At 40.8% G+C, this 72,089-nt stretch overlaps 2 protein-coding genes across 2 annotated transcripts; one reads left to right on the forward strand and one right to left on the reverse strand.

The window, feature by feature from the left end:
* Positions 1–17,525: 17,525 nt before the first annotated feature.
* LOC149016061 (disease resistance protein RPP8-like) lies at positions 17,526–21,090 on the reverse strand. Its single transcript, XM_089155836.1, has 2 exons — positions 18,255–21,090; positions 17,526–18,123 (listed from the first exon to the last, which is right to left on the reverse strand). The coding sequence occupies exons 1-2, from the start codon at positions 21,027–21,029 to the stop codon at positions 17,713–17,715; spliced, it is 3,186 nt and encodes a 1,061-aa protein (XP_089011962.1). The 5' UTR covers positions 21,030–21,090; the 3' UTR covers positions 17,526–17,712.
* A 16,180-nt stretch (positions 21,091–37,270) lies between these two features.
* LOC149016062 (late blight resistance protein R1-A-like) lies at positions 37,271–40,326 on the forward strand. Its single transcript, XM_089155843.1, has 2 exons — positions 37,271–40,020; positions 40,227–40,326. Coding segments are annotated over exons 1-2 (2,679 nt in total). The 5' UTR covers positions 37,271–37,342; the 3' UTR covers positions 40,228–40,326.
* The last annotated feature ends 31,763 nt before the right edge of the window (positions 40,327–72,089 follow it).

The raw sequence follows: 72,089 nt of genomic DNA on the forward strand, positions 1-72,089 counted from the left end.
TCTAGAGGATTTCTACTTATTTACAGGTAAGGACGTGCATTCTTATTTATATGCAATTACATATACATGATGATTCAGTTGTTCTATTTACTATTCTTTGATCATGTATCTTGCTGTAATTGTATAAAGCAAGTGAATCTTATTGTATAATTGTTGTTTGTGGTGTTCCTTGATGTACTTCATCTTTTATGATATTGCACAACTGTGTAGTGTAGTTGTGATGGAAGGGGTATTCCATTGGGATATATTGGATGGAGATATCAGAGGGCTGTGGTATGGGACACATGCTCACTAATGTCTCCAACACTATCATAACTACTGGATGACATCCATAGGTAGAATCTAGAGTTACATAGCTAGGTACCCCACATACTACTACCCTTTCGGTAGGGGAATTGAAGCCGGATGACCTGTGACGATGGTGACGTGACTTTGTTTCATCCTACAGTGATAACCAGTCTCGTGCGGAGACTCAGTGGTCCACTGATAGTCATACAATGGTAGGGTTGCATATGTTAGGGTTGGGCTCATGGATATCTAAGGAGCAGACCGGGTGTCGTGAGGAGTCATGAGAGTTTTCCGCCACAACAATATGTGGATGACCATAGGGTTAGGGAGTGGAGTCCAATAGCGGTAGCTAGTTCGTGAGGGTTCACATTCCTAGGTTGCGAAGGATACTGAACCGAGTTGGTTGGTGCCATAGGGGATGTATCTGGACTTCATGTAGTTTGTCACCATTATAACTTGCATTGGATTAGAAACCCCAACATGCGCTAGTACTCATGCCAATGGTCGTGGTGAGAGAGTGTTGACTTAACCCTAGCCATGGTTTGAGAGCCATGTGTGGACTTACCCTTTTATCCAGGATCCCTACAGAGGTAGCCAGTCCTTGCCGGATCAAAGTGACTAGACCTACCCAGAGGAGGGCTGGTGTATATCTTAAAGTATGTCAACTATTAGAGGCTTGCATAGTTAGATCTTAGTAACATTCATATTTTTGCATACCATCCATATCATTTTATATATGCATTCGTGGATTGGATTGACATATATATGAGAATTATCTATTCCATACTGAGTTCATCATAACTCATTCCTTTCATTGTATATATTATATGAATTGTACAGATGGTTGCTCGGTGTTGGAAATTAGAGAGGATCCATATGGGTCCAATTCTAGCTATGAAGAAGGCTTGGCACCCTTAGTGGGAGATGAAGATGGCTTGCACAAAGTTTCCTGCGGATGCTTGGAGTGCGCTTATAGCTCCCATTGATGGCAAGAAGAAGGCGGTTACCAGATGTTTTGAGGAGCGTTTGGAGAAGGATTGGAGAACCCCCCCCTTTCCTTCATAATTATGAGAGTTATTATTTAGCCTTAGAGAAAGAAACTTATTTAGTTTATTTTTATTGCTTCCGCTGAACTCAATGTTATTTCTTTCATTTGATTCTTTCTTTTATTCTTTTATTGGAGTAATTGGGCTCCTGTAATCCTTTAATTCAATATGGAACTTGTTTGTGCTCTTGATTTTCTATTACTTGCATTTTCTTATTATTGATGGGTAAGACCATGGATCCTGTGACCGTTCGCTCCGAACGGGTTGTCGGGCGGTAACCAAGACCGGCGGGTGGGGTGTGACATGCATGGTTCGAAAATCGCACGTAAGCACAATCCTTGATGATTCTTGAGATGAACCTAAGCCCCCTGACTCTCATCTTCAAAGAAGGAGAAGTTAGAGCTAACCTTAAGGCCGTTCACCATTGGGGGCTCCCATTTTTGGGTTAGTGAGGGTTCCGCCACTCCCCCAGGCTCATACGACTCCTTGAACTCCAGGTAAGCCCTCTTTGTTCTTTCAATCACCTATTCTAGACTCCACTTATAGCCTCTGAAACACAACTTGTTCCTTATGATCCACATTGTCTAGCAAGCAAAGTAGAATAAACTCAGCAAATCCCGGCTTGATTTCTTGTTTCGAAAGGGAAAACACTTCCACCTACTCAAAATTTCGATCAGATCTGCCTGATTATGAAAGGTCATAATCAATGAAAACCCTAGCCTGAACCAAACTGTTTTGGAATGATTGCACAAGAATAGCAAGTGATCAACGACATCCTCAGCTTCGGGACACCTATAGCGAGTAAAGTCACCTTTGATCAGTCTTGAGATTTTCTCCTGATGCCACTATTTGGTTAAGGCCTTCCACATAAAAGATTTGATTTTTGGGTAACATTAAGCATGCCAGATTAACTTCCATGTTCTAGGAACCACTTATTCCCACCTATTCTGTTGAGACAAGGAGGCCATTGACTGACCCTAAAGATCCCGTCGGTTGTAGAGAAGATGGTACATGCTTTTGACAGAGAAGATCCCACTACTCCCCGCCCCAGATCATCGAGTCAACCCCTAGTAACACACTGAGTTCAATCTTTAATATTTCACCAACCTAGTGTTGTGTAAATAACTGCCTATTCCAAGATCTTGAGGTGGGCTCAATAAGATCAGATACCTACTGGATATTACACAAAATAGGCTTAGGAGAGATGGGCATGAATGAAGGGAGCCCAGGGATCCAATTTGAATCCCACACTGTAATTCATAGATCCATCACCAACAAAATACAAGTATGAGTTTGGTAATGTTTCCGTTCTGAGAGACCAGTTCTTATGCAAAATCATTTATTAATGTTTCTGTGCTAAAAGACCGTTCTTTCCTTGGAAATGAGAATTTGATAAATCCTTTCTAAAAATATTTCAGAACACTATGGTGTTTGATAAACTAGTTCTAATGTTTCAGTCAGGACTAGTTTTATCACTTTCGTTTTTGTTCTTTAGTAAAAACATCTTTTTGATGCTCTACAATAGGCATTCTTCAGCCCATTTTTATGACCGGTTCGTTCTTAAAGAATAGAAGAACGAACGATCTTAACAAATGCCTCTAACCCGTTCTTCCGTTCCCAAAGAACAGAAGAACGACAAAAATATTTTTTAAGAACATTACCAAACGCGCCCTAAGAGGCCCATTTGCAAGACCTCTCTACCTTTTGGAATCCCTTGCCAGGCCCACGGGGCATTAGAACCTTTACTAGCTTCTAGAAAGCTACAATTTGGAAAGTAAATCGCTTTAATTGACAATTTGAAGGAAATGATAATGGATGGTTTCACACACACATACACGCACACAATGGATGGTTTCACCTATTTTTGTCTCTTAGTTGAACGGATGAATATGAAACATGGTAAACAAAGAGATAATTCAATTTCAACTGCACTCTTGATCTGAAAGCCCGATTTCAAAACTCATTCCAAAACTCTGATCTAGCATAGATCACGACCAGCAACCAGCCCCTCCCTTCATTATCAACCACTGCTTGACAATTTAATTCTCAACCAGATCCTGCATTTTTCAGATTGATTTTGCTATTTCATGATGAGTTTTTGATTGCTGTCGAATCTGCTCCCTGCTGCTGTTAGACTCATGACAGCTTAGGCGCCTTGCTGGGGGGCTAGGCTTTGGTTCCTTTGGCAATATACTGAGATCTATGGAGGATGGTAAGTAATGGCTGGTTTTTCTTTTCCTTTATCATAACTTCTGTGGTGTTTGCAGGGATGCATTGTGTTGAAACTTCTCCATCCCCCTCTTCAGCGTGCCCATCACTTCACACCTTCTTGATGGAGGATACACAACACTTCTCTGTATCTCCATCATGTGATTTACTCACCATTGAACCATAAATCCCTCAAATCTACGAGGGAAGATGATACGATCGCAAACGAAGAGAGAAATGAGGGGAAGAGTTCAGAAGAAAAGGAACAGAGCAGACGAGGTTTTGAGGAAGACGAAGTTCTTAATTCATTGCCTCTTACCCTTCCCTTTACAATTATATAGGGTTTCTTGTGTTACAAGGAATATTAGGTGCTCTCAACCATTAATTATTCGCCCAATCCAGCCGTCCAGCTCCTCCTCTGGGACTACTGCGCCAGTCTGGTTCGAATCCGGGCGTTTGTTCGCGTGCGGCGCGTGGCTGTGGTGTCTTCCCCTGGTTGCTGCTGCCCGGTCTCCCTCTCGTCCTTTCGCACGAAGATCCCTGCTGGCTCTGTCTGGGATTTAAACCATGTACGATTACGAACCACAAACCTTCCTTAAATGGATGTTTTGTTTCCTCACTACCACTGATCTTACTTTAACCGATGAGTGTATGGTGACTGGAACAAAACCACAATTGGTTACCTCTTTATCCCTGTTACATACCAAAAATGGTAAAGCCTTCTGTTTGGGTGGCTACTCCTGCTCAGCAAAATACCTCCTCTGCTGGTACTGGGTGGGCGTTCACAGCCCACCACTGTAAGGAAAAAAGGGAGGGCTGCTGCCTGGAATGAAGTTAATAACCATGGGGATCGGGCTTCAGGTCTTCACCTCCCGATCTCTCAGGCTGTTGATGATAATCAAATACTGTTTGGTTATACCATTGGGCTTCAACCTGAGTCTATCCTAGCCATTGGCAAGAAACTCACTACACTGTGGGCTCCTCTTGGTGCCTTACAAGTGTTCTATGCTGGGATAGACTCGTTCAAAGCCACCTTTGTATCGGAGGAAAGAAGAAATCAGGTGTTCTCGCTCTCCCCTTGGTGGCTAGGGACCTCCTTGCTGCATCTCTCTCTCAAACCTATCCCCGAGTTCAAAGAGAATGCAACTCTACCCCCCATCGCAATTTGGGTCCAGCTAAGGGGGATCAGCTGCAAAAATCCCACGCCCCAGTCCATTCATGATGCTGCTGCTTCTATTGGCAGAGTGGTTGAAGTTCATCTCAGCCCAGTGGACCTTGGCCTCCCAATCAACTCTGCCAGAATCAAAATCATGATAGACATTAACAACAGAGTGGGTCATAAAGCTGCTTTCTGTGGTTTGAATGGATGCTGGACTCCTCTGCAGCTGCTTTACGAGGTAAGAGTCCTCTGTTTCAACTGTGGAAAATTAACCCATTTGACCAAGCAATGCATGGAGGAGTTTGGGTTTAATCCTAATTCGGGCTGTCAAGCTCAATCTGGAAATTTAGGAATCTCTGAATTCCTTAAGGGGCTTCAAGCTGAACCCATCCATGGAGGTTTCTATAGATTTCACTCCTCAAAAGAACTGGAAAGGCTGTTGACCCTACCAACTGTGGTACATACTGCTAACCACTCTGTAACAAGGGCATCAACCTCCTTGGCTGCTGATGGTATTGCCTGGGCTGATGATGGCAATGACAAATTTTGGGGGTGAGGGGCTGGATCTGTTAAACCTAAACTTTAACACCTCCCCCCCCCCCCCCCTGAATCTTGATGATGTGTTCGTTGTGCCTAGCTCTCCCACCCATCACGTGAGTGGGATCTCAAGCAATGCTTGGTTGAGGCCAACTGACTCCTTCTCCATTCATCTTATTAATGAGAAAGGCATAAATGACAATCTGAATCTGGGACTAGAAAAAACTGCTGATGGCAATTTTGAGAGCTTCTCAGTCGGGGACTTTGAAATCTTTCCAAAGTCGCCCTTGTACCTGGGAATGCAGGGGGTTACCCCTTCCAAATCAGATCCTTCCTTGTGTGCAAAGTGATAGGCACACCTTTACGAGGGATGATCAGAGGGCGGACATGGGCCCTGATCTACTTTCAGGCTCTGTTCACAAACAGCATAATTTTTCAACTGAGTCTGGCTCCAATCTGGTCACTTGGAATCAGGGTTCAAAGGCTGGAAATCTGATAATCAATGGGTCATTAGCTAGTGGAAAAACAAATGAAGTTAGTACTAAGAAAGCTGGAAAAGTCGGAAACATATGTGTAGGCTTTGAAAGAGAAGTGGAACCCTGCCATGAAATGGCAAATGAAAATACTTCTGGAACAACTTGGAATGGGGATTATGCTACTAGAAGAGAAGATGATCACATCACTGGTGTGATTAGTACATCAACAAGCATGTCTAAAAAAATCTCTGCAAGTGAAAAAGCACTTGAGGCAGTGCTCGATCAAGAAATGCAAAGGAAGGATATTAGTGACAATCACGGAGACCATGCCCTAGGAGCAAAGGCCGTAGAACCAGAAGGGAGAGCTGAGGATGAAGAGGCAGAGGATGAAGGACAAACAAATCAGGCAGCTTCAGAAGAAGAATAAATTGTAAGCGAAGCTGACTCTGATTGTCCTTTGGGTTACAAAAATTCTGAACCAGCAATACAAGAGACAGATCAAGAAAAAAATGGAGAAAAAGAAGGGGATGAAGAAGGGAATGAAGAAGAACAAAGTGACAAAGGCGATGAGATTACTGAAGCCACACAGACACAACTAGCAAGTAGGAAGAATCTAACCATTGGATCTGGTACAACAACAGCAGGGACATCGCTAAATTTAAAGCAACAACAACAAGGCTTGGAGCTCTCAAAAAAATCTTCTGAGATTTGTGCAGAGAAGGAAAAAGAGAATCAAAATAAAAAGAAAAAAGGAAAAACAGACAGGGAACTAAAATGGCAACCAACCATCTGCAGCAACCTCCGGCCCCAGTAACCCAACTCAAGGAGACTCAAATGAAGAACTTCCTCAAGAAGTTCGAAAAAAGAGGAGGAATCTTCAACAATACCATCTCAGCCCAGAAATGTGACTTCTACTGCTCCTGTGTGGAATCCAAGACCACTGATGACCCAATCATTGTGCATAAAGGAGCCAGCAACCCTTCTAGCATCACACCAGCCTTAACCAGCAAAGAAAGAGGAGAAGAGTAGCTGAATCGCATTCCACATCTGATCCTGTTGATATCCTTAACAGTAACCTTGATTCTGTGCTTGACTCTTGTTCCCAACCCTTGGAAACTTTCCTACGCTATAGAGAGGGGATAGAGGCTCGCTTCCACAACTATATTTTGCAGAACAACCAGAGGAAAGAGCCGATGAACACCAGCCAACAACTGCCAGATCCACAATCTCAAAATGACGGCCAGGAACAAGATGCTGATGCCCCCCAAGTCTTCCCCTATCACCTCTACATTGATTTTTTCGATAGCTGTATTACACACTTTATCTGTGTTTTTAGCATTTTGTTCTGCTGGTTTAACAATATTCAGTTTATCCGATGGAATAGGTACCATGCTTAGGATGTTGCTTTTGAAGTCATGCTTTCATCTATCTTTTGATATAGGACTCTTGTTGAACTCTTCAATTTCCTTTTTGGATTGAAATACTTGACAACTCACTACTTAATTTAGTTTCCTTGTTCTATTATGCGTTTCTTCCTCCCCTTTTTAGTGTGACTTCCGGGTAAAAATCACTTTCAATTTGTTTGAAGTATTTGTGGAATTTCTTGTTGTGGATTTCCCTACAATGAAGATTCTGTCTTGGAATGTTAGAGGCTTAAATGGATTATTCACATCTCAATGCTTGTCTAAAATAATCAAGAAACATACCGACCTGGTGTTCTTATGTGAAACTAAATGCCTTCATCATGATAAGCTCTTTAATCTAAGAAAAAAATGCTTCAGATTTCTTACTCCTATAGCTTCCTCAAACAGTTATGGGAAAAGAGGGCTTAAGGGAGGAATTTGCATTCTTAAGAATCCCAATTTATGCACCTCCATAATCCACACTCACCAATCCTTCCTTGCAATTATGTGCTCCACTAACATTACAACTTGGATTACCATATGCATCTATGCTCCACCATCTTATTCAGAGATGAGAGGGTTCTGGGAATACCTCCAATGTTTCATCGACAGCTTGTCTCAACCGTTCCTTATTATTGGGGACTTCAATGAAGTACTAAAATCCAAAGATAAACTTGGAGGCACATATAAACCTTCCCCCTCTTTACACTCTCTTACACAGATCTTGACAGGGTTCTCCTTACACCAACTCAGGGGAATTGGGAACCCTTTCACTTGGTCTAACATGCAACAACCACCAAATCTAGTAAAAGAAAAACTAGATCATGCCTTTGCATGTCCTACCTGGATTTCACTCTTCCCCAATGCTTCCCTCAAAATCCTATCTAGAATTGGGTCAGATCATAGCCCTCTTCTATTGACAACAGAGCCTCCCCTCTCTTCGGGAAGAAAATTATTCCACTTCCAAAATGCTTGGTACCAACATCCTGATTTCATGGATTCTCTCAGAATGGCATGGATGTCAGATAGTGACCAGGGACTACACATCAAACTGGCAAACTTGTCTAGATTTCTTCAACACTGGAATATGATTGTCTTCGGAAATGTTGATCACCTTTTCTTTACCATTGGGGCTGAAATTGATGCTTTGCAGGCCTCCACCAACCCAAACTCTGATCTAATATCACAAAAAATTAGTTCTATCCAGTGGGCCCTACAAGCGGAAGAACTTTTCTGGTATCAAAAATCAAGAGAGAAATACATCTCCGACGGAGACAGGAACACTAAGTTCTATCACTTAGCCTCAAAAATTCACAGCCATCAAAAAAGAATAGACTCGGTGCAGCATGATGGCCAAATAATCAAAGGAGATGTGGCGGTTGCAGCAACTTTTGCAAATTACCTAGGAGGTCTGTTCAGCTCTTCAAACCCTCTGGATCTTGACTTTGTTGAAGCACTCTTTCCACCCCTCGATCGAAACCTGATCCCACACAATATATCCCAACCATCCATAGTTGAAGAGATCAAAAATACCTTGTTTTCCATGGGACCACATAAAGCACCGAGAATGGATGGATTTAATGCTTTCTTCTACCAAAACAACTGGGATCTCATTGACAATGATTTGTGCTCATTTGTCAATAATTTCTTCCTTAACTTTGAGATACCTTTTGGCACAAACCATACCCTTGTTTGCTTCATACCAAAAATTGAATCTCCAAAAAAAGTGACTGACTTCAGACCCATTAGCCTGTGCAATGTTACGTACAAATTGATAGCAAAAATCCTTGCTAGAAGACTGAAACCCTGTCTGCAAAACATCATATCCCCCTGTCAAGGTGCCTTTGTACCTAACAAACAAATCACTGACAACATCATGGTTGCACACGAAATCTTCCATTTTATGAGCACAACTAGAGCAAAAACTGGATATGTAGCTCTAAAGTTGGATATGTCCAAGGCATATGACAGGGTCGAATGGGGAGTCATCATAAATCTTTTCAGAATGTGGGGCTTTGATAGCCACTGGTGCAATCTTGTCAAAACCCTAATTTCTTCTGCTTCATACTCTGTGAAACTCAATGGTAGCCCATATCACTAGTTCAAGGGCTCGAGAGGGATTCGACAGGGTTGCCCTCTAAGTCCTTACCTTTTCCTTATTATTATGGAGATTCTATCAAGGTTACTCACTGAATACAGGAATCTCAACCTGTTCAAAGGGATCAGCATTGCCAGAAATGCCCCAGAAGTTTCTCACCTCTTTTTTGCAAATGACACTTTCCTCTTCTGCAGAGCAACCAAGGACGATGTACTCGCCCTCCAAGCAGCCATTGAACTCTTTTCGGATATCACAGGACAACAAATTAACTTCAAAAAGAGTGGCGCTTTCTTCTCTAGAAATGTGAATCAGACCAATAAAGGAGAAATCTTATCTGTGCTAGGGATCCAGGAAATGGGGAAAAATGCTACCTATCTGGGAACCCATCTGTTCCACGGAAGAATCAAGTCAAAAAATTTCGATCATCTAATCAACAGGGTGAGGAGCAAGATGGCCGCGTCCTTATCCTATGCAGGAAGGGAAGTACTCATGAAATCTGTACTCCAGTCTCAACCAATTTATCTAATGCAGTGCTTTCGATTTCCTAAATCTGTATGCAGGAACCTTGACACAATCTGCCAACGGTTTTGGTTGGGAAAACCAAACAAAGCCAAACAACTGACACTCATATCCTGGGAACGGTGTTGCAAACCCAAACAAAAAGGAGGACTAGGCTTCAAAAGGATGGAGCACATCAATAGTACCCTACTCTTAAAACAAGGATGGAGACTCCTTAAATAATCCAAATTCTGTCTAGGGAGGAAATCTCAAAGCAAGATACTTCCCAAATTCCTCCCTTTTTTATCCAAAAGTCATAAACAAAAAAGGGTCATGGGTATGGAAAAGCATCACATCCATTCTCCCCACCCTACAAACAATGGTAAAAAGAAAGATTGGTGATGGGAAAGATACATACTTCTGGTTTGATCCCTGGGTAGAAGCAACAACTGACCACATGGTAGGTGAACAAAACTTTCTACTCTGGCAAAGGAACAAGAAGCTGCGAGAGGTCTTCGACAATTACCAGCAAACAAGGCGGGAGTTGCACAATCAGAACAATATGGATCTACTAACCCCTTCGCTCTCTCAGATAATTCTTTCTTTTAACCCATCCCCAACACAGGATTCATGGTTATCTCTCATATCGACAACAGGGGAATTTTCTACAAAACTAGCAGGAATTGCGTTGTCCAATCTGAATAACCATGAATCCCAACAAACTTTTTCTCTCTGGTGGAAGTTCTTTTGGAAACTACAAATCCATCCAAAATTTAAAACTTTCTTTTGGCGTCTTTTAAATGCCGGATTACCAACAAAGCTGATACTATCCAAATGGACAAATACTAACCCAACATGTGAACTCTGCAGCAGTAGGAAGGAAGAATCAATCTGGCATATATTCATTTCGTGCGAGTGGACAAAACGAATTTGGGCAGCTGGAGCACTAGGCCTCAGAACGGAAGCATTCAGAAACAACTCCCTCTTACATCTATGCTTGTCCTTCCTAAATGAATATAATTTTTACAAAAATACCAAAATTGTTATAAAATAAAGAGAATATAGATACAAAGAAGAAAGACAAGATGAGTTCAATCAGAACTCATCCATTCAATTGAGTGCATTACATATTTATAGTAGAAGGAACATCTACTCTGATATGGAAATACAATATATGATTCTTGCACACAATAAGATATTCTTGATATGGAAAGATAGATTGCCGCCCAAGATAGAAGGTGCATAGAATGGAAATATTGACTGCCAACATTGCATGTTGAGATCACTGTAATCTTCAATTAAGATGGGAATGTGAATCACCAAGATTGTATGCTGAGGTGGTTGAGATCTTCAATTGGAAGTATTGTCTATTGGGGGGTGATGGATATCCATAATCAATATTATTTATAACACTCCCCCTTGGATGTCCATCAATAGATAATGTACCTCGTTAAAACCTTACTAAGAAAAAACTCTGTGGGAAAAAATCTTAGTGAAGGACAAAGAGTATACATATCTAAATAATACATATTGATAGTTGCCTCATTAAAAACCTTACCAGGAAAAACCCAATGGGACAAAACCTTGGTGAAGGGAAAAAGAGTGCAACACATATTTTACTCCCCCTAATGATAACATAATTAAGTATCTTTGAATACGTACGTTCTAATATCATATACCAGCTTCTCAAGATTTGAAGTATGCAACTTCTTAATAGATAAATCTGTCAAATTATCACTTGAACGAGTTTGTTGAACATCGATTTCACCATTTCATTAAAGACCATGAATGAAGAAGAATTTCGGTGAAATATGTATCGTTCTATCTCCTTTGATGTATCTTTGCTTCAATTAAGTTATTAATGTAGCATAATCTTCATATAATATTGTTCAAACCTCTTTTTCTAATAAAAGAATGCATGCTTCCTAAATGTGTTGTACCATTGATCTAAACCAAATATAAAATAGCTAACATTCATTTGTGAATAAATAGCCTATTTGAGATCTAATTGTATATAGATCAGATAAAAAACTTCCATCTGCATAACAAGTAAGTTGATGTCCACATTCATAAAATAATATCATATCAATAATTTCTCGAATATACTGAAATATATGTTTTATAACATTTCAATGTCTTCATATTGGAAAAGAGATAAATATTGCTAATACACTTATAGAAATTGTTATATCTGGTCTTATACTATTAGCAAAATACATTAATGCCTCAATTGCACTACGTATGGATGACTAAGAATTTTTTCACTATTTTCTTGGGGTCGAAATGAATCTGAACGATCTCATAACCATTGGGGTACTCAATGGATGTATTTTATCTAGATAAATTCTCTTCAAAATATTCTTTATATAAGTTGATTGATGAACGAATATTTCATTCGTCAAATGCTCAATTTACAAATCAAAACAAAACATTGTCTTTCTCAAGATTTTCATTTCAACTTTCTTCAAATAATCTACTACTTTTGGAAATTCTTCAGGAGTTTCGATGATATTTAAATCATTATTATATATACTTACTAAAATTAGATCCATATCCTTTAATAAAGGCACAATAATAAATTGGATCATTTTTATACTTTTCATTTAGTAAATATCCACTAAGGAGATTATACCATATATGCCTTGATTATCTTTGAAGCCTTATTGAACAAACTTCCTAGGAATTTTTATATGCTTCAGTCATTTTGAATCTTTCAGGGATTTTCATATATATATATATATTTCACACTCGAGTGAGCCATATAAATAGGTTGTAATTATATCCATTCGATGCATGTCAAAATTTTCATATCTTGGCCAGTTAATAAGATATCTGAAGGTGATTGCATCCACCAAAAGAAAACATGTTTCCATGTAATCAATGCTAGGCATCTGCGAAAATTCTTGTGCCATAATTCATGCTTTATATATCACGATTTCATTCTTTTTCTCATTTCATTTTTCGCAGAAAACTCAATTGTACCCCACTGGCTTTATACCTTCAGATTTTGGACTACAAGTCCAAAAACTTTTATTTTCAAGCGAATTCAATTCTGCTTGAATTGCGTCTCTAAATTTTGGCCAATCACTTCTTGATTTATATTCATCAACAAATTTATGTTCAAGATCCTCGTCTTGTTGTATTATTTCAACAATAACATAATATGCAAAAATGTTGTCGACAAATTTATCTTTTCGGTTCTATCTCTTTCCTGCAACGACATAACTAATCGAGATCTCTTGATTATTTTCAGGTATTTGAACCTTTTCTTGGGGTTTTATAGGAAGTTATGTCTTCAGGATCTTCATAATCAATTGTCTCCATATTATGATCATTTGCTCCTTTCTTTTTCTAGGATTTTATCCTTGGAACCGATTGATCTTTCACTTTTGAAACGTGGTTTAATTTCATTTGCCCTGATAGATTGTCCTGCTGGGACATCAATTCTAATTGGAGCATTTACAGCTGGAATATGAGATTTAGTAACTCTTAGCAGTCAAGGAAATCTGGCAATTGATTCATAATATTTATTGCATTATCCTTCGAACTTCAAGTTCACAGTGCTCAGTGCGAGGATCTAATGAGATAATGATAATGCATACAATGAATCTCTTTTTCCAATTGTTTATTCTCTCCCCCTCATGTTGGGAAAACTAATTCATTAAATAAATCTTCTATCATTGGCAATATATTGCATTATATAAGGAGATTCATATCCAACATATATTCGGGAACTCATCTTTGTGCGTTGTGGTGGAGCAATTAGAACCTAAACCGCACATACAAAAAAATTTTAAGATGATAAATATTTTGCTTCCGACTATAAGCTAATTGTAACAGGGAGAATTTATGACAACCTTTTGGCCTGATGCGTACAAATGATGCTTTATTCTCATAACCAATGGTTTAGCTATTAATTGGAGACATTTAATAAATGATTTTGCTAAACCATTTTGGATATAAACATAAACAACAAGCTATTCTACTGTGATCTCAATTGTTATACAATAATCATAAAGCCTAAGATGTAAATTCATCAGCATTATCAAGACAAACTATTTTTATCTTATAATCCATAAATTATGCTATTAAGCTCATTATTTGAGCAAACAATCTCGCAAACACAAAATTGCGAGTTCATAATGAACATACATGTGACCACTTTATAAATGCATCTACTAAAATCATATATTATCTAAATGGTCCACATGATGGGTGAATGGGCACATATATTTCACCCTCTATAAGTTTTAAAAACTTAGAATGTTCAATCTCAACTTTAGCTGGTGAATATTTAATAAATTTTTCTTGAGAACAAGCAATACAAGAAAATTCACGTAATTGAAGAATCTTCTGGTTCTTCAATGGATTACAATTGAATTTTCAATAATTTTTCGCATCATACTTGATTTGAGATTGTCCAACCGGTCATGTCAAATAATAAAATTATTTGCAATCAATATTCATTTGATTTACCCAAGCATTCGTTTCAACTATGCGATATTCGTGTAGTACAAATTGGGAGAAATATCTAATACCTTTGTATAGATATTTACTTATACCATTATTTATAGTCTCAATCTGATAATCATTTTGGCAAATAGCTTTGCAACTTAATAAGTTTCTTTGAGACTTACTACAAAATAATGAATTATTCATAGCCAATTTTATCTCCCAGATAATAATTGATTAGCTCTTCCGGAGTTTCCAATCAATGTTGTATTAACAACTCTTGTATGAACATTGGTTTCCGTGTCATCAAATAAAATAACCATAACCAAATCTTCAACTATTATCTTCAAAGGAGTTTGCAGCATCTAGATGTGTAGTATCTATGAAGTCATTAAAATCATCATTTTTTTATAGGCAAAAATTGCTTAAGTATCATGATTTTGGAAAATCCAATTTATCTCCACATTATTTTTATTTCTTTAATTAAGGCTTGACAAAGCTTAATTAAATATTGTGGAGTACGACAGATGCATGTCTAATGGCTTTAATACCACATCGGTAACAAATATTATCTTCACTCCTTGAATTGTTATATTGAGAATCCTTATTATTCTCTTATTTATTTCCATAATAATGACGGTAATTATTCCGTCTTTTGTCGCATCCTCTTCCATAGTCATGTCCATAATTTTAATTTTGCCTTCTTTCAGGCATATCATGAATTGTTACATTCACTTCACGGAATGGAACAGAACCAATAAGACGAGCTTCATGACTTTTCATTAATAGTCCATTATTTTACTCAGCCACAAATAGGCATAATATCATTCAGAGTATTTCTTAAAACTTCTTTTACAATATTACTATTGTAACAACAAATGTGAAACTTGAAAATTTGCTGGGATATTTTCATAAATAATATTTTCGCCTTATAATTTCAAAAGAGAATTAATTTCAAAAACTAAAATTGTATAACAGCAAACTGCAACTCAGTGCATCTGAATCGTATTCATTTACGTTCAAATCTTGCAACTTCAGTGCTTGCAATTTTCAAAATCTTGCAACTTCATGTGCATGGAATCTTTTCGGTTTCAAATCTTGCAACTTCAGGTGCATTTAACAATATTTGTGGTGCAAAGCTAGCAACCACTATATACAATAAATAAAACCACAATCGTTAAAGCAACATAATATCTTATTATTTGATTGATTCTTAGATTCAATAAAACACATACCTTTCAAGATGGACAAGGTAAACTCCATTGTTTACAAAAACATCCGAGGATGTCGATCATTCTTTTCACTTTGGAAGAGAAAACATAATGATACATAGTCTCTTGTCTTTCTTCTCAAAACGCAATACTTCGAGCGGAATCGTTCTTCGAGCGGAATCGTGCTGATAACGTGTTTTAAAATAAAGAGAATATAGATACAAAGAAGAAAGACAAGATGAGTTCTATCAGAACTCATCCGTTCAGTTGAGTGCATTACATATTTATAGTAGAAGGAGCATATACTCTGATATGGAAATACAATATATGATTCTTGCACACAATAAGATATTCTTGATATGGAAAGATAGATTGCCGCCCAATATAGAAGGTGCATAGAATGGAAATATTGACTGCCAACATTGCGTGTTGAGATCACTGTAATCTTCAATTAAGATGGGAATATGAATCACCAAGATTGTATGCTGAGGTGGTTGAGATCTTCAATTGGAAGTATTGTCTATTGGGGGGTGATGGATATCCATAATCAATATTATTTATAACAATGGTTTTTCTCCAATTTCATAATTACATGTTATTTACATTTGGCTCGCAAGGAATGCAAAGATATGTAACAATAAAAATACACATCCTTCTCAGATAATTGATAATGTAAATAGATGGATTAGGGATCTAAAAATTGCTCCCAAAAGCTTTGAGAGGACAAATAATGAAACATTAACCCAATACAATTGCTTTAAATGTTTCTATTCAAACAAAAACTTTGGGAACTCATCAATGATTATGTGTGCAGGGATATCTGATGAACTAAATGGAGATAGCTGGAGCATAGGACTGTTGTGGAATGGAAAGATTGAAGCCATAGAAAGAGGATATGCTTCATCGGGACAACTATTGAACCAGCTACTAGAAGCCATTTGGGCAATGATCAAAAGAGCACAACACAAGAACATCCAACTAAAGCACCTATGTTGTGATTGTTTATTAGGAGATTTCCTCACCACAAGAAAGCAAAAAACTAAACTTTCCCCAACTATAATTCCTACTTTGGCAAGGATGATATCTATCATATTTAAACTAGAAGTATGTAACTTAAATCAGAATGCAGCAACAAATTGGCTGTGTAGGCTGTCATATGAGCACAGAGGACTATCTTGTATTGAGACCATGTCTCACTCAAGATGTAACTATCAAGCTTAATATCTATATATTTTCTTTTTATCATCAAAAAAAAAAAAATCGCTTTAATAAACTTGGCCCAGGGAGTATCCAATTAGGCCCACAGACTCCAAGCCACTTTTGCAAGTAGGGCCTAATTGTGTAAGATGGGCTCCCTACATAGCCTGGACCAAGACATCTAGTGCAGCTTTTGGTCCCCCCCCCCCTTTTACCCCCAGAAGAAATTTGACATCACCTTCCTTGACTCATTGTGCACTAACGAAGGTAAAAGAAAATGCGAACCAGCATACGTCGACATAGTAGAGGCAACTGACTTAACTGGCATTTCACGCCTTGCTTGGGATAGCAGCTTCATCTTCTATCCTTATGCTTGCCTTGTTACCCTCTCCTCAACCTTCTGGAATAACACCAACGTGCTAACTTTGAAATCAGCAAGAAGACCGAAGTACTTAGACGGTCCCTTCTCCATATTTAATCTTCAAAGACCCAATAGCCAATGCCAAAAGCGCATGGGGGCGTTCGGACTGAAAGTGACAAAAGATTTACCTTCATTAATTGCTTGGCCACTCACTTTATAGTAGAGCTCCAAGCAAGCCTTAAGGTGGCAAAACATGCTATTTTCGAGTCTCCTTACCTTATCGCGTGATTTCCTTTGTATCTCACACTTAGGCACCACCAAAGGAGTGATGAAGCTTCAAAATCTCGAGCTCTCCCTCTCTCCCACATTCCTCAGCCTCCCTTTAGCATAAACAATGCATTTACTTGGTTAGAGAAACATAGAATAGGCTTTTTGGCCCAAAATTCCGAAATCACCCCAAGGCTCCCAAAAGGGTTGGATACTTTGCTCTCATATCAGGACTGATATATCTTGGACTGTGCTTCCCCTTACGCAAATGATCGTCCCTTTTTGAGAATTAATGACCTTTATCTACAACCACTAGGCTCGAATCCAAAAGGGACTGAACCCAGGAAGAGGAAACAAGTCAATAAGTCTGGCTTGGAACGGACAAAGCCTTCCGGGCTAGGGAGTGGGCCATGCCTATTCTGCCTAGGAATAAAACAAAAGATAATGACAGCGTGTTCAAGCGAAGCAACAAAATATATGATAATCAATAATTTGGGGCTAAAGTAAACTACTAATCTGCTTCTACAGCAACCCTTGTTTTGCCCTTCAACTTTTCAGCGAAATCCTTAGGCATTCCAACTAACTTTAATTTCTTTAGGGATTCTGGCATTTGAGTGGGAACATTCAAGTTCTTGCAGGATTTAATTTCCAATCCTTCAACCTCAGGCATTGCTCCCTCCACAGTCAATTCCTTCAGTTCTTCTAGCTCCCGAATAGTTAGCTGTTTAAGTTTCCTGAAACCTCCTTGTGAACAAAGCATTCGTTCTCCCATGAATGATTTGGATGACAAGATAAGGACCTCTAGCTGGGGCAGCTTCTCCAGATCTGGCATTGGGTCTTGTTTTAGTTTAGTCTCAGACAAAATGAGCTTCTTGAGGTTTGCTGTGACTTCGTGGAGGTCAAAGAACTTTTCTAACCGTTCCTGCAAATAAAATATAGCATCGAGTGAGGCAACAAGAGTGCTTAATCAACATATCGGGAAGGTTTTTAAGCTAAACTATTTATTTTGTAAATAATCCGGAAAATAAAAGCAGACGAACATTGAATTCGTACCTGAAAGTCCGACTTCTTTCCAGAATACAGTTCAATTGAAGTGTGAGAACCTAACCAATCTTGTATGATAACAGAGCTCACATGAGCAACCTTCTCACTGTCCCTTCCCATCACGTTATTGGTGAATTCCTTAGGCATTTCAGTTAACTTCAATTCACTGAGAGTCTTTGGTAAATTTGGTAGCACTTCCAACGATTGGCAGGCTCTGATCTCCAACTTTTCAAGCTTTGGCATTGCTCCATCATCCACAGTCCATTCTTGCAGCTCTAGCCTCCATATTTTCAGGACTCGAAGCTCAAGGAACCCTCCTGATTTGCAATGCATAGAGATGCCGGTGAAGGATTTCGAGAATAATCTAAGAAGCCTTAGCTTTGGTAGATTCTTCAGTACCGGCATTGGGTCTGAGCCTAATTGGGTCAGAGACAAGGTGAGCGTAGTGAGGTTCGACCTGCTCAAATCACCATATTGGTATAAATTTCCCCATAGTCCTTGCAGATGCATGCAAGAGACATGCTTGTTTCGCCACAATGAACTTAGACTCTCTAGCATTTTCACCTTGTCGCCTTTGGATGTCAACTTTAATGTCTGAAGGCATTCTAGTTCCCCAATACACTCAACCATTTCTCTTTTCTGCTCCCAACCGAGCTTGCATGTCAATCTCAGTTTTCTAAGTTTCTTTAACCTGTCCAAACCATCCTTCACGGGACTGAAATCATCAACTATATTAATCCCTGACAAAGTTTGAAGGTCACTCAAGAAACTCAACTGTGTAACGAACTCACTTTGGTACCTTTCATTCAGATAAAGGTGTTGCAGCTTATGCATATTCCAAATTTCTGGGTAACGAGTAACGTTGGTATGTTTTAGGTCCAGAGCTTGAAGGTTCTGCAAGTTGCTGATGGATGAGGGTAGTGTATCCAAGAAAGTCCACCTTAACCCAAGGTAACGCAACTTAATCAGCTTTCCTATTTCCTCAGGTAGATTAGGTCTATGAACACGCTCAAGATCAACCACCCTAAGAAGCCACAAGCAATTGTTATTGATGCATCTCCCAAGAAAACCCGCTAATTGTTGCCCGGGTTTATATCCAACAGGATAATTGAAGCACCATAAAGAATGGAGAAATTTGTAAGGTTCTAATTCTAGAGGAGAATCTGTGCTAGCATGAATATGACGAGAATGGAGATCCACATTGTTACAACGATCAGCAATTCTATGAATGCAGACCTTACCTCCATTATAATCATCATAAGAAGATCCATGGGCACCCCGAGCGTTTAAGATCTGAAGCAGCGGATGATCAAGGGGAATGCAATATGCCTTGGATACCCCAAGAGAATTTCTTTTGACAGCCTGAATTAGGTTGAGATCTAGCAAGTCTTGTATCCACTGCCACCGCATAGCTGCTGCTTCATTATCACAAATCCCATCATTTCTCTGGTACTCCCAGAAACCACCTTCTACAGCCCATGTCAGAATCAGTCTCCTCTCGGGGATCTTTTTCATTGTAGAAAAGATATGCAGGAAGTTTTTCACATGCAGAGGCAGCATTTCAAGAAGAGAGTACGACAAGTTACACCAAGGTTGTCTTTCATGGCTGAAATGTGTGTCAGTGCCGTGGAGTATGGATGACCACTCAATAGCGTTTGGATCTACAGTGGACAAACGATTTGCGAGTTCGACAATTAAATAAGGGATTCCTCCACATTTTTCCACCATCTCTTGTCCAAGGTCGTCCAGAGACTTTTCTGTGTTTACCTGATCGTCAATTGCATTGCCGAATCGCCAAGGAGCTATGGATAGCTTCTTCTTGAACAACTCCCAGCTTTCTACTTTACTTAGTACCTTCAATCGGTGTGAGTAATCGGCAGAACAAGCAACCCCAGCGTCCCGAGTTGTGATAACGATCGTGCTTCCAGATCCACCATGCGGGATTTTATCTCGCAGCTCTGTCCAGACTTGAAGATTCTCAATGTTATCAATGACGATCAGATACCTCTTGCTTTCCGAGAAGCCATCAATTTGCTTTTGAATATCCTTCACAATCAAATCCACAACATTGTCCCTTGCGGACGCGCAAACCCAGGCTTTGCACTGAAAATGCTGTGTAACACATCTGTTCTTGAAAATCTCCCACGCTAGGGTTGTCTTTCCAATGCCCTGGATTCCAATAATCGATATTACACGGCGGCCTTGCGTTGGGGGAGGATTGACCAACAGCAACCATTGTTTCAGAGACGCCCTGTCGGTGCTCAAACCAACAACAACAACAACAGCACTAGTAGTAGTATCCTTCCCTGCTTCACCAATATCGTCAGGAGAGCGTATCCAATCTGACAAGTTGACTGAATTTGATCCAGAGTCAAAATAAGGAGAATATAGGTGGTTCGAGCTTTTCTCGAAACTGACTTTCAACTCCTCGATCCGCCCTAATATCTGACTCGTCTCCTTGCTGAATTCTTGAACTACAGAATCCTTGCGGCAGCTAAACCTTTTCAAGTGTGGCTCCTCCATTCCGAGGCTAGCTGTCCCGTGTACATAGTTCGCTATGGCGGCTTCCGCATCATGAAGGATTTGCAGCAAATCTTGCCATCTTTGGACTTCTACTCCATCAGCCTCTACAGTTCCATTTTCTAAGAATTTCTTCATGGATAAAAGTTCACGGCCGATCAACTGGACTTCGGAACCCACGGATTCCAAACTAGATTTTTCCCAATTGATCATGTCGAAAAATTCATCTATTGAGGAAATAGCAGTTGTGGACCTTCTGGCCATAGCTTCTCTCCTCCCGAAATGCTTCAAGCTTCGAAATAGCAGAGAAATCAACAGATGAATGATGGAATTCACCCAAGCCAAATCTTGCCTGGGGGCATCAATAATCTTATAAATTATTAAATTAAGTTCTTAGATTTTTATCTTTTCTTTTTTCTTTTACTTTTGTTTTCTCTGCTGTGCTTGGTTCTTTTTCCATCACTATTCACTGGTCTCTTTTCTTAGTTTTCTTTTGCTTTACAGAAAATTACGTAAGGCTTCCAGAATTTGCAACTAATTACATCTAATGTTATACTTGAAAAAAATCATAATAAACACATCCTTGATTAGAGTTAAATAATGATGCTATTAGTTTATTACTATAAAAAGATTTAAAATATCAAGTTTACCCTTTCTAATTCAGGTATGTTTTACAATATTGATTTCACCATCATCCCTATATTCTATTCTTCGGTCTTCTTCTTCCTCGGTTCTAGTAGTATCGGCCATCGTCACATATTGAATGACTCTTTGTTATCGTTGTACTCCCAATGGCCCAAAGGACTGGTTTCTGGGCCAGCCCGCAATCGCCTGCTGGGCCTGGGCTTTCCTCGACTGGACATCCTAAGGGTTCTCCTACCGAGAAGTGACCTGAGAGCACTGGTCGGATCCTAATCCGTGACAAGGCAAAGAATGGTTTACGTGGCAAGAACCACCTTATGCGGACCCAGTTCCCCTACAGCTAGTTGCCCGTGCCAAGGATCTTACATATTCAGAGATCTCCTTGAGCCCAAAGATGGCAGTTTCCTCGGCCCCTATCCATGAGTCTCTAGCATATCACACAAATGGGTGCGACTGAGATGTAGCCCTCGGATGTGACCCTCCTGACGGTTGAGGTGATTTTCTTCACCGTGCCTTGGGCCCCTAAAGCGTAGAAACCATCTCCACCTTCCATCTCCAGAGTTGATCATGCAAAGGCCACGAGGTCCACTACCTCAAGAGGTATGAATCCCATATATAATCCCTCATCGTACACGAACGGGGTAAGCTCTACACACTCCAGCCACCACTTTCTTTAATTTTTCAACCCTTAAGAGCATGATCTTCATCATCTCTTGGGCTTTTGGCTCCTCAATGGAGTCTCTGATTTATTGGCTTGGACTAACTCGATCGTCGGAGGTGGCTTCCCGTCTCCAAAGGCGGCCCACTTTCACTTTGTTTTGGTCTCAAAAGCAAGGGCTGGATCAAAAGTGAACCATGGGGTCAAGATCATAATTCTTGCAGTACCAACACTCTTGTTTCCTAACATTGGAACAAAACTTGCAGAAAATACTACGGACTCCATTTCAAATGAAGAAAGGAAAACTGTGATATGCTCATCATCCTCCAAAAATGCTATTTCTTTAACTCTAGAAACCTACACAACAAATAAGAGAGGAAGTTCAGTTTAAAAAAATTAAAAAATGAAAGAGGAGATTTCAACTAAAATAGAAAGATACAAAAAATTGCACCTTCTTCGATTCTCTTTACGTATATAATAAAATAAAATAAAAAAATCCAAAATAAAAGCTTGGATCAGACTCCTATCAGTTTTCACTATTATTTTCAACAGATCTAAAGATAAAGATAAAGATAAAGAAAGAAGAAAAAAACCTCTCCTTCTCCTTCCTCTGTTTCTATCTTAGGAATCGAACAAACAAATTGTTGGAAGAAAAAAAATACCAGTACTTAGTTTACTTTCCCAAAAGCCAAATTCTCACATCTCCTTCTCTCCTAATGTTTTTAACTGCTCAAGTTACCGCTCTATTTTTCGGTTCACATTATTTGGTTCAAATTTATTACTTGAACCATGAATTATCCTGCATTTTCTTAAGTACTTGAATTAAATTGCCAAAAAAAAAATTTAATAAAAAGTTGAAAATTTTTAATTATGATGTGTTTTAACTGCCTACTACCATAATCATTATCATAAAAGTAAGTCATAACTATTATTTTCACAACTTCTTGAATTAACTTATTTATTTAATATTTAAATTGAAGAGGTTAAAAGTGTTATTCTATAGAATTAAATATTTTTCATTGAATTTTGAAGTTAATAATAGTTACTATTTTTTTCAAATTTTTATTCACTTTCTTTCTTTTTGGTAATATTAATTTCAATGTTTAAGAAGATACAAGATAATTCAATGGTTCAAATAATATCTTTGAACAAAATAGAGTCTAAGTATAGGGGAGTGATAGAAATTTGCTCAAAACAACAATTTAAGTGGTTCGGCTTTGCCTATATTCACGGGCTTAATGGAACTTCTTCATGATGGGAATAGAGATATAAAAATTGTACAATGCTTAGATTAAGAACCAAACCCAACCCTAATGTAAAATCAGATACCTCTATACACCCTCTCTGAACTCATACTCTCAAACCTTGAAGAGATTACAAACTAACCCACTACAATAGCTCTAGCCCAGTCACAATTCACTCAACACTTAGATCACTTCTCTCTAAGCATCGTCCTCCCTTGATTCAAACAAACAAACCAACCCACTACTCCAGCTTTAACCTAATCATAAATCATTTAATGCTTGAGATCACTTCTCTCTAGGCATTGTTCTCTTTTGTTTCAAAAAACCAATCCTCCACCCTACTTATAGATGAGCAGTGAAGGGGTTTCTCGAATTTGGATTTTTTTTTAAACATCACTATGGACACGCCTTCCGTGGAGCTACCTATAAAACCTATGTTTTTTTCTCTTTCACAAGTTGTATGCAATTGAACTTGTCAAAGTTTTGGTGTTGCCTATTGACAACCCACCCTCCTCCTTAATGAGAAGGACCAACAAAATCCCCCTTGTTGGTGCAACCTAGAGGGGGGGTGAATCGGTTGCAACTAATGGATTGTCCCAATTTTTTGATGCAATTTCAAGATAAATTGAAATTTCAAATGAAATTAAACAAGTCTACGTCCACTCCTCTCTTGGCCTCAAGAGATTATTCCACTAGTAATTCTCTTTCAATATAATGGGTAGAGATCAAACCCTTTACAATCTTTGTTTATCTTAAGGCAGGAGCACCCTCTTCAATCTTTGTTCACGGGCAAGAGCACCCAAACAATCTTTGTTCACGAGCAAGAGAACCCAAAATCAATTCTAATATACGTAGACTATAATTGAACAATTACAAGAGAAGGATGTTACCTAACAAGAAGTGTAACACTTTACCTCTTGTGTCAGTGTGATGCAATGAGAGTTGTACATTCAATTGTAAAATGAATGCATCACCAACGCCTTCAATCACCTGAAGCTTGACTTCCACAAGCTTACTTAACACCTTGGTATGTTGTTCAAGGTTAAGAAGCAAAACACAATTGCTTTCTTGTGATTTGAGAGCTTGAGATTACTTGGGGAGGGGTTGATCAAATGTGAGGTTTAGGGCTCTCAAAAGGAGTGAATTGGGCTTATATAGATGGCCTTTGAGTGCCTTAGCCCAATCCCCAACAGATAGAAAACGGACATAATTTTGGTCCAGATTTCAGTCCAAACGGATGTCCGTCTAACCAGATGATTGTCCATCTGGGAAATGACTGTTTAAAAACTAGCTGTTGAAGCTTAAGTCAAAACCAGATGGACGGATGTCTGGCTTTAGCAAGCCAGACGGAATTCCGTCTGAAGCACAAATTCAACAGTTAGGTGCAAACAGGGACTTGATTGGGTTTTTGGTATGTCTAGCCAACCTTAAGCCTCATACACCTTCCTACTATGTCCTAGGTTAGTCTAGTGACATGATATGCTCATAATTTAATACAATTACATGTGAGTGCATATGGAGGTGTCTTAAGTCCTAAATTCATCTAAGTCTTGATCATTGATGTTCTTGAGTCTTCTTGTACTCCATTCTTCATGCTCATCTTGACTTAGACTTCATATCCATCTTGGCTTGACCTTAACTTGAGCTTGAGCATACAGCTTTCAATTGGAGTTGGTCCACTTGCTCTCATATTGAACTAAACAACACAACTCAATATAGCCATTAGTAATTCATGTTTGTTATAATCAAAACCAATGGAGGCTGATGTGGCAATCCTGACATGGCATTTCCCAACAATCTCCCCCTTTTTGATGATGTCAAACACATGAATGATGGAAAATATGAATGGTCATTAACAACAATAAATCATCATTCATATGCATGTTATTCATGTTTTACCATGAGTGACCTAATGAATTACCTAATTCTAATTCACACAATTCTCTCCCCCTTTTGTCATCAACAAACAATATAAGACTATGCTTCCCCTCAAATAACTCTCCCCTTTGTCATTAACAAAAACGAGAAAAGCATGGAATGCTCCCCCTCAAATAACTCTCCCGCTTAACATATGCTCCCCCTAAATTAATGCATAAGACAATACTACGTTTAATACTTGCCATATCATGGGAAGTAGTTAAACTATATGGACGTCATTCAACATAAATTTAAATACACCATTAACCATAGCACCACAACCAACAACATCAAATTTCTTAAATAAGTGAAATGAATTCATAACAAAGTTGAAATTGTTTCCCAACGGTACTAGTTTAGATATAGAAATTCAATTCCCAAAAAGCCAAGAATATAAGAGGCTTGGTCTAAAAACAAAATATGTCATGAATTTAACATTAATTAACTTGTTCCAATAAATTCAACTCTAGAAAGCATCTAGTTTCTCGAATAGATGCAGCATTCATTTCCCATCGGTTCCCTTCGACTGAAAAAACCCTACAAGGTATTAGACACATGGATTGTAGAATCAGAATCAATCCACCAGTCATTATGTGAAACACAAACATTAGATTCCAAACACACAAGAAAAAGATTATTACCATGTTTCTTCATCCATGCATGCCTCTTAGGACAATCCCTCCTCATATGCCTCTTCTTCTTACAGAAGAAACACTTAAGATTGTCCTTCTTTATGGTAGGCTTGACACTGTGTAGCTTTCCTTTTCACTTCCACTTCTTACTGGAAAGTCAATTGGTTCAAACTGGGACCACTAGCCAAATTCACAGACTTTTTCATCTCTTGCAATAAATACCCCTTCTCTTGAACACACATGGTCAAACATTCATTGACTAACCATGTCGTCTTAGGTGTATTATAGGAGATCTTAAATGGGGCATCATGATGGGGAAGAGTCCGCAAGATGAAGTGCACAATAAAATCATCAGAAATCATCATCTTCAATGCCTTGAGTTGGGCAAAGATATCTCTGATCTTCATAATGTATTCACGCACCCCTCTTACACTCATAAGTCTTGTTGAAGCCAACCTACTAATAAGTATACCAGCTAGTGCCTTGTCAGAGGTCAAGAATTGAGCCTCAATAGCACCCAGGAAGTCCTTCACCTTCTCACATTCGAAAATGGACCTACGAACCTAGGCATTATGCGAGACTTGATAAACATCATACTCAAACAATTGGATCGTTCCTACCGTTCATACAGTTCAACTCTCATTAGTACTAGATTCAGTAGGTACCGTAGGCATTGCCTTGTGAATGGCTTAGTCCAAACACGGTAGCCCAAATTCAGTAGAACAAACTCTTTCCAACTAATATAGTTGTCCCCAATAAGTAGAGGAATATCATGATCAGAGAATATAAAATTTTGTTCTACTGCAAAGGAATCAATAAACATGCTTACTATGACAAATTTAGAGGCATAACCCATCAAACACAATTATTATTCTACCAATGTACACTAATACAAATGCATAAAATCGTATATCATAAAACCTCCATGTGGACAATGATCTTACATACAATGATTTTATCCAAAAAATGATGCAACCATAAAATTATTGATATTTCTCAATACTTGTGTGCTACTTAAAAAATTACAACAACTTCCTATCTCATCCTAATCATACATGAAGAAACAATATTTCTTGTGGGCAAGATATCATATCCCCAGCACAACTAGAATTCAATGTCATTTTCACTTATGTGATCTAAAGATTAATCACTACATATGAACATATTTTTCAGAATAAAGATGTTGTGGCTAATTCAGATTACTTAATATGTTATTCAATATGACATTTCCATCCCAAAAATGGCAAAAAATGCATGTCTTTGAACTTAAAATGGGGCAAAACAACCACTAGAGGGACTGCAGTCTAACCCCAAATGGGTTGTCCTCTGACCCCAAACAGACTGCCGTTTGACCCAGATGGCTCACCATCTACCCTCTGTGATTTACTCACTATGACAAGGCACGCCATCTAGTTCAAACGATGCACCATCACCCAGACGGAGCACCGCTCGATACCTGAGATGCTCCATCTCAATGAAAAATCACCCTCCGTCTTCAAAGACAGGATCCAAAATCGTCTTCAAATTTCAATTTTTTCAACATCTAACACTTCTAATAGATACAAAAAATTCCCCAAAAATTTTTAAAACAACTTCTACCATGGATTAACAGATCAAACATTGAAATCTTAAGATCAATAAAACCATGGATCATCACATTACGCACAGAAATAATGCCAGGCAGAGGAAAAACCTTGCTCTAATGCCAAATGTAAGAAAACATATAGAGTATATAATCTACTTATATTGAACTCCAGAACCAGACTGTAATGTCCTTGTTCAATCATGTGGAAGACAGGATAAGATACTTACCTCCAGCCATGGAAAATTGTTTCTGGAAGTCATTTGCAAGTTCCTTTTCGAGAAGATCATCCTCTCGAATGTCGAAGAAATCCATTTTTTCCTTAGCAACCGAGTGATGGAGGGACATGAAAATTTTCTTGCTGATAAAACTAGGGACCAAAGTTCACAGAAAAACTGTCATAAGGTTTTCTCCATAATACACAAGTTTATATGAGCCCTATGGAAATGGTGTTCCCATCAAACACCTCCAGGTAACCGCCTAACAATTATCAAAGTGGTTACCTTGAACTAAGTTGTAATTACTAATAATTGTTTGGACCACATCATAACTATGAGAAGTTAAAGTCTTAATTTTATTTATTCAAATAAAAGAAATCTAACACAAGATTTCACGGAAGGCAATAGATGTTGTATCATCTGGAACTTGGAAACAGAGTTTCTTGCGGCCATATTAGTAGGCATGTTGCGGTATTTCACCTTTAGCTTTAAAATTGGAAGCAATTCGAGACTCTTTATAGATGGTAGTAGCTTTACATCTTTCACATGTTGTGGTGTTTTCAGATTGCCTACCAGGAATTCTTTCCCTAGGGGAGTCCAATCTATAGATTTGGCTTAGTCATAGTCATGGTAGAAAAGATTTTAGGGTTACAATCTAGTTTTTTTCCTTTTTCTAGGTGTTGGTAATACTCCAATTAGTTCAATTCAATTAATTGATGGGGGAAAGATTCCTTACCTAGATTCGCTTTCCCTTTTGTGAAGTATTCGCAGCGGAAGTAAATCTGGATCCACGTTCTCGTTCCACCACCAAATCTCTACTGGGAAGATTCCACAATTACAAGGAAAGGGAAGTATTTTCACAACCCAAATGCCGTGTGGAAAAAAGATGGAAGAGAGATCTAAGGCAAAGGAAGGAAACCTCCACTAGGTTTCTCCTTCCTGCGTTTCTTGTAGAGAGGGAGAGAGATGGGAGCCGCCTCCTTTTCTTTTGAAAACTTACGTAATGTAAACACACTCACTTATGCGGTGGTTACCAAAGAAATAACCCTATTTTGTAACCGCCCTAATAGTGAGTTTCCAAATTTGCCCTTGGGCATTTAATTTATTAATTATATTAATAAATTCCAATAGCTCCCACTTGCACAAGGGCAAGTGTTAATCTTTCAATGTGTCCCAGGCACACATGTATATTCCAGATATACATATATATTGATCTCTTCACTATGTATCCCAAATACATAGACCACCTGTGTCCCAGACGCTAATATCCACAAGTCATACTGGCAAAATGGGTTGTGCGACCGGTGATATACCTGCACGCGTGAGCCCCAAACTAGAAACCTTCCCAGAAGGCCAGAATGGCACATCACTCAAAGAAACATATCAAATAAGCATTAGTATAACACAGTGTCCTAGGTTTATTCAAACTCACCAGACTGAAGGTATCTCGATCCCTCTGAGAGATCACATTCTTGTCCTTAAAATGTTCACTACTATAACACATACAGTTGGCGTCAGCAAACACTTTTAGGGTGTAGTTGAATCAAACCTTTCTTTTCGCCCCAGACTATCACTACACTTAGGATTGACTCCTTTCCCAGTAGTGCCCCTTTAAGTCAAATCTATCATAACCATAGGTAACACTCCAAAGTAGCCACATCAATCCTTCGTTTCATGATGTCGTCGAAAGTCACTAAGAACACTAATGGACCATAAGGTCCAGGACTCACACAATGAGAGGAGCAGGGATCCATCCTCTCATTTCCAATGATCGCTAAGCACACATAGTATGATATACGTGCTATAGTGGAGCATTCTATATACAATAGAACGTATGTCCATCTCAACACCATACAGGTCTTAGTCTAGTCGCAACCTCTTGGCCCTAACTCGAGTTTCTTTATTGTCGCCACCCTAGCGCCACATAAAGTACTTGCACTTGGCTCCTATAGGCAACATGAATAGTGGGAACATTCATGTCGATTCTCTTCACAATAGAGAAACTCATCTTGATTCCAAATCAAGGCGACATCATGATTATGAACTGACCTACACAAAGTCATTCACAATCCGTCTCATCTCTACTCCCCTCCAAGGCACCAGAGGCGAATGCTCGTGTGAGTGAGCCATTCTCTTGCCTATTGACATATCTTGTTTTATGCTAGAAGAAACACAATCACACAGAAAGTGAATAAAAATAAATGCTGGAATGAACTCATATTTCTCATTAATAAGAAAGTCTCAGTACAAAAGTAAGTCACAATCTACGCAAGCCCAAGGATTTTACATGAGAAATAAAAACATCCTTAGCTATAGGTTTGGTAAGAGGGTCAGCTACCATCTAACTAGTAGATATGTGCTTAAAGTATAACTTTCTTCCTTGATGTAATGTCTCTAATAAAGTGATATCTCAACTGTGTATGTTTGGTCTTCCCATGATACTTGGGGTCCTTGACATAGCTAAGAGTTATCGTACTATCACAATAGACAAGCGCAGCCTCTTTGGATGTCATCACAATCCCAGTATGTCAAAGGAATCTCCTCAACCAAACAACCTCTTGAACCGAAGCTGAGCATGCCACATACTTTGCTTCCATGGTCGAGAGGGATATACAAGTCTACTTCTTGCTACACCACGAAATGGCCCCGCTGAATAAGAAAGCATATCCAAGGTTGATTTGTGCTCATCAATGTCTCCAGCCCAATCAGCATCACTATAGCCAACTAAGCGCAAATCCAATCCTTGGTAACACAACACGTAGTTACTCATTCCTCTGAGATATCTCAATATCCTCTTGACTGCTTTCCAGTGCTCTATGCCTGGGTTTGATTGGTATCGACTAACCAAACCCACTGCATAACAAATATCCGGCCTAGTACACATCATAGCATACATTAGGCTACCCACTACACTGAAATATGGAACTCTTTCCATCTTGGTTTTCTCCTTTAGAGTCTTAGGACCCATATCAAGGCTCAAATACAAACCCTTCTCCACTAAAGTATCAATTGGTTTGCAGTTGTGCATCTAGTATCTTGTCAAGACATTGTCAATATAGGTCTCCTGAGATAAACTCAGTAATCTCTTTTGCCTATTTTTGACAATTTTGACACCAAGCACATAGCTTGCTTCACCCATGTCCTTCATATCAAATATGGAGGACAACCATTTCTTAATGGTTTCCAATAGCTGCTTGCTATTGCTAGCCATAAGTATGTCATCTACGTACAGTGTCAAAATGACATAATTACCATCAGATCTCTTGGTATAAACACAGTGGTCTTCATCAAGCATGGAAAAAGCTTTTTCCATCATAGCTTGGTGGATGCGCACATTCCACTGTCTAGATGCTTGCTTTAAGCCATATATGGACTTCTTAAGCTTGCACACTTTGTGCTCAAGTCCATTAGCTTCAAAGCCTTGAGGTTGATCCATATAGATCTCTTCCTCAAGTTCTCCATTGAGGAAAGCAGTTTTTACATCCATTTGATAAAGCTCCAAGTCCAACTAAGCAACAATGGCTAGAATGAGGCGAATTGAGGCAAACCTAACCACAGTGGAAAAAGTTTCCTCATAATCAACGCCCTCTCGTTGGGTGTAGCCCTTAGCCACTAAACGAGCCTTGAATCTCTCAATAGATACATCCGCCTTTCTCTTGATCTTGAGAACCCACTTGTTCCCAATTGCCTTTCGGCCTGGTTGCAAGTCAACCAAGTCCCAAACATGATTAACTTTCATCGGCTCCAACTCTTCCTCTATTGCTTTCAACCATTCCTTTGAGCTTGACCCCGCAAGAGCTTCCTGCACGCTCTTCGGTTCATGCTCATCGACTGAAGTCATCTCACAGTTGATCTCTTCAAGAGTTACCATGTAGGCTTCATCCTCTATGTCGAAATGTCGACGAGGAACTTGCCCGCGCCCACTACGGCACAAGTGCATGTCAGATTGTTCACCCTCTGAGGTAACTATCACATCTGCACTCCCACTCCCACTAGGATCTTCTGGATGAACCCCAGGTTCATTATCCAGAATCTGAATCCCTAGAGTGACAAGATAACTATCTTGTAGTTCAAAGAATTCCGATGATTCTTTGTTAACTCTTGAAAGAGATGGAAAATCATTCTCCAAGAATGTTGCATCCCTAGACTCAAGTTCCGTTCTCCTCTCACTCTCATTTAGTCCAATGAAGACATGGCTCTTTGAGGGTTCAGAATATCTCACAAAGATACACTTTCTTCCTTTGGGTCCAAGCTTTCCATATTGGTGAGAAGTAAAGTGAACATATGATGCACATCCCCATGCACGCAAGTAACTCAAATCTGGCTTCCTTCCGGTCCACAACTCATATGGTGTGGAAGGAACCGATTCGGTTGGAACTCTGTTAAGGATATAAGCAGCAGTCAGCAAAGCATCTCCCCAATAAGAGATGGGTAGATTTGTCTGCGCTATCATGGATCTCACCATGTCTAGCAAGGTTCTATTCCTCCTCTCAGCAACCCCATTTTGCTGTGGAGTCCCTGGAATAGTAAGTTGTCTAGATATCCCCTTTTCATCACATAACCCTTTGAACATATCGGAGAGATACTCTCTACCTCTATCCGTTCTAAGAGTTTTAATCCTTTTATCTAACTGATTCTCAACTAAGCTCATGAATTTCTTAAAACATTCCAGAGCTTCTGACTTATGAGAAATTAGATAAATGTGACCATACCGTGTATAGTCATCTATGAATGTGATGAAATAAGACTGTCCTTTTCTAGTATGCACATTCATGGGTCCACACACATCTGAATGGATAAGTTCTAAAGGAAGAGAGGCTCTCAAAGCCTTTTTAAATGGTTTTCTAGTTGCTTTTCCTGCTAGACATGACTCACAAAGTTGGCAAATCGGATAGTGAACCTTGGCCTAAGAGACCTTCTCTTGCCAACCTGTTCATCCTATCTAAGCCAATATGTCCTAGTCTAGCATGCCACAAATTAGAATCAATACACACAGTATTTTGGCAAACAAAAGCACTACTAGAATTAAATGAATAATCAATTGTATCCAATACAATGAAGCCATTATTAAGAAAACCATAACCATAAACTATATCACCCAGATACAAAACCAAAGAATTGTTTTCAAATACAACTCTAAAACCATGTCTTAAAAGATAAATAACAGAAACAAGGTTTCGCTGAATGTCTGGAGCATACAGCACATCATGGAGTAACAGCATCTGGCCACCTCGCAAAACTAATTTGCATGTGCCTATGCCATGAACCTCCACGCTTGAGCTGTTCTCCATCGTTATTCTTTTGTTTCCTCTTGGAATACGACGATATTCCACGAAGCTCGAGCATTCCCTTGTTATGTGTTTTGTCGCACCTGAATCAACAATCCACAAAGGATTTAGTTCAGCAAGCATAGTAGAACTTGTTATATAACAAGATGAGGTATAACACACAGTACATACCTCTTGCTCAGTGCAATCATGAGCAAAATGACCAGGCTTTTCGGCACTTGAAGGAAATCAAAGCTGATTTCTTCTTGCCAGCACTAGTCCCCCTTGAACTCTTGGGGCCACTCTTGTTTTTGTTCCCACCCTGGTTACTTTGCTTGGACCGCTGAGGTTGAGCTTTCTCTCTCTTGCGCTTGAAGCCTGCAACCTTACTAGTGCTAGCTTCAGCAACAAATACATCAGTTTGAGGGGCATCGGCCAACATCCGATCCTCATCAAGATCAAGGTGCTTGGCAGCTTGATCAAAAGTCTTGACCTCATCAGCATGAGTCAAGAAGATCTTCATATGCTCCCAAGTCTTTGGCAATGACCTGATGACTGCGGAGACTTACTCCTCATCAGTCTTTTGGCGCCCACATGCGCTTAACTCACTAATCATGTTAGACATGATGGTTATATGCTGCCTCATGGTGTGACCCTGGCGCATCTTATAACCATCAAAGGTGAGTCCAAGCTGGCGGCTTCTTGTGGTGGAAGTCCCTCCATACTGGAACTTCACAGCCTCCCATAAAGACTTTGCAGTCCTATGCTTCTCATAACGAAGCATCAGGTCATCCCTCATGGAGCTCAGGATTGTAATCCTGGCTACCAGGTCTTTCCTCTTCCAAGCATTGTATGTATCAAGGTCCCTGCGATGCTGTGCAATGGTACCTTCCTCAGGTTGGTTCATGGTCTTGTTTATGGTCTCCAGCATATCCTGCTCTTCCAAGAGATATTGCACCTTTCGGTGCCAGAGATCATAATTCCTCTCATTCAGCTTATCTCCTTTAGTGAGGTCAACAACTATGCTCTTTGTAGCAGCTATTTATTCTAAAGATATTACATACAAGAATGAGTTCAATAAAATCTAGCATAAAGCACAACTCATGCAACAATAAATCACACTAGCATAGTCAACCTATGGGATAAGCACTTAAACCAAAAGAGATACTAACAAACATTCAATCAAATTCTCATGCAAACCCACATAGACTTATACACTAGTTTCATTCTGTGCAAGAAACATGATTGACAAACCCATAAATAAAAAATAATTTTATTAAAATAAAACATGCAATCATGTTAATGCTATGAGGTTGTTCACACAGAACACTTCTACCTCATTAGCTCCCACTAGGCCCCATTAGGCCCTCAATGCTCAAACATCACATAGATTGTGAGCCATTGATGTCTAGTAAATAGAAACACATTCAAAACTGGACAAAAAATCAGACGGATTTTGAGACGGCTCTCCGTTTGGGAATCCATCTGGATTTATGCAACCAAACGGACGATCGTCTCCCAGACGAACATGGGCCACTGTGTATTGTCCGTCTGGTCCAGAGTGACAAAAAAACAATGTTTTTTCTGGTTTTTCATGAACGAAATTTTTTTCAAATAACGGTAAAAACATGTTTTTTTTCACAAAAAAAAAAAATCATCCAAAAACACAAAAAATCCAACAATAAATTTTAAACAAAATTAATTATCATGGATAATCAATTCGTGCAAAAATTTACAAGGGAAATTCTCAAGGATCCTCCCATTCGGATCTGAACCCAAAACATAAGGGTTTCCAAAAACCCTATCAATTCTCCTATGGGTTTCGTATTAAACCCTGGATTCTCCAAAACATAAGGGTTTCCAAAAACCCTATCAATTCTCCCATAGGTTTCCTATTAAACCCTGGATTCTCCGTGGGTTTTCATAAACCCTTGATCCTCCTATTGGATCCATACAATGAAATTAAACAATGGGGAGGAACAAAGAACCGTGGGAACCAATGGCTTTGATGCCAATGTTGGTAATACTCCAATTAATTCAATTCAATTAATTGATGGGGGAAAGATTCCTTACCTGGATTCACTTTCCCTTTTGTGAAGTATTCGCAGCGGAAGTAAATCCGGATCCACATTCTCGTTCCACCACCAAATCTCTACCGGGATGATTCCACAATTACAAGGAAAGAGAAGTATTTCCACAACCCAAATGCCATGTGGAAAAAAGATGGAAGAGAAATCTAAAACAAAGGAAGGAAACCTCCACTAGGTTTCTCCTTCCTGCGTTTCTTGGAGAGAGGGAGAGAGATGGGAGCCACCTCCTTTTCTTTTTAAAACTTACGTAATGTAAACACACTCACTTATGCGGTGGTTACAAAAATATATAACCCTATTTTGTAACCGCCCTAATAGTGAGTTTTCAAATTTGCCCTTGAGCATTTAATTTATTAATTATATTAATAAATTCCAACCCTAGATGTTTTATGTTTCTAGATATTAGAATTTACAGTAGACCATCTAGCAAAGAATCAAAAATCTTTCAGCTTTCACTAGCCTGGTGACTGTCTTGTAAATGACTCTTTCTCAGCTTCTAGGACTTCCCTAGAGATCTTAATATGATCTTACTTCTGCCGACAAAAAAGATGAGCTTATAATTGCTCATATATTTGTCATTCCTTCATCTAAAAGTGTGTTTGGAATCATATGCTTTTCTTATAGATTTGACACTTTTCTTTCTTTTTATGCTCTGTTCTCTTTCTTTTTTCTTTGCTTAGGCAAGGTGGTTAATTATTCTCTTTGTCTATAGGTTATATGGTCAATTTTAGAGGTTCATTTTATTTATTTATTTATTTTTTTTTTTGTTCAAATTTTGGTGGTTCTCTTTACTTGAAATTCTACATGGGTCCTGCTCAATGATGTTCTAAACTTGGGCACTCACTAGGTTGTTCTCAATTATGGCTGGGAAGGGTCGAGTTTTTATACCCTAATCTTGACCATGGTGCTCAAAAATCTTCTCTTTAACATTAACCGGACTTTTACCATATGTTATATAACATAATAATCCATAATTCCATATTGTTAACCTTATTCACCAAAAATGTTCTGCAAAGCCAAGTATGGCCCAAATTTTATTTGTTACAGGGGCTGCAGTCTGCAGGCTGCAGTAAACTGTTTGGTAGCATATGTTTTTCTTACAAACTTAAGATTTTACTTTTCTTTTTTCTTTTTTTTTTATTATTTTCTTTCTTACTTAAGATTTTACTTTTCTATTCTTTTCTTTTTCTCTTTTATTATTATTATTATTTTCTTTCTTTTTTCCTTTTTCTTTTGCTTTTGGTACATAGGATTTTTATTTTTCTTTCTTTTTCTTTACTTAGCCAAGGAATGGCAGATATTCTCTCTTTGCCTTTACTTTATCTAATCAATTTGGCCGTCCACTTAACAAGAAAATATAAGGAGGGGGCTATTCAATTCATTTGTTCCAAACTAGGATACTTCTTTGTCATATTTAGGTTGTAATAGGTAGAGTCAAGCCTTTTAAAACCTTAAGAAAGCAGTAAACCAAATTGTAATTTTATATTCTTTTACACATTATTAGAAGTATTCTACAAGGTCAGGTAGGGCTAGGTCAACACTTGACCATATATGATCCAAATTTAGGACTACAATATTCCAATCTTAACCCACACTCAAGGCAAAACTTTTGAGGCCATATCCTATTAGTCCTCGAGGCAAACCAAGAGTGACTTTATAGCATGAGTATAGATAACGATGATGAAGGAATGACATTCCAAAATCTTTTACCCATAAACCCACTTAGATTTATTCATGTTTAAACAAACTAGTCCATTTTAAGTTGATAAAAAGGAAAAAATTAGTCTGTTGTTGCACCTTTCTCCTAGAACCACCAGAGTAACCTCACCCCAATGTTATGTCCCACACGTTTTTTTCCAAGCCTACGTTTACTTTTCTTTTCTTTTTTTGTTGTGGGGGGGGGGGGGGGGGGGGGGGGGGGGGGGGGGGGGGGGGTTAAAGGCCTAAAACATCATTCATCTTTCACACAAACCAACTCTTATATTTTTTTTATTGACCAAATTATATATACCATTTTTTGAATTTGCAAACAATTATGTCTACTTTCCCTAAATTTTATTCTATTATATTTATTTCCCTTATTTTCAAATTATATAGAGGTGTTATGCTCTCCAGTTGCCTAGACTTTTCACGGGTTGTTTTTCCTTTTTTTTATTAATTAAAATTTCAACCCAAAAAAAAATCTCACCCCTAATGTTAGAATAAAATAAACTAATTATCCCCGTTGTCACTGATATCAACTCTTGTTGATTTATCTCTCGATTCACATCACAATCACCAAAGGGAGCTAAAGGAAGTGAATCCCAAAGTCTTGTGAGTTTTGCAGGATGGGATACTTAGAACAGGTTGTTATGGTGATGAGAATAAGTAAGAAGCTGTTAGAAGAAGCAACTTTGTTTCATGAGGTGAAGGATCAACTCTGGTCCGTTGTTAGTATGCTGAAGAAGCTAGGGCCATTTGTAATGGAAATTCAAAGAAAGCAAATCCCAAAAATGAAGGAATACAGCGAATTACTGAATGAGATCGATGATGCTATCGATTTATATGTCACTGAAGCAGCAACCGGAGCCGGTGGTATGACTCCTGATAATCTGAAAATCCATATTGAGAAGTTCAAGCGGAGGCTTCGGAAATGGCACAACCATTGCCTTACTAGCATTCCTCTTCCTCCTCCTCCTCCGACGTCGCTCCAAGATGACAGAGTAGTCGTAGTAGGCCTGGAAAAGGAGTTAATAACGATGATTGAGCGGCTGATGGATAAGGATCCTCGCCGTGATGTCATCCCGATCGTTGGACCTGGAGGTGTTGGTAAAACAACACTAGCTCGCAGAGTTTATGATCACCCAACCACAGAGAAGAACTTCCCTTGCCGGGCATGGATCTGCGGTTGTAGTGATTATGGGTTGCCCATCACAAAGCTGTTGCAGGAAATCTTCAATCAGGTATGTTTTCATCATGGAGAAGAAGAGAAGATGAGTCTCAGGGATTTAGCCAATGAAATTTACAAGCACCTGAAATCAGCTGACAGGTATCTTGTTGTTTTCGATGATGTCTGGAGAACCCAATTCTGGGATGAAATTAATGTGATTTTCCCAGATAATAATAGAAATGGAGGAGGTAGGATCATTTTCACCACTCGTTACGATGAAGTGGCATCTTATGCAATGCCAAGAAACCCTCCCTATCTGCAACTAACCTTGAACAGGGAGGAGAGTTGGACTCTTTATCGCAAGAGGGTTTTGTCCAGTTACAGCTCAAGTACGATTTCTGATGGAGAAGCGCATTTGAACGCGGAGGAGAGGAAGTCGCTTCTCCCCTTGTTGGAGCCGGATCATAATCCATGGAGACAATGTGTCGATAAATGTGATGGGTTACCAGCTGCAATTGTTGAATTAGCAGCACAACATCAACGCCTCAAGTTGGCCGTGCCAACAGCAACAGCAACAGCTGACAAGGAGGATGACAAGCATTGGGACGAAACATTCCCAAAAGGAGTTTGGGAATTGAAATACAACAACTTACCAGATCACCTGAAGCCGTGCCTTCTCTATCTCGGGGTTCTCAATTCCTGTTGCTTCACCATATTTAAGGAATTGTTAATTGCAGAGTGTCTTGTTGTGGAACCGCTAAAGACCCAAGTGGAAGGAATGGTAGACTGCACTGGTGTTGCAGAAAAATACGTCAATGAACTCATTAATCTGGACCTGGTTGAAGTTGTAAGCAAGCATTGGAATGGGCAAATCAAAGAGATTACCATTTCTAAGCGATTTCAGTTGATGAATTTCTGTAGAATTAAGGCAACTGAAGAGAATTTATTCGAGATGGCAGAATTTGAGACAACTCCTCTGAAAGCAAACCGAATCGCAGCACGAGGATTGTACGAGACACACTTTGTTTTCCGTCGTGATCGTTCTCCCATGGAAGTCCGATCTATTCTGAGGTTGGATTTTCCACCGGAAAGAATATGTTGGGATCCTCTGCTTGAAAACACCTCACTTCGAGTACTAGATTTGGGTGTGGATTTTACAGATACCATTCCAAGGGGAATTGGGAGTTTAATCCTTCTAAGATACCTGAGAATTAATTACAAAGCATTTTCAACACTCTCGGAGCCAAGAACTCATAACAAAGCATTTTCAACACTCCCGGAGTCAATTTGCAATCTATGGAACCTACAGTTTCTTCGCCTAAAGAATAATTCGTTCAAGCCTGAGACCTTCAAATCGGAGAACTTCTGGAAAATGAAACAATTAAAGCATCTATTGTGTACTGAAGTGCTCTTTCGCCCCCCACCACCACCAGCAGAAGGCGGCGTAGTGCTGTACAACCTCCAGCGCTTAAAGTATTTGGCTGTTAATTGTTGTACCAAGAAGCATCTCTCAAGTATGCCCAATTTGGTTAGACTGGGTGTGGGAGGAGACATTAAACAGAAGCACATTTATAAACTATCCATTCGTCTTTCCCAATTGAAGCACCTTCAGAAACTAGTGTTGCGGGCTGAAGGTACCACAGGTGAGACCGAATTTCCTCCCAGGTGGGACCTTTGTCGGCTCAACATCACTCACCTCACCTTCAAGTCCACCAGGTTACCAGGAAAGTCGATGGGAATTCTTGGCAAGTTACCCAACCTTCGGTGCCTCAAGTTAGCATCCAATGCTGTTAATGGAGATACCTTAGACACTGATGGTGATCGAGGTGATGGGTGGTTTCAGCAGCTAAAGTGCTTGAAACTTCAAGACTTGAGCATAAGAAGGTGGAATATGCCTGTGGGAGCAATGCCAAATCTGGAAGTGCTAGTCATTAGAGATTGTACTTCTCTACAGGCACTACCATCAAAAGCTCTTCAGAATATCAATACTTTGCGGGAGATGGAGATACACAATTACGTCGATCCAGCAGTAGAAACAGCTGCGTTGGAAATTCAGAAATTCATGAAGAAGAACCAGCTTCAGCTACGGTTGAAGAAGAGAGAAAAAAATCTGGAGACCGGAATGTGGGTCACTTGGTGAGGAAATTATAACTTATTTCTTCTTCATTGACTCCTCTATAGCTGTGTTTAAGTTTGCCACTGCTAGTTAACACTTACAGGGGTACATGATCCATTTTAATTGTGTAATAATAATATCCAGGGAAAGAAGAAGGGAAAAATATCAATTCTGATTAACTATCTGACTATGTTAACAAAGGGTGCCTGTTTTTTCTCTTTCCCAGATTTGGAATACAATCTGGAAATCTGAAGAGCAGAATCACCTTGCATGTATTCCAGTAAGTTTCATTATAGTTCTTCTCTTCATTATACTTTGTCTTTCTTTCTGCCCATCTGTTATTACCCTCACAGTGTAAGCTACAACTTCCATAAACACCAAACGAAATCACTCCTGGTTTTGCCCATTTGGGCACACATATCCTCGAGCTTTACTTCTAAGACTTTTCTGATGCAACTTTACTAATATTTATACAAATTTTCACTCATTGCTAGGCAGCTTTTCCAAGGGAAGAAGAAGAAGACTGACTTTGTTCTTTTACGACATTCCACAAAAAGATCAGAAGTTCTGGAGCAAATGGGAGCACTCTTGATGGAAGCCAGCCTCAAATGGTAAACCAAGGTGGTCTTCTAAATTGGAATGGTGGATTCCATGTTAATTGTAGAAGTAATTTTGCCACAAGAACAACGTATTCCACATACATTCACAAACATAATATTCTTATTGAGAAGACCAGGTTTTGTGTTTTTGAGTGATTCTTCTCCAGTTAAGCTTTATGAGATTTCAGGGTGATGACACAGTGCTAGATTTTACACATTTTCCCCCTTTTTATTGCAAAATCTACGCTGTCAGAATCCAATGTCGACGAACCCTAGACTCCTCATCTAGTTTATTCAATAAACCCACCTGCCAAATCCATCAAACAGGGACCAAAATCTTCAACTTAATTAAAAACAACGGTTTCCCATTTTGTTTTTGTTGGAATATGCTCTTTGAGCATGAGTGAATGTGAATGAAAATCATTCATATGGAGAGTTTGTGGAAATAAGTGCATGGAATACCAATAGACTATTTGGTGATTTATTGCACAAGGAGAGGTCATGAATGAAGGGTTATGGGAATACCTATGGACTATTGGGTGTTTCATCTCCCAAGGAGAATTCATGAATGGAGGTTATGAGACCTTTTATTTCCTAACAACAAACTTCTCATTTCCCTAAGATAATTATGGAGGGTTTTGGGAACTCTTGATTTCCAAGAAACTTCTTGTTTCTAGCTTGGTTATTAATAAAGCTTTTCATTTCCATAACTTAATTCATTAAGTTTGGGGAATAATGACTATGGCTTTTCATCTTTCAAGCTAGTTAATGAGACATTGATCTCATCTATAAATAGGGATCCCTCCTTGGTGAAGATGGTGGTTGTGGTGTGTTTTAAAAGAAGAGTGCTAAGTGTGATTTAAGAGTCTTCTTAAAAACAATTTGTGAGTGTTGTCAATGGTTTGAGTTTGGCTTCGAGTTTGGTTTCGTGTTTGAATCGTGTGGTGATAGAAGAAATGCACATGTCAAGTTCGTCGTTGCGATATACTTTGTGCTAAGTACATCGTTGTTCGTCGTTGTATCCTGGGAGACAGACGTCCGTTGAATCCTCAAGCACACTGTGGAGGGGACGAATCTGTTTTAAGGAAAGCGTCTGACGCGCCTCGACGGTTTTCCTTTATTCTTCTTTTTCGGTTCAAGTTCTGTCTTTCCGGATCTTCTCTTAATTCTTTGATTCCCCTTATTATATTATCAATTTTGGCTAACAGTTTTCTATCAAAAACAACGTTACAACTCCTCAGAGCAGCTTCTGAGACCAACCTAGAAAGCGGTACCGAAGACTCAAAGCCACAAAACCTTTAACTTGCATTGATATTTGGTTTCTGGTGCTTCCAGAACATCGTCTTCAACATCTACAACAAGAAGGTATTAAATTGTTCTCTACAGTTTTACTACTTAGTTCAAAAACACATACCTAACGAGGAAGACAGCTCGATCCTTCCCCGAGTTTTGAAGAAGCAGCTTCTTCTTTGACAATTCCATGGAGGGATTGTAGTTGCGTTTGTCTTCTCCGCGATTTTTCTGTTCGGTTTACTTCTCTTTCTAGGAAAAGCCGACCAGGTAGGGGATCAACAAGCTTTGCTCAATTTCGTCAACAATGTCCCGCACTATCACACTCTCAACTGGAATGCGAAACTCACCTGTTTGCGGCAATTGGACTAGACTGACCTGCAGTCCTGATCATAGTAATTGTCTCCCTCTGATCTGAACCGGTTTCTTTGAGATTACAATGGTTAAGATACAGTGGGCTAGTGGCAGCCTTCAAAACCTCCTCTCTAAGCCTGAAGATCTAAGGTTTTGGTTTAGCCATTCTAAAAATTTAAGGTTGCTTTTGTTTGCTAGAATAAAAGTAGGGTGGGAAAAAAGGGGTGGAAAAATTCTTGAAAAAAGTGTAGATTTTTTACTTTTTCCTTAAATCTCAAAATAGTAGATTGTTTGGTTGCTTAGAGTGGAAAAGTGAAACACAAGTTTCCTTAAATCAAGGAAACTTGTCTGGTGATGTGGCAGCCCAACTTTCCCACCCCAAGGCATTTTAAAACCCCACATATTTGGTGGGACTTTGTGGGAAAGTTGGAAAAAGTAAAAAGTGGGACCCACCACTATCATTTTTCTATAGAACCCTTTCCTTTCCTTCTCCCTCACCCCACTACACATGGGGCCCACATTTTTTTTTCCCACCCCACCTTTATAGGTGGCCGACGGACTTTAATGCCATAAAACTCCAAACACCCACTTAAGTACCAAATATTGTTGGTGGTTTACTTAAAAATTACAAGTTACCCACAGTTAGCAATTTGGCTTTGATCTTGTTAAGTCAGTCAAACTTTGAAAGTGAATGACCATGATGCCCTTATATGTAGTGCAATGACCAAGTTACCCTCACACACCCACCCTTAGGTGGGAGAATCCCTTCATCCATCTTCTTCTACACCTCATGGGAAAATGTCCACCCTCCCCCTAACGGCGACCGCTGCCCCCACCTTCCCCCCTTCCCTTTGCTGGAGGTTAGTTGTGTAGGCTATTGACGAGCTTGATACTATCGACAATGTTGGCAAGGCTCCTCTTTGGGTTCGGAGTGTTCAAGCATGGCTTTAATAAGTTGAACTCCACCATTCACTATAGTAATCCTCATTCCTTACCTAGAAGGTTGTTCTTCTTGGACAATGGAGCACCTATTCTGCGCCGATTTTTCAAAATTATCTTTTGCCTTCTACTCATCTCTCTTTTTACTTGTTTTTCTTAAATCGACGTCGTTTTTTTTTTTTTTACCCTCTTTCTATTATTTGTAGATACTTCTAGAGTTTTATTCAATTCCTATGTCTTGAACAAAGTGTTGATCTATACATGTTGGATCTAAAAATCTAAACTCTCAGATCTACATTGTTTCCGTATTTTTAATTAATGATTTTAAAAAATATTGGAAACTGTGCGGAACTTCACCTAGTAGAGCATGCAGATTGTGGGATTTGGAGAGGGAGAGAGAGACAGTGGTTGTCCCATTAGACTTCCCTAGTAGGACTCACCTCCCATAGTATCAAGCACGTCAATAGCCTATACAACTTGCCTCCCGCAAGCGGAGGGAGGAAGGTGGGGGAGGTGGTCACCAGTTGGGGGAGGGGGTTTTGTTTGTTTCCGGCAGTGGTTGGCGATTTCTGGCGAGGTATAAGAAGAAGGTGGGTGAAGGGAGACCACCTAAGAGTTGGGTATGTGAGGGTAATTCGGTCTTTTTACTTTCAAATTTTGAATGTTTAACAGAATCAAGCCCAAGCTGTTAACTGTGGTAACTTGTAATTTTGAAGTAGGCCACCATTAATATTTCGTTGAGTTTAACCCCTCCCCCTAAACTAAATTGAGAAAACTCAAATTTAACAATTGACAATAGAACAACTTTTTTATAACTTAAACCCCTTTTTGAAGGAGGTGCATGGAATTCGTGATTTTGGAGAGGATGCATGTAGGGGTATCAATGGGCAGGGTTGGATCAGGCCATCCTGAAACCCTAGCCCTATCCTACAAACTGAAATTGAATCCCAAACCTTACCCAACCTTGTGAGAGTTTAAGATTCCCCAACCCAAACCTGATCATGTTAGGATTCCTCTAAACTAGGCCCCTCCTATTAAACCCTAATAGGGTCAAGTAGGGTCGCTTCAGCCTTGATCTACCTTGACCTAGTTTTTATCCCTTCTTTTCAAAAGTGCTAATTTAATAATTCATTAGAAACCCAAATCAAAAAATTTTGTTTCAATGTTATGGTGTATCGAGTTTGGCAAAAAAGGAATTGTTGCATTCACTCTAGTTGTCACATCCACCCAGCCCGGTAGCCTATCGGGCATACCCGAGTATGTGATCCACAGTCCCAAAGATCAAGTATCGAGCAACCATGCCTCCCACATACGCGATAACACAATCATGAACGATAACAATCACTATTTAAGCATGTAATAAAGAATCATGAATAAGATAAAACAGATAATCAGAGTGCGGAATAAAGGTGATACCAAGATAGATATATATATATATATAATACAAAAAGGAAGAGGGAGAGAGTGATCAAAAGTCACTTCCTCACATAGCAGTGGAAAGTAGCAAATTTAAGTTAAGTTTACAAAACCAAAATCTAAGGAGTATATCAAGAAAGTTAAGTTATAGATCCGGTCTTAATAAGAATTCCAAATACAACATTAAATAAATGTTTCATCATCACATAAAACACATCCCCATAAGTATAATTATCCGAAGTCCAGTATAGCTGCTCCAACACCAGTGTCGGGCTAATCCTGGTGTCCAGCATAGTCCTCTTCGGTACCCTCACAATAATCTTCATAGTAGCCACTACCCTGAGGGTAGTGTGGCTCATCATAGGGTGTTTCAAAGGACGTGCCATCGGACTCTTCAAAACCTGTAGAATAGTCTAACAAAGCAAATGCACAGAAAGGAATGAGTTCAAAGGAACTCAGCAAGGCAGTTAATCCATAATACATAAACCATATGATACAAGTCATAACATGATGCAAATGATATGAGACAGATGATGCAATTATGATTCTAACTCTACATATGCTAGTCTCTATGGTAGACATGCTTTAAGTCATAGCACCATACATCCTTGGGTAGGTCTCAAATCGCTCTTCCCTCAACCATCATGTATCTTGGGTTCTCCGGTGTGAATTGGGTCCTGCATCCATCTCGGACAATTCCATGGCTGGGGTTTAGGTCACCACTCTCTCACATCACCATTGGTATAAGTATTGGCGCATGTCACGGTAAAGCCTAGCCCAATGCAAGTCATCTACTCAGTCATACCATGTCAGATCCAAATACGTCCATTCCTCGCCCCGGATGATCCTTTCCGGTATCCTTCACACTAGAGTCATGGATATTACTCACCGGACTCATCAACACCATTGGTTATCCACAAATAGTAGATGGGAAGCTTTCAAGTCCTCTCACGGATATGACTCACCGATCTTCGAGTGCCCATGAGCCCAAGTTTGACTATTTGCAACCCAACCAACAATGGCCCCTTTCGGGTATCCGTAATATGATCTATGTCCTCTCACGGGTTGGTTACCGGTCTTGAGCGCCCATCAAACCATACTACTACCACAGGTCGTTCGGTCTCAATACCCTTCCGATTCGGGTCTGATATGACAAGGACATCCTAGCCATACACCTAGACAAGTCCTATATATGTCATCCAATAATTCGGGAAAGCGTCGATGGACACCTTCGGAGACCATCCCATACTATTCCCTCCGATGTCCAAGGACATAAATGTCAATAGGACATTCCTCAATCCCAAATTATATTTATCCAATCACATTCTCATTTCATCATATCACACATACATGATACATCATCATATTGAAAGTCATATTATAACATCGCATAATTCAAGTATAACGTAAATAACAATAATTAAATAGACATGATATACAAGAGTAATTAAACATGTTACCACTGTTAAAAGACAACTACAGTAGTCATATGATGTCTAAATAGAATTGATAAGCAAAGCATATCAAGTTGCCAATCATCATTGAATAAACACATAGTCCATGTCATATGGGTATAACTATCCTTACCTTAATTGAATTGGGAATAATAGCAAATACCACTTAGAATAGTCCCCAACTTAGTGCTTGAACCCTAGACAACATATATGCAACATTAGAGAAGGAAACAATCAAATAGGAGATCAAACAGAGCGAAACGAGCAAATGTTGAGTTGTTGTTTTCCTTTGGTCAACTGACTGGTCAACTGACCAGTCGACCAAGTAGTCAACCAAGAGGATCAGTAACGGGCAGCATAGGGAAAATGGGCCCGAAACTGATCTTCCGGGTCTCGGATCGATCTGAAACTTGGAGGGAATGATCATAGCAATATAGGGACGCTATACAATGAAAATTATCATGATCCAATGGTCCAATTAGGAATACCCAAATTGAAACCCTATGTTCTATATGCTAAACATCAAGAATTGAAATGGAATTTGTTGCAATGGCAAGGAATGATGGGGAATCAGCTAAGGAAGTGATAAGAACTATACTAGAATCATAAACCAATAGTAAATCAGACCTAGCATGCATCTACACATCAGTTTAGATCAATAAGTCAAGTTGGAATGACAAGAATCATAGAAATGCAATGCTATTGATTGTATTGAATGCATAGCATAGCAAGAATGAAAAGAAATTAATGGAGATGAAAGGGGAAACAAATGACCAAGTGTTTGCAAGGTTGCAGGACTTCAACCATAGTCTCAATCAAGGTTCAACATGTCGACTCATGTTGCCGTGTCGGACCCTGGTGACACGGCGACACGGGCGACATGTCGCCAAAAGTCACCCGACTTTCGGCAAGGGTTCGATGAAAAATCGAACCCCTATTTCGAAGGGTATTTTAGGTCATTTTGACCTTGAAATTTGACGTGTAACCTAATTTGAGGCCAATAAACACATTGGGAGTGTTATTTTTTTGGTGATATATCGACTTGTCGGCGATATATCGCCGACACAGGGCGATATCTCGTCGACTTAGTGTATAAGTCGTGTCGTTGGGGGGTGTCGTGTCGCCCCCCAAAGACACGTCGAAATGTCGCCCCGTGTCGTCAATATACCGCCGACACAAGGAACCATGGTCTCAATAGTGAGAAAGAGTGGAGGAAAGAGTAGATTAGAGAATGAGTAGATTAGATTAGAGAAACCATACCTTGAGGAAGTGAATGAAGAGGGAATGCAATGATTGAGACCAAGAATCTTCACCAACTTCAAGAGAGGGCTTTGGGAAGCTCACTCCTCGAGCTCTGGAAAGTGCCAATGATTAGGTTAGGCTTCTATTCACGAGTTCCCATAAAGTAGGGTTAAAATAATAGAGAATTTTGTGATTTTCGGATTTATTAATCTACTGGTTGACTGATTGGTCGACTGGCCAGTTGACCAAGCAATCGACCAAGCCTAAATAGCAACTTCAGTCAAGGAAATGGAAGGCCATACTAATCCAAATTGAGTTGGGTTTTCTCCTACAAGTCAATCAACAAGTCTAGAATAGATAAATACCTTTGAACGGGATCGGAAGAGCATCACGTACTTCAACTACACTCCCTGTGAAACCCGGCCCTAACCTTAACCCGGTTACTCTTTTGTCTGTAGGTCCGAAGACCCGAAGTAGAAGTGAAAGTCAACTATGGGCCATATCAGTAGATGATATAGTATTCGACTCCGAACCTATGGAGATTGAAGATGATGCCCCATACTTGAAGACAATGTTGGTGGATATAGAAAAGAGACTACACCTTGATGAAGAGAAGATTGGTTGATGACCTTAGAGCTTGGTGGGATATGATTTAAAGCCATTTTTCCATGCTAGGTAAGTTATAGAATATGTGTTTAAAGTTTCGTTTGATTCCGAGTAGTGGAAGGCCCTCAAATCCCTGATCTTGGCTTTGCTGTCTGCCTGGGTCGACTGCTTGGGTCGACTGGGCCAGGCTACCTAGCCAATCGACCCAGAGATGCTGAACTCAAGCAGAATATTATGTTTAGGTTATATTGCTATATATACCCCATGACTTCGTGATTTTAGTATCCCTAGCCTCCAAAACACTTAGAGAACGAAGGGAAACCATCTTTAAGCCTCCAAAAGTGTAGAAGAAGACCTAATCTTGCACTCTTGCTAGTTCTCTCTCTCTTGTTCTTCAATCAAAGGTTAGTATTCAATCTTTTGTGTTCTTGATTCATTCTTTCCATGATCACTCTCATCTCTGAACTGAGATTATGATGAAGATGCTGCAACCTTGTAGTCATATCTTTACAATCTCTTTTCATTCTCTTATGCCATGATCATCTCATTCATTCTTAATATGATTTTTATGATTTCTTCTTAAACTATGATCATATTCTTATTTTGATTTATTCTAGCATTGTAGATGCTTCTCCATGATTATTCATACCTCTTATTTATTGTGTTCTTGTACTAGAATGAGATCTTATCATCTCTAGTTCATTTCTTTCATTCATAGCATGTTTCCAATGAAAACCATGATTTTTACCAAAATAGAAACTATGATTTCAAATTAGTAAGTAATGGTTTTAATAGTTGTTTGATGTCTAAATTATGCTTTTTAGTCTTAGACTACTATGTTAGACATTCTCTCCAAGTTTTGTCGCATTCCGGATTGTATAGCATAGGTTTCGGATCAAGATTCTCTTTTTTATTTCGGATTTGCTCTTGGGCAGACTGCCTGGGTTGGACGACTCAGTCAACCCAGCCAATCAACCCGCAATGACAGAATTGGATTTCTTCGTCCGTTACGATTCGATTGATGCTTATTCTTTTAGGACTACTTCCTAATGATTGTGTGATGCTATTCTAGGGTTTATTTGCTAACTTTGGATTCATCCTCTTGTCCGTCCAGAATATATTCGAATCTATTTAAGGTAAGGAAAGTTGTTACCATATTAACATAGATTGCATAGATTTAGTTTCTACTTTGGGAACTACTTAGATTTGCTACTATTATGTTAGTTTCTATTATGATATGAATGATGTAAGTACAGTAGGATCTTATTTCCTTATTTAATTTATGTACTTGATCATGTATGAATACTTATTCATGTATGTTGCTCATTATTTCGATATTGTCTTATTATACTCTTGCATATGATGAGATATCTGTCGTGGATGATATGACTAAATTATGTTGTGATTGTTTAGGTATGATTCGGGATTGGGGAATGTCCTTTTGACATTTCTGTCCTTGGACATCATTGGGAGTAGTATGGGATATTTCCAATGTTGCCCTTTGACACTTTCCCGGATTATTGGTTGTCATACCTAGGACTTGTCTAGCAGTGTTTGGCTAGAATATTTCCCTGTTATATCAGACCTGATTCGGAAGGGTATTGAGACCGAACGACCCGTGGTAGCAATGGGGATTCATGGGCGGTCAAGACCGGTGAGTTATATCCATGAGGGGACATGAATCACGTTGTGGGGGCCATTTATGGGTAGAGTTGCATATGGATAAACTTGGGCTCATGGGCATTCAAGACCGGTAACCAACCCATGAGAGGACATAAGAGCTTCCCATTTACTATATGTGGATGACCTATAGGGTTGATGAGTCCGTATTTGAGAAAGTCAGATACGCTGACTCTAGTGTGAAGGATACCAGAAAGGATCCCGAGAGGGTAGGAATGGACGTATCTGGATTTGAGTTGATGTAACTAAGTAGATGACTTGCATTGGGCTAGGCTTTACCCTAACATGCGCCAGTACTTAGACCAAATGGTGATGTGAGAGAGAGATGACTTAACCCCCAGCCATGGATTGTCCGAGAGGGATGAAGGACCCTTTGCCAACCGAGGATGAGTGAATTGAGACCTACCCAAAGAAGTATGGTGCTATGACTTAAAGCATGTCTGCCTATAGAGACCACCATACATAGAGTTAGACTCATACATGCATTGTCTGTCTCATATCATAACACATTATGCTTTGCTTATGTTATCATGTTATTTGTGCTATTATGGAATTAATTGCCTTACTGTGTTTCTTTTGAAACTCACTCCTTTTGTACAACATCTTTTGTTAGACTATTCTGCAAGCATTGATGACTATGAAGCGCAATATGAAGAAGCGCAAGATGAAGAAGTGTATAATACGAAAGGTGTTGGCAACTATGAAGATTACATTGAGGATTCCTCGAGTGGTCTTACTTGTTACCAAGATTAGCCCTACTGTGGAGTGGGAGCGTCTGAGCGTAATTGATGAAGTCTATGTTTATGAATACGTTCTTTATAAAGTAGAATAGACTCTAGCTTAGTTAGATTATATCTTTCTTTCTTGTCTTTAGAACCAATTGTAATTTCCTTTGACTTTCGATCTACATTCCGTTGTACTCGTGGAGTGAGATTCCGCCTCACTCTACATTTAATTTTATATATCTATTGGTATCATTTCCGCACTCTGATGATTATCTCGTTACTTTACTTTGATTCATTTGAATAATATTGTTAACCTTGATTTAGTCTTGTTCTTGATTATATTGTTGTGAATGTGGGAGGTTGATTTACTAGATACTGGATCTTGTGGACTTTGGATCACACACTCGGGTATGCCAGATAGGGTACCGGCTGGGTGGATGTGACACTCCCCCCCTTCTAAGTGCAGTTTCTCACTGAACACTGATAGTGTATCCAAGTAAGGGGCATCACTGTCAATATCTATAGGCTCTAAGTCATACACCGAATCTTCAACTATGAGGGCCCACAAGTCTCTTCCTCCACTACTCCAGGTCTTCGGACCTACAAACACCAATGGATCCGGGTCAGGGTCAGGGTTAGGAAAGGGCTGGATTTCACACTAGTGACAGTGGCTATTTGGGTTCGCTCTTCAGAAGGCTAGTGTTGGATGCCCATTGATGGTTCTTTTCCGGGGATGGGGTGTTACAAGATTCTGCAACAACTAAACTCTTAGTGGTGCAAGATTCTGCAGCAGCTAAACTCTTTTTAATTGGATAAGGATTGAGGTATCTTATCAAAACATCATGGAACATAGGGTCCGATGGTCCCGTCCACCGAGTGCATGGGTCTCATTTTATTGTGATGGGTCTATGATGGGAAACATTGGAGGCTATGGTGTTATTTGTTGTGATGAAAAGGGTAATGTCCTTTTCACCATTTTAGGTGGGATGTGGTGTTCAGACGTAGTTTCAGATGAACTTATGGCAATCTTTAAGGGTATCAGATGTGTTGGGGTTGAGGTAGAGAATATTCTCCTTGTTGCTCCAGTTCACTTCCGATCTAGTTTCAATTCTCCTGAAACCAAAATAAAGGTGAGACTGGGCCGCCTCTTAGGACGGGAAGCCACCTCCAATGATTAAGTTAGTCCTTGTAGGAGAGCTGAGGGTTTCCTCTTGAGAAGTAAATGCTTAAGAAGGGTTCAGGGAATGAAGAGGAGAATGTTCTTCGTGAATTAATGCCGGAGAGTAATGGCTTGAGCGAGATCCCTTTACATGCATAGTTGTCATTTATTTATACAACGAACCCTTACCTACGAAGGTGGTAGGATCCGTCCCAGCACTTCGATTGGGATGATTTTAATGTGCGGCTGAGATGGCTTCGGGATGTGACTAATTCTATTGGTTGGTAAGCATTGTCCTTAGGACAGCTGGTGGCTCCGCATGTGAATCAAGAAGTCAGCATAAGATTGATCTTGATGTGACATTGTTCCTTAGTTGGGGGAACAAAAGGGAAGTTTGTAACACTCGAGACAGCCTTGGAACGAATGAGAAGGTTCCAGCCTGTATAAGTTCAAAGCATTTAATGTTGAATTAAATGTTGAGGTTTGACATTTGGGAGAGGATGCACCGAATCTCTAGCCAACGCCATTTCAACTAAAAAGTCATAAGGCGACAGTTGGGTGTCATCGAACTCTATGGTTTCTTCCCTCTCCGTTGACATCTGCTCCGAGAAGTGCCATTACCTGAGGCTTGCCAGTGAGCCTTATTTGCATCAAGTCTGGGATCCTTGGTCTGACTCGAATGGTTCGCTCCGGCCCAAGGGTTTGTATCATCTTGTCCATAACATTAGCCCCCTAGTTTTTGTGATAACTTTTGTCATAAATATTATCTTTGGGCCGCTTGAAGCCTCTCGTACTAGAGTTAGCCAAAAAGCCCATATGCCTTGCCGAATTGTCGTCGGGAAAATGTGTGTGTGCAAGCATTAGTTGTTCTGACGGTTGCTTTCTCTAGTCACGTAGCTCGAAATGATGCATGCGACGTTCAATGCGACTGCTTTTTTGGCCAAGTGCCCAAGGGAACGTACCGTTTCAAAACCAAAGTGTTCATAGGCATGATAGTCTTTGGACACAGTCTCAACTCTTGAGTGGTTGCAGGCAGTCTTAAACCATATCTTCTCAACATCGTCTTCCAGGATCTCTGCAATCTTTAAGGCATCAGCCAGGTTCAATGCTCATTCAAGGAGTCTTCACTCCCGTTGCCTCTCACGTAAGTTACCCCTCTTCGACTTGTGCCATGGGTAGGAAATTAGTGAAGAAGCGCAACATAGTTGGTACGTTGGGTACCCAATCCTCCCTGAATCCTTGGATTGAGGTAGGGATCTTTGGTGATCCCTTTAGTGAAAAGCCCTTCTCCTCCTCTTCTTCCTCTAACATGGTTACACCCTGTCAGGGGACCACAGTTGTTCGTTCGCAGAGGTAGAGTCTCAGAAACTCCGACCAAGAGCGGCGCAACCCTAGGGGTAGCTCTATTGAGCCCTCCAGTTTGTGATAACCCTGACGATGAAGCTACCTCAGGGCCCCTATTTTTTCCCAGTCATCTACGTCCCTACCATGTCCAGTTGATGAAGACGGCCTTCAGGATTCCAGACGAATTCCCAATGAGGCTCCCTGGTCCTCGCGAGAGGGCATGCCTGTTGAGAGAGGGAGAAATCCCTTTGTATTTTGACACTATGCTAGGAGGCATGAGGCTTTCCCTCTGTGCCTTTTCCATGCACGTCCTTTTTTATTACAGACTGAACCAAAGGATGCTAGCACCCAATGGTTGGAGGAGCCTCGTGTGTTTCATGGGGTATTGTAAGAGTCTAGACATGCTGCAATCTGAATGTCTTCAAGTTCATCTGTTCCCTTAGGGCCTTAGAACAGAATGGTTGGTACAACTTCTGCAAACAAAGTACTTCCTCCCTGAAGTTCCATATCTTTGAGAAAGGAACTCTTTCGACCAGCCATAAGAAGTGGAAAGTCAGGTTCATCGCCTGTCGTGTTCCTCCGGACTGTGCCATCCTAGAGTGGCCCTCTTTGTCCCAAAGCATTATTAGGAAGATGAACTTCAAGCCTTCCTTGAACAAGAGGCAGCCAAGCCTTTATACGCTTTTCGTAGAAGGGAAAGGAGTTCCCATCCATGGCAGAGAGATGGAATTCGAAGCTCCCCTGCTTCTCTGGGAAGTCATGGTTGGTGAGTCCCTTTACCTTCTCCCTCAACTTTCTTTATCATTTCGATTATTCTGAGCGGATACTCTCTTCTTCCGCAGTCCCAAAGATGTTCCTTGACAAGAACGTCCTCCTGCAACATTACCTGGATTCTCGGGCGACCCCAAGGAGGGAGCATAAGAAGGCAAAGGACACTAGGGCGGGTTCCTCTGCACCTTCTCCAGGGCTCCCTAGTCCAGTAGCCAGGACTCCCCCCGATCAAAGTTGTAGATCAAAGAGGAAATCGCCCGAGCAGCAAAAGAGGAGGAGGAGTCTAAGGCAGCCGATGAACAGGATGAGGCCTCCGCTAAGGCATTTCAAGAGACCTGCCCTCCAGAGATCGTTCCTAGTGGTGGTGTGGCGACTCAAAAGAGTCGCAAGCATTCTTGCTCACCTTCCCAAAGCGGAGGAAAGGCGAAGATGGTCCGCTTTGAACAATCTCAAGCATCCGCTACTCGTTCTGAGGGCTCTGCAGACCTTCCGCCTCTTGCCTTTATAAAGTCACTTCCCGGCATGGTTATAGGTGCGAAGTCCACTAGGAATACCCCCGCGAGAGTACTAGATGTGGGTTCTCAGACCCCTACCCCTACTCCTTCAAGTGCTTCGGGACAGGTTTCTTCAGCGGCTGTAACTGCAGCGGCAACGACTGGGACATCCTCCTCTCTGATAGTGGCTGTGAGGAAAACGGTGGCATCCATGAGAGATATGTTAACTCCTTCCCTCCTGCCCCCCAAGTGGGTTCCATAGTTGGAACTCTTCGATGGGGACGAGGTGTAAAATCCACCTTTTACCTAACCTTGACCCGACCCGGTCATTGTTATGTTTGTAGGTCCAAAGACCCGAAGTGGTGGTAGGAGGGACTTATGGGCCCTACTGGTTGATGACGTAATGTCGGGATTCCGGTTATGGACATTGATGATCTGCTCCTTCCTTGAGCACCTTACCGGTGTTAGTTAGAATCTCGGTGAGGCGCGTTGATGCAACGGACTCCGGCATAATCCGGGTACTCCCGACTAGACCTCTTGAGTGCGTAGGGCCCATGCATTTGACCTTGTTGCCCTCCAGTCCGACCTGTTGCTGAACTATTCTGTTTCTCGAGTTTGTTTTGGTCGTACTTTGTCGATACCTTATACCATCGACCGGTATCGACCAACGTCTCTGGCCCATTTGATTCTTGAATATTCTTTTCTATTTATTTATTCCTTGAGGCTGGAGCCCTATTCTCGCGTCTTTCTTCTGGGACGAGGAGGCCTCCCGCTCCTCCTTGGTAGTGGTGAAGCATCTTCTTCATCAATCATTGCCACCACTTATTCCTACCTTCTTGTTCCACTTTGGTATGACTCTCTCTCCTAATCACTTTCTCACTCATCTTTTCTCTATTTTCTGTTGGGACCATGGTCGGTGCTGCAACCTTGCTACACCTTGCCATGACCTTCTAACCCCTCTGATGTTTTCACCGATATGACTATGATTGATTCACCTCTGATCATTGACTACACTTTCCATGATTTATTGCTTACCAACTTGCTTTATTTACCAAAGCTGAGATGAGCTCGTGATTTACCTAATCTATACCTTGCATATGTGCTCCATGTTACTTCTAACGATTCCCTACCTAATCCCCCATGTTTTCCCCTATTTGCATTGAGTTATAGCCAATGCTATAATCTACAACTCTTAACCTTAATATGTCAATTTGGGGATTTCCAAATGGACCATTGGATTATGAAAGTTTCTTGATAATTAGTGTCCCCATGTTGTGCTTAGACTATCCTCCAAGTTTCATGTCAATCCGAGACCCGAAGACCAAATGGGCAAGAATCCGGCCGCTTGTCGTCCCGGTTGTTTGGTCGATACTATTGGTCGATACTATCGACCAAATGTATCGACCAATAGAGTTCTTTCGCAACTTTTGCCCGGTTCATTCTTTGATCTCCGATTGTTCTGATTTCTTCTCTAACCTTTCATATATGCTTGTTTAGGACCTTAAGACTATTTGGGCCCTTCTTGTGATCTTGGACCATTCTCTTCTCCGATTCAGGTAAGGATAGTTATCGATGTAATTACCTAGGATATGGAATCTTGACTTGGTATTCCTAACCTAGTAAATATGTTTCTATTTCATATTCTTATCATGTTAGACTTGCTACATATGTCTTTTAACGGTAGCTTTGTGTTTACATTATATTACTTCAATGTTTTATCATGTTTATCAATTTCAATATATGATGACTTATGTTAATGTCATGAATCGAATGTTTATTATGACGTTGTATCTTGTGAACTGATATGATGAACTTGGGCATGTGATTGCTTAAGTATAACTTGGGATTGAGGGGTACCCTATGGTGCTTCTGTCCTTGGACATCGGAGGGAATAGTATGGGATGTTCTCCGAAGGTGTCCATTGGCGCTTTCCCGGTTATTGATGACATGCATAGGATTTGTCTAGATGTATGGCTAGGATGTCCCTATCATATCGGACCCGATTCGGAACGGCATTGAGACCGAACAACCCGTGGTAGTAGTGTGGATTTGTGGGCGCTCAAGACCGGTATCCACTCCGTGAGAGGACATAAATTGCATTACGGTTACCCGAAAGGGGCCATTTATTGGTAGGGTTACAAATGGCTAGACTTGGGCTCACGGGCACTCAAAACCGGTGAAATGATCCGTGAGAGGGACGTGAGAGCTTCCCGTTTACCATTTGTGGATGACCAATAGGGTTGATGAGTCCGGTGAGTAATATCCGTGACTCTAGTGTGAAGGATACCGGAAAGGATCCCGAGAGGGGAGGAATGGAAGTATCTGGAACTGGCATGATATGATTAAGTAGATGACTTGCATTGGGCTAGGCTATACCCGACATGCGCCAATACTTAGACCAAACGGTGATGTGAGAGGCGGTGACCGAAACCCCAACCATGGATTTGTCCGAGAGGGATGCGGGACCCAATTCCCCCGGTGATGAGTGATCGAGACTACCTAAAGAAGTATGGTGCTATGACTTAAAGCATGTCTACCATAGATGACCAGCATACTTAGAATAAAGTCATAATGCATTATATGCCTCATATCATCTCGCATCATTTTATGATTATCTTGTGGTTTATGTGTGGTGGGATAACTTCCTTGCGAGTTCTTTTGAACTCATTCCTTTTCTGTTGCAATATTTTGTTAGGCTATTCTACGGGTGATTACTCCGATGGCACCCTCCCCGAGGCGGACCCGGATACCTCATACTACCATCCGGAGGCTGGCTCGTTGAAGACTTCGGTGACCATACCGAAGAAGATTACCAGGCGTACCGGGGTTGCCCCGGAGTTGTATGGGGCGGTCATGTTGGGTCTCCATGGTCCTCAACTGTGAAGAAGATATATTTATTATGGAGGAGACTTATGAGTAGTTACCCCTTCTTTTGTGACAGTATACTTAGAAGAATTGTAATAATTTTAACTTACCTTTATAACTTGAGACGTGTACTTAACTAAATTTTGACCTCACTTCCGTTTGGTGAAGGAGTGGATTCCGCCTACTGCCTTCTTAATCTATCTGATTTGATATTTATTTCCGCACTCTGATTATGTCTGACTCCTTATTTCTGAATTCCATGATCATTCATTGTTAGTTTATGATTATTATCTGTTCATGATTGTATTATCGTCGATGTGGATTATGTGGTCCCTGAACTATGGATCTTCGGGGCTGTGGATCACATCCCGGGTATGCCAGATAGGGTACCGGCTGGGTGGATGTGACACGAGGTTCTAGGGGATGTAACAAAATCTAAGGAGTGGGCCGCCCACACTGTCTCCCCAATTTATAGAGGGGTCTACAATGAAATGTCGCCTTCAGGACTCCACTCTCAATTTGCTCAATAAGTCCTAATTTTTCTTCGAAACACCTTGGGTCCTTCCTCTTTTCCCTTACTGATTCAATTGTCATTGTACGTAACAGACATTTGTACGCCTCCCTCAATCTGATGGAGTCATATGCGAGGAAGTACAAGACGTTAGCCGATGAGAATACAGGGTCACTTGTGATCTAGGCTCCCAAATCGACAAAACCAAAGCCCTCCAGACCAAGTACGATGATGCACTCATAAAGATGAGTAGGGCCAAAAAAGATTTGAAAGGAGTCACAAAGAAATTGAGTAAAGTCCATTCCAATTGTGGGTATTACAGGAAGGGAAGGAATGAAGCAAAAAGAAAAGAGGACGAGGCAAGGAAGAGGGAGAATGACGTCTTAATGGCCAAAGTTGTTGCGATTGAAGAAATGGGCTTCGAATTATCCCAACTTCGAAGTGACAAGGAGGTATCTGATGATACCGTAGCAACACTTCGGAGGGAAAACCAAGAGCTCTCTACCTCCCACTTCAAATTGACTATTGAGAAAGAAAATTTGGTTGCAGACCTGGAGGCGTCTCAGAGAAAGGTTCAAGAGTTGACTGATCGCGGCTCCTATAACGTTGAAGACGTCATAAGGGAATACAAAACTTCAGAGCAGTTTTAAATCGAAGTTGTTATTGTGGCTCTTCCCAGCTTTGAGCTTGGCCTAGATATAGCCTTCGCTTTGTTGGTGGAGAGGTTGCCGGAAGAGACCCTGAAAAAGTGGTTTGCAATGATTCCCCTTTTGATGTCGGCAGCTGCGAGAGCTTAAAGATTCCCGCATTTAACTAGATGCAGGAGCAAGCTCCAGGGATGACTTTTCCAGAAGCCAATATTGCTTTTGACGAAGCTCATCCTTCTCCTGATGATACTCCCAACCAGCTCGTTCCTCAACCAAATTATACGGATGATTCGGCCATTGTTGTCGCAGAAAACAAGATTGATGCCCTACCGGAAGAATGACGATTTACTTCTTCTTCTCATTTCCTTTTTCTCTCTTTCTTTCTTCTTTTTTTTCGGGTGCCCATGGGGTCTTTATTGTACTTTGCGCTCAACGATGAGGGATATTTTCATTCATCCTTTTTGACTCTTTTATCAACAATATATATGCATAGTTCATAAAAGTTGATCGTAGGGTAATTCTGAGAGGCGAATGAGTTTTCGACATAGGATAATCCCAAGAAGTTTATTCATTTGGCTTGAATAATCTAGTAGGAAATCAAGTACTCAGCTACTTATGCAAGTTTAGTAGCTCTTACTGGTCTTTGCAGCACATTTCACTCACTGGTAGAATTTCTTCAAATGCATAGTGTTCCACGCATGAGCGAGTTCCCTATCGGCCTCTATGTCTTTGAGCTTGTGAGTCCCCGGCTGGAGCTCTTGGACCACCAGGTAAGGGCCTTCCCATCTAGGGGACAGCTTGTTCCTTTTCCTTGGGGTTGAAACATCAGCTTGCCGCAGTAGGACTAAATCTCCCTGCCGAAAAGTCTTACTCTTCACTCTAGAATTGTAGTACTTAGCCACTTTCTTCTGATAAGTCACATTTTGGAAGAGGGCCACTTCTTGGACTTCATCAATTGTAAAATCCAGCCTAAACCTAATCAGGACACCCTATTTGTTTTGGGATAAAGAAAGACTTGTTTAATGTTAGACCTTGAAGTCGGACCTTGATTTCAATGTTGTTATCCTTGAAAGCCTTAGGAGGCCATGTCCGGCCTTATCCTTACCTTGACCCGGCCCGGAATCTGTTATGTTTGTAGGTCCAATGACCCGAAGTGGTGGGAGAAGTCCTTGTGGGCCCTCTTTATGGAAGACATGGTGTTTGACCCGAAGCCCATGGACATTGACGATGATGCCCCTCACTTGAGAGCATTGTCAGTGTTAGTTTTGAATCTGCGCACCGAAGAGAGGTGAATTAGTTGAAATACCTAATGAAATCTTGTGCTCAATCCTAATATATTTCCCAAAACTAGACTTCTTGATGGACTTTTAGGGGAAAACCTCACTCAATTTGACCCCATATAGCCCTCCAAATCCCTGTCCGAAGTTTCTGAACTATGTCTGGAAAATCCTGCTTGCGCATCGAAGAAGGTGAGCTTATTTGGTGGACCTAATGAACTCCCATGCTTGATCCAAAGGTATTTCTGGAAACTGCACTTCTTTATTGACTTGTAGGAGAAAACCTCACTCAATTTGACCTTGTATAGCCCTCCGAATCCACATCCGAAGTTGCTGAACTATTCCTGAAATTTCTGTTGAAACTGCTTTGGGTCGATACTGTTGGTCGATACCATCAACCCAAGGTATCGACCAACAAGCCCATATTCGAATAAAAAGGTGTTTTTTGGATATTCCTTCCTCCTTTTAAGTGAAACCTCAAACCGAAAACATTATTTCACTCATTTCAACATCTGAGAACGTGGGAAAGCTCCTCTAAGCCTCCTCCTTGGCTTGGGTGTTGATCTTCTTCAAGAATCCTTTGTCTCTCTTCTCTAATCTCTTCTACAAGGTATGTGATCTCTCACTCTCTCTCTAATCTACTTCTACCTCACCTTATTCTTGCTGTTGGGACCATGGCCAAGGTGCTGCAACCTTGCAAACACCTTGCCATGAGTCTTCTTTACCTAATTCATTAATGTTTTCCCCAATCTTGCTATGATTTACTTACCTCTTGATCATTAACTATGCATTTCCATGATTTGTTGCTCACCAACTTGCTTTATTAACCAAAACTGAAAGGTAGCCTATGATTAGCCTAATTTCTACCTTGCCTATGATTACAATAATGCTCCTAATCTATTCCCTACCTAATTCACTATGTTTTCCCCCAATTTGCATTAAGTAATAACCAATGCCATGATTTCCAACTCTTGAACTTGATATACCAATTTGGGGATTTCTAATTTGACCATTGGATGATGTTAATTCTTTGATAATTAGTGTCTCTATATTGTGTTTAGGCTACTCCCCAAGTTTCGTATCAATCCAAGACCCGAAAGACCAATTTTGAGCCAAAACCCAAAAATCCAACTTGCTGTCCGAGACTCTTTGGGTCGATACTATTGGTCGATCCCATCGACCCAAAGTATCGACCAACAAGGTTGCTGTCTGAAACTTTTGCCCAGTTTTGATCCATTCGACCTCCGATTGTTTTGATTTCTTCTCTAATCCTTCATGTATGTTTGTTTAGGGCTTTAAGACTATAATTGGACCATTCTCTTGTGACTTCGGATCATCTTCTTCACAATTTGTGGTAAGGACGGTTATTGCCATATAACATAGACTGTATGACTTTTACACTGTTGTTGGTAACTTAGTAGACTTAACTTATTAGTTGATTTTAGACATCATATGACTACTGTAGTTACCTTATGACAGTAGCACCATGCTTAATTACTTGGTTTATCATGTTTACTTATTCTTGTCATTTATTTACACACTGTATTATGAGATGTTATGACATGTTTTCAATATGATAATGTATTGTTGATATGTAATGGATGGAAATAAGCATGTGATTGCTAAGGTATGATTTGGGATTGGGGAGTGCCCTACTGGTACTTCTGTCCTTGGACATCAGAGGGAATAGTATGGGATGTTCTCCGAAGATGCCCATCGACGCTTTCCTGGATCATTGGATGACATGCATAAGACTTGCCTAGATGTATGGCTAGGATGTCCCTATCATATCAGACCCGAATCAGAAGGGCATTGAGACCGAACGACCCGTGGTAGTAGTGTGGATTTGTGGGTGCTCAAGACCGGTAACCATCCCGTGAGAGGACATAAATCACATTGCGGGTACCCGAAAGGGGCCATTTATTGGTAGGGTTGCAAATGGCTAGACTTGGGCTCACGGGCACTCAAGACCAGTGAAATGATCCGTGAGGGGACGTGAGAGCTTCCCGTCTACTATTTGTGGATGACCAATTGGGTTGATGAGTCCGGTGGGTAATATCAGTGACTCTAGTGTGAAGGATACCGGAAAGGATCCTGAGAGGAGAGGAATGGACGTATCTGGAACTGACATGATATGACTAAGTAGATGACTTGCATTGGGCTAGGCTTTACCTTGACATGCGCCAATACTTAGACCAAATGGTGATGTGAGAGAGTGGTGACCGAAACCCCCAACCATGGATTTGTCCTAGAGGGATGCAAGACCCAATTCCCCCCGGTGATGAGTGACTGAGACTACCTAAAGAAGTATGGTGCTACGACTTAAAGCATGTCTACCTTAAAGACTAGCATACTTAGGGTTAGAATCATATATCATCATTGTCTCATATCATATTGCATCATGCTATGCTGTGCATCATATGATTTATGTTATTATGGAATAACTTTCCTTGCTGAGTTCTTTTGAACTCACTCCTTTTTGCAACATATTTTGTTAGACTTTTCTGCAGGTACTACTATTGTTAACTGTGACGGTCAACACTTTGAGGACTAAGTTGGTGACTCATACCACTTTGTCTACGGTGACTACATCTGTGAAGGCTATCAGTTCAAGACTCATATTTGTCAGGAGTAAATCCGGCCTGACTTAGTTTCTTATGATTATGTTATTGAGGAGACATTGTATAAGTTAGAAGTGATACGGAGGGATTATGATCAGACCGGGTTCATACCTGGTCCGACCCTCGACCCCGGTCGAGACGGAGAGAACCGATTCGCTCCCGAGCAAACCGGATCCAGAAGATGGCTTGCTGAAGAAGAAAGCTTATTCGGCTGCAAGCGTGCCCTAATCCTACTTATGGATTAGGGTAATCACCCTAATGATGGCAGACTCGAATTGACGGCTGCGGATAATCATTATCGAAGGGATAAACATCGTATAACCTAAAGGTTATCTCAGGAGTCCTCTACCAGCCCAAACTAGTAGAAGTCTATTGCTCAACGGATCTCACTGATAAGATCCAACGACTACCCGAGGAAGGCTCAAGTGCATCCAACGAAGGAGATTCGAAGGTACACTCTATATAAACCTCACTACCATACAAGGTGAGGGGATCGAAAAAGAATACTATCTGAGACTTAGGTTCAGATACATACTGATAGACCTAAACTATCAGCGATCTGCTATCTAGATCACCTTTCCCAGTTCTTCATTCCTTAGCTCTGCGCTTCTAGCAGAGCCGTTTGTGATTAAGTTCATCAACTGACTTAGCCTTCGGAGGTGGACTCCCGACCCCAGCGGTCGGGCCACATCTGACGCTTTCGTTTTGCAGGACATCACGTGGAGATCCAAGGGCTGAGCAGATTTTGGACGCATCAATTGGCACCGTCTGTGGGAAACGACTTGAAAAGCCATGGTGACTAGATCAGCAGCCGCAGCAGCCGCTGCACAACGCAATTCCGGTGTTCAGATCCCTGGAGTGAATAATCCAGATATTCCCCAGGAAAGCCAAAATCCTATCGAGGTGGATGGTGGCCAGGGGGGACGTAATCCTCCTCCTGATACAATCCAAGATCAATTGGATCAGGTAAAGATTCAACTCTTGGAGGTGAGCCAAGCACTCCGCATGCTCACCAGACGAGTGGTTTTACCACAAGAGCCTGATCAGCGCGATTCAGGGAGACGTGCATTGCCACGTGACCAGAGACTGGCTGAAGACCGGAATATTGATCAGAATTTCCGTGAAGGAGACCGAGGACTTCGGAGAATCGATGATCAACCGAGGCGAGACGATCGGTTCGACAGACCGCAAGAGAGTACAACTGATTCAAACACAAGGTTGGATACAGGGGTAAGAACTCACTCACCCACTGTCAGAAGAACCGTTCGTGATGATCGAGTAGTTCGCGACGAGAGGAATGCTCGGGAAGGACGGGTTGTTCGTGATGATCGAGTAGCATGGGATGATCATGTTAATCGAGGTCGTGATCATATTGCTGAAGATCACCCGACCCAGATTGGTCAAGAATTGGCCAACATCAATGAGAAATTAGGGCAGTTGGCTAAGGGAAGAATAACTGAGGATATTTACTCAATCATTCGAAAGACTCCCTTTGCTGAGCCAATTGCGGGATATCGGTTTCCCCATAACTTCCGTCTGCCTACCTTCTCAACATTCGATGGCTCCGGAGATCCAACAGCTCACATCGGCTATTACCAACAGACCATGGCAGTTTCAGGTAATTCTGATGAAATTTTATGCAGGGTTTTTGGTTCATCTCTAACTGGAGCAGCACAAAAGTGGTTTTCTAACCTCCCCTCTGGAAGGATCGTAAACTTTGACGAATTGGCGCGCCAATTCATAGGACGATTCCAGAGTGGGATACAGGTCAAGAAAACGGAAGAAACCTTGTTTACTGTCAAACAAGGAAAGAGCGAATCAATCAGAGAGTTTCTGAAAAGATTCAACAAAGTGACGATGGAGATAGAAAATTTGGACAAACAAGTAGCCAGAACTGCTCTATTCACGGGACTCACTAATCGGAAACTCCTGGAGTTATTACTACACGATATGCCTGCGACTTATGCAGAGTTGGTACAGAGATGCCACAAGCAGGCTGAAGTCATGGAGATTCTAGATGCGCGCCAAGGAGATAATAAAGTCTCCAATAAGGAACAAAAGGCTCTGAGCAGAGCGAAGCCAAAGAAAAATGTTCGCGATCGGATTGGAAAATCCCAGCCTTGGCGCCAAAGGTCTCCTGGTAAAAGTGAGTACACTCCATTGAATGCTCCTCGGGCTGATATTTTGAATATCCTCAAAAGAAAAAATATTTTAAAGTGGCCGCCTAAAATTCTTTTGAAACCCGGAGAGCAGCAGGATCGGGAAAAGTATTGCCGATTCCACAAGGACTATGGTCATTATACTAATGACTGTCGTCATCTGAAGGCAGATATTGAGAGATTGATATCTCAAGGACATCTGTCCAGTTTTGTTAGCAGAACAAGGGAGGAGCCACGTGAGCCACGTGCGGCTGCTCCGAAAAGGGATCGTTCGGTTAGTTCGGAACGATCAAGGGAGGCCCCGAAGTCTAAGAAAGGCAAGGAGGTGATTCAAGCTACTCGGTCACCGATCCTTACCATCTTCGGGGGACCAGAGCCCGAATCACTCCGGAGTCTGAAAACAAAATCCAAATTTGTTGGAACCGGAGAGACGCAGAAGCGGAAGAAGCTGAATGGTGAAGATTCTATCACCTTTAGCGAGGAAGACGAAAGAGATGTTTGTTTACCTCATGATGATGCTATAGTCATCAAGGTAGAGATTGCACGGCGGGAAGTGCATAGAGTTTTGATTGATACAGGGTCTGCAGCTGACCTAATTTCCTACGAAGTGTATCAAAAATTGAAGGTGGATCAGGACTTGATGAAACCTTCATCCACACATCTATATGGCTTTGCAGGGTCATCTGCAGTGGCGGAAGGATCGGTCCAGTTGGATTTATCCATTGGAAGTTTTCCTAAGGAAACAACTGTCCGAATCAATTTTTTGGTGGTTTGGGAACTACCAGCCTATAATATGATCCTCGGGCGACCATCTTTATCCAAGATAGGTGCTATTGTTTCGACAAAGCACCTAAAGATAAAATTCCCGACTGATATGGGAATTGGTCAAGTCTCCTCTGACCAGAAGATCTCTCGGCAGTGTTATGTTGCCTATTTAAAAGACAAGGAGGGCCCGAGGAAGGTAACTGCCCTCCCCATAGAAGTTCGAGATGATCGGGAAGAGACAGAGATGCAAAGACCCGAACCAGTGGAGAAGCTGGAGCAAATCCAGCTGTGTATCGAGGATGAGAAAAAGATTACTTATATCGGGTCTGAACAGCTGGACGAGTTTAAAGATGAGTTGAAGTTATTTCTTCAGCAGAATAAAGATGTATTCGCATGGTCTGCTGAGGACATGCCCGGAATCGATCGGGCCATTGCAGAGCACAAACTCTGGATAGACCCTAAGGCGAAACCAGTGATACAGAAAAGAAGAAATTTCTCCATTGAAAAGTATGAAGCCGTTCAAAGCGAAGTTGAAAAACTTAAGAATTCTGGTTTCATAGAACCAATTGAGTGTCCAACTTGGTTGGCCAACATGGTAATGGTAAAAAAGGCGAATGGGAAGTGGAGGATGTGTACAGACTACATAGATCTAAACAAAGCTTGCCCAAAAGATTGCTACCCGTTGCCTCGGATTGACCTCTTGATAGATGCGACTGCAGGATATGAAACTTTAAGTTTCATGGATGCCTACTCGGGGTATAATCAGATCCTTATGAAGAAGGAGGATGAGAAGTATACGGCTTTCATGACTGATCGTGAGAGCTATTACAAGGTCATGCCTTTTGGCCTGAAGAATGCAGGAGCAACATATCAGAGGGCCGTCAACAAGATTTTCAAAGAGCTGATAGGAAAGAATGTTGAAGCTTATGTTGATGACATGCTAGTGAAAAGCTTTACAAAAGCAAATCATATTGCAGATTTGACTGAGGTTTTCTCAAGACTACTGAAACATCAAATGAAGCTAAACCCGAAAAATGTGCCTTTGGAGTCTCCTCCAAATTTTTGGGCTTCATGGTATCCAGAGGGGAATTGAGGCTAATCCTGCCAAAATACAAGCTCGATTGATATGGAGCTCCAAAACCGTTCGATGTCATGTTTGACAAGAGTTCCTTTAAATCGATTTATCTCCAAGTCTGAGAAAATGTTTCCTTTCTTCAAGGCACTTAAAGACCTAAGGGCAGTAAGGAAGCAAAGTGGATAAGAGTGCCGAAAGCTTTCGAGGAATTAAAAGAAGCACTTGGACAACCACCGATCCTGTCCAGACCAGAGAAGGGGAAATATTACAACTATATCTAGCGACGTCCCTTTCATGGTCGTCATACTTGTTCGAAAAGATAAAAACATGGCGATTTACTATGTAAGCCACGTGTTGCTAGATGCGGAGACGAGATATTCACAGATTGAAAGCAGGCTCCTCTCATGATGGCCGCAAAGCTAAGGCCATATTTTCAGCTCATCCAATTGAGGTATTTACAACTTTTCCTCTTAGTAAAGTTCTTAACAAACCTGATTGTCAAGGATGGTGTCTGTTAGCTCCGAGTTCCAAGTGAGCTTTAAGCCCAGAACCAATCAAGGCTCACATTAGCCGACTTTGTAGTAGAAACTACTGCACCAATGGAACCCACCATTGAGGATCCCATTATACCAACCACTTGGGAGGTATATGTGGATGGTTCGAATAATAAAGATGGAGCGAGCTGAATTCTATTAAAAAGTCCAGCGGATTTATTATTCATATGCTTTGAGATTCGCATTTGATGCAAGTAATAACGAAGCAGAATATGAGGCTCGATAGCGACTTCGTTGTCAAAAGCATTATCTATTGCAGATGTTACTATTTATAGTGACTCTAGCTTATAGTCAACCAAGTCCGGGGAGTATGGCATTAAAGAACCACGCTGCAGAAATATCGAGAGATAGTGCAGGCATTTCAAAACCAATTTCAATTTGAAGATATCTCAGATTTCGAGGAATGAAAATTCATGGCAGATGAGCTATCCCACTAGCCAATGCCAGGAAAAGAATCTAGACCCTTCGTCTACATTGAAGAGATAACTTTTCCAAGTTATCATGAGAAAGAAATTTCTTATATTAAGCAACGTCTGGATGGATCCAATAATCGAGTATCTAAGGGATGACAAATTACCCGAGGATCCATAGAGGCAGGTGATCAAGATTCGATCAGCTAGATTTGTCATTCAATGGAGACTATACAAAAGATCTTATCTGGACCCCTTATGAGATGTATAGGCCCAAGGAGCAAAATCACTTCAGTTCAGAAGATTTGTGAGCTCACATGGTGGCCGCTGCAAAAATTCTAAGACTGTTATATTGGCCTAAGGTCAAGAGGCCTATGGAGTACGTTCTCAATGTTAATCAAATTCATGCTCTTCCCCCCGAAACTATGACTTCAATTCTAAATCCCATTCCTTTGCAATGAATTATATCTGGCAAATTCACCAAGGCACAGCAATATCGATAGTAGCAATTGATTACTTCACAAAATGGGTAGAAGCCGCCCATTCGAAAAGTGGAGAAATTTGTGCTTGAATCAATCATATATCGCTTTAGGATTCCAAAGATTATTGTCACGACCATGGTACTCAGTTCACTGTCCACAATTTGAGCAATTCGTGGAACATATATGATCGAGCATCGTATGTCCTCAGTGGCATACCCCAAAGCAATGGACGTAGAGGTTACTAACCAACTTGAAGGAATAAAGAGAAGACTCAGCCACAAACTTCTGGTCAAGAACTTCATAATGTACTGTGGGCTTATAGAACTACGGTTAACACCCACGGAGAAACTCCATTAGGTGGCATATGGATCCAAGCATTCACCTGGAGATAATCACTTCATCGTGAGTTCGAGAAAAAGCAAATGAACAAGGACCTTGATAGTCTTGATTTGTTGGACGGTTCGGCAAAGCAATAGCACGAACTCAACATTATCAAAGAAGGATAGCTCTCATTATAATACTCGAGTGAAGAATCGTCGTACTTAGCAGATTTGGTGTTGAAAACACCCTAGCTTCCACCTCACCAAAGAATTGACCCTTCCAAGACCTTATAGTTGTAAACCGTGGTCGAGCTTACAGCTGAAGAACATCAATACCAAAAGAGTTGGATCGTTTGTGAATGCTAGGCATCTCAAAAAGTTTTATCCTTGAGGATGATTTCAATTTTGTTCCGATGTAATCATTTTCAACTCAATCAATGCAATTTTTGGCTTTCAACAAACTATCTTTTGATTGGGGCATCATACACCACATTCAAGAACAAGATCCAACTATAAGGCATCGATGAATTCTGTGGGTCCTTCAACACTTTGGAAATTTTTCAACTTTCTTAAGTCACGGGATGAAAATCCGTGAGTTCCTTTTGCAGGCTCGTTTAAACCAGTGAGTTCCTTAACTTGAATTTTTGAATTATCCTTAATAAAGGCATCGGTTTAAACCCAGTGAGTTCCTTCTCAACTTTTGTATTTCTCCAAATCCTTAGTAAAGGCACGGTTTAAATGGTCCTACTTTTTTTTTCTCAAATCCTTAAGTAAAGGCAGGTTAAACCATGAGTTCCTTCTCACATTGTTTCTAACCTTAATAAAGCATTCAAACAACTAAGACCTATATTCAAGGGCTACAATTCAAGTAAAGTAATTTCTTATTTCTTCAAAAGATCCAAAGAGGTATCAAAACTTACAAGCTATACAATCTTGATCAAAAGAGTCATCAGGTTTTGGTTATACAAGATCATCACTTTGCTAGAACAAACATATGAGTCAACCATTGTGGGGATTCAAGGAAAAGAAGAGAAGAATGAGGATTACAAAAATATTTTATGCATAAAATCCTCCAATTTCATACTCTTTGTCCAGCTTGTCCAGAGTATGGTCCTCACCAAACTCCATTCAATACAAGCTCTCATATTACTTCTTCCGGGGAGAATAAACAGAATCTTCCAGTTCATTATTTCATCTTACCTTTGAGGATCCCATTAATACTTCAGATGCAACCTTGGTCTATCTGAATCCTTCCTAATATTGATTCCCATACTTCTACCATCCCTCGTTATAAGCATTCACATATCACAAACTTACTATGTAAATACTTACCCCCACATCTTGAAGGATTCCCCCCTTTCTACTAATTGCTGACTTCCAACTCTATCTTCTCCATATCAAGTACACCCAACATCTTTTTTCTCACCTCCGCTAACAAATCTTTCTTCAGATTTCAGCCGAAACTGCTAACTTTACCTCTCTCCACTGGTTACGACTCTAAACAACTTCCGAGTGCAGTATTTTTCAGATCAGATAATGAAGACTTACATCACCATGACTTCTAAAGACTTCATCAGTTTGGAAGAACCCCTCTCATTTGAGCACACCATTCCAACTCAAACTCGTTGACACTAATTCAGATGAGATGAGCTACACCAGAGAAGGATGAGGTGCATCACTTGTCACCCGACGGCGCTTCCTAGTGGCAAAATCCTCCAACTCGGAAGGAGAGGAGGAGGATGCCAAACAAGCACTAGAGTTAGAAATAGGAGCAGCACCTGCTGGGACCACACCTTCATCGAGAGGCCAACATAGTTGCCTCGGATGCCCGAAGAGTCTCCTTCGGGGGTGCACCAACAGGCTCACCAGCCGGAGCGCCGGCAGCACCATCGGCAACGGAGTGATCAAGATCTTCCGGGGAAAGACGAGCGATCACTTCGGGCAAAGGAGGCGCAGGGACGGCATCAATAGAAACTGCGGGAATCGACTAGAAGATTCACCGGCAGCGATCGCCTTACGCTTGGAGGATTCACTAGCTGAAACCACCGCACTGGCCCCAACCACCACCGACGGAACGATTTTCTTGCAAGATTTTGCTCTGATAAAGTTCGGGTTGATCTTGGGAGCCACTATGCAAAAAAAACAAGCCGTATCAGTACAGAAACAAACAACAAGGGGGAAACCCTAGTTTTCTATTACTTCTAACAAAACAGCAAACTAAACCCCAAGTATAACTACTGTGCAGTTTACTCGGGGGGGAAGTGGGGAAAGAGATGAGTAATCAAAAAACTCACTTGTTCAGAAGTTGATAGAGCTGTTGTTGGAGTACGAGGAATACGGAAGCAGGCCGAAGGACGAAAGGTCGCTTTAGCACTTTAGCAAATCTAACTTGCAGAAGTCAGGATAGATGGAGAGTACCCACGAAGGCTTTAAATAGCCTCAGGTATTAAGACGACGGTTGAAGGCTAAGGACAACCGACGACCTAGATCGAAATGACGCTTCGAAATCCACAGAAAGCAAGATCAACGGTCGGAGGGATGCCACATGGAAACATGTGGAAGCGAGCACCTGATACAGAGATACCTCCAATCGCCGCACCGCCATTAAAATAATGGATGTATTTCCGATTAATTGCAAACAGTGAATGGTATACAAAGGCAGGAAAACGTTTGAACTTCGCAGAAGGGAAACGTGCGGACTTTGCAATAAATGAAGTAGTGGGGAAGATTAATGCATCTTCCCGAAACGCATCTTCACAATATTTCTACAAGATTATTATTCGGCGAGGAATGAAAAGTTAAGTGATAAGTTTTATCATTAATACTTTGATATTCAAGGCAAGATTTCGGCAGGAGATGGGGAAATATAAAGGCCAACATGAGAAAGAAATGTCTATTCATTAAATAGAGGGTAAATCTGTACAAAAAGATAACTCCCTAAGCCTTTTCTTCATTGTTGCCCGAGGGACCCTGGTCGGGAGGACTTTTCTCAGGATCATGAGAAGAGCCTTCCTCAAGAATGGCATCGGCTGAGTCCTCTACAGCAGCAACTTGAAACTCGGCTTGTGATTTCTCCTCTGGAAGTGCCGGCTCGTCAGTCAAGTATGCCTCATATTGAGGGTCAGCTGGAAAAGGATCATCTTCTTCCTGAGCCCAGTCCGGGAGATCCATACCAACTTTCCCGAAGACCTCTTTGTGGCACACCTCACGAAAAGGAGCAGTGTCGAAGGCAGGGATCGATCCAAGGATTCGCTCCCAAACGTCGTTCTGCCCCATGCGATAAGCTTGAAGGTTGTAGAGACCTAGCAGCTCGGAGAAAGGTACGCTGTTCAGGTATTTCCGAATGCACTCCTTCCGAAGCTCTGGCTTTATATGCTCGGGCTTGCTAGGGATCGCCAACTTCAGATGTTCTTCGAGCTCCCTACATTTGATTTCAAGCTTGTCACCAAACAACGTGGCAGCTGCTTTTGCTTCCGGCCTCGCGCTCGGCAGCAGCGGCACGAATCTTCGACGCTTCGAGGGCCTCCTTGAGGGAGATCACTTCTTCCTCATGCTTTTTCTGCAGCTCCACGGCAGCTGCAGTCAGCTGGTCTATTTCAGAATTGACTTTCGCCAAATTCTCTTCACAGGTTTGCAGCAAGGAGCTGGTGCGACCAACCCGGCTCAATGCTTCCATGTGTTGATAAAAACTCAACACAGCATTCCTGGGAAGGCGGAAAATATCAGAAGAAGTCATAAGGAATTATGAGAAAATAACTAAGCAAGAAGACCGGTACCTTGTAGATTGACTAACAAGGGAGGTGTCATCCAGGGGCTTCAAACTCCCGGCGATCGAAGGAGCAAGACCGAGGGAGCTCCATTCGCAGCTTTCTCGGGATCCCGAGTAACCTGTCGGTCGGCTTCGGGGTCCACCGGGGGTGAAGACCTCCTCACCATCCGTTGAAGCTTTGGATTTTTTGTTGGAGGGAGCATCAATTGTGTCATGCCTCCTCTTGGTCCGGGCGGAGGAAGAGACATTAGACCTCTCCACCATCGGTTTCTTCCCTTTACCCGAAGCATCGGCTACAGGCCCGATATTCCCGATACCCCTATAAGAGGGGTCGGGAGAGGGAAGAGAAGCCTCTTGATCTACGGTCAAGACTCGGGCGATCGTTGCTCGGCTGTCACAACGGCCCTAGCGGCCTTCACCCGAGCTTTCGGGTTCATTCTTGGAGGCACCGCAAAGAAGAAGGACAAGAGTCGAGAATTCAAAACATATGACTTCAGTCAAATTAAAGGATGATGGTTAGAAGCTCACAATGAGCCAAGCCCCAGATCTTGAAGGATGGAG

The sequence above is a fragment of the Hakea prostrata genome, chromosome 5 (genome assembly GCF_041222555.1).
Source record: "Hakea prostrata isolate BN-2017 chromosome 5, UWA_Hpros_2, whole genome shotgun sequence".
NCBI classification, from domain to species: Eukaryota; Viridiplantae; Streptophyta; class Magnoliopsida; order Proteales; family Proteaceae; genus Hakea; species Hakea prostrata.

Excerpts from the sequence above, each read along its gene's own strand:
- LOC149016061 (XM_089155836.1), bottom strand. The coding sequence starts at position 21,029 with ATGGCCAGAAGGTCCACAACTGCTATTTCCTCAATAGATGAATTTTTC. Across the intron at positions 18,124-18,254 it reads GAAAGAAGTCGGACTTTCAG|GAACGGTTAGAAAAGTTCTT; the intron begins GTACGAATTCAA and ends TTTTATTTGCAG.
- LOC149016062 (XM_089155843.1), top strand. The coding sequence starts at position 37,343 with ATGGGATACTTAGAACAGGTTGTTATGGTGATGAGAATAAGTAAGAAG.